The following is a 69,941-nucleotide window of genomic DNA, read 5'->3' as shown; positions in this document are numbered from 1 at the left end:
TTGGTTGTCCTAGACTTGCTTTGTAGACCAGGCTAGCCCCAAATTCGCAGTGATCCGCCTACCTCTGCCTCCCAAGTCCTGGGATTAAAGGCATGCGCCCCCACGCCCGGTTCTTTTTGCGTACCTTTAATCATAAGATCAAATGCTTCCTGGGTGACATCTCCAACGTCATTATTTCCACTAGGCTCTGGATCCAAGTTTGAAGCCTTAGATGTCAACTGGTCATTGTAAAGCTTCCTTTTGGACAAACCTTTTAGCAGCTGTGATAGAAACACGTGTTTACTTAGATATGATGGACAAGAAGGCTACATTATTATTTACACACTTAAGAATCCTTTTCTGTTTGGTTTAAGTTATACAATTCAAAACTACTAAAATAGGGCTGGTGAGGTGGCTCATTAGGTAATGGTGCTGGCTGCCGAGGCTAACAACCTGCATTGTGTCCCCAGGACCCACACAGTGAAAGCAGCAGACAAGAGTCCCCAAAGCTCCTCTGACTTCAACTGTGGGCTGTGGTACTTTTATGCTCCACAGTCCATACGCACACATACATGCCCACATGAGTGTGTGCACACACAAAATAGCTGTAAACTTTTTACATTTTATTTGTAATTACGTTTTTATGTCTGTGTGGGGCTTATGCCTGTATGTGTAGGCCTTGGCCAAAAAGGGTGTCCCATCTCTTTAGGTAAAGAAGAGTCATTGGCAGCTGTGAGCTGCCCGACAGGGGTACTAGGAACTGAACACAGGTCCTCTGCAAGAGGAGTGTGTGCTCCAAACCACATAGCTCTCTTCAGCCTACAAATGTAACTTTAAAAAAAAAAAAAACTACCAGAATGTGAACTAGTATTTTAGGAAATTTATTTGCAATTACTATTTTGGTTAAAATTGGACTAAAGCTTAGTTCCAATTAAATAAAGATTTTAAAAGATTTAAGGAAATCTGGGAAATGTTTAACACTGATTGACCACCTCCCCATTCCAGCCCTGTCCACTTACCTCATTTTCTCTGCCAACAAGAGATCCAGCTGCAGATGGCTGAATCATCTTCAGCGTTCTCCTTGGGATAGGACTACTCTAAAAGGCAAGACAATTCATTATCTGGTTACTGTTATGTGATCACTCTCCAAGTTTCTATATAGCTCAACTTAGTCTTACTATAATAAGAGTAAAATAAAAAAAAATCACTAAGAACAAAAGATATTGGCTTAGCTGACCAGCAGACTCTGAGTTCAAAGCCAGCGTGTGGTCTACATAGTGAGTGTTACATTAGCCAGAGCCACATACTGAAACCCTTTATCAAAAAACAAACAAACAAGCCATATGTGGTGGCACACACCTTTAATCCCAGCACTCGGGAAGCAGAGGCAGGCAGATTTCTATGAATTTCAGCCTAGCCAAGGCTACATAGTAAGATCTTGCCTAAAACCAATATAACACTGCCCCCCCCCACGTAAACAAACCTCTAAAATGCTCAAGTTGTTTTAAAAACAAAATTTTGCCTTCTTCCTAATATGTAAGTAGCCCCTGATACTTTCCTGACTTGATAGTTCTATCTTGGGGAAAAAAACCATTAGTTATACTGCTACCATGGGATAGCAAACAGTGGTGAACTCAGACAAGGCCAGCGAGAACATGACACCACAGCAGCGTGGGAAAGTCACTGTACCTCACGTGGCAAAGCCCTTTCCCACGGCAAAGTGTCTACTGCTAGCTATTATCTCACTATTTAACTGAGGGACACATGCCAGCTACCATGAGAACAAATATTACAACAACATTTCAGATATAATTCAGATTACAGATTAATCAAGTCTCCAAACAGAAGAAAATAAAACTAAATGTTTGATGTGGATAATGGTCAAAGAAGTTGCTCTCAAGCTCACATTTGCACACAAAGACCACTTCCAAGATTTACACTTTAAACATGTAAGCTTTATTAAAATACAGCCCAAAGAATGTATAGTATTATATTATTTTCTCTATACACATAGTGCATTACAATAACAGACTTATAGACTGCTATTCATACACTCAAATGTTAACTTTTTCAGAAAACTATTTGATATTCTGCAAACCCTCTTCTCAAAAAAATATATGCAAGAGTACATTCCGTTTTCCAACTTCTGATAACAAATTCTAAATTTAAGTCCACTGAGAAAATGGTTTCCGCCCAGGAGTTTGGGGCCAGGTTGGGGAACACAGCAAGATCTCACCTCTTAATTAAAACAAACAAATTCAAGCACATTTATGTGGCTCCATGACATACCTTCACATTTTCTTGGGCTGCTTCCTGTTTCTGCTTCATACTGGTATTCATTTTTCAGCTGGAAAAGCACAAACAAGTAATTTCAATATGGTTTATTTCTGAAAGTGGAACTTCAATTTTTTTTTTTTTTTAAATCATTTACAGCCAAGTGCTGCATGCCTTTAGCCCCAGCACTCCGGAGGCAGAGGCAGGCATATCTCTTTTTTAATTCAAGGCCAGCTTGTTCTACAGATGGAGTTCCAGGACAGCCAGGGCTACACAAGGAAACACTGTCACAAAAACAAAAACAATAATAACAACAAAATATTTACCAGCACAAAAACCTTACTACTTTATGACAGAACCACTAATATGGCATAGTTTCCTGTCCAAACTACAGGGATCTCAGAAGATGTGAGAAAGAGGCACCAGGAAAATTAGGCAAGCTCAGATTTACCCTAAAGAATAGCATCCTGCCTGTCATGGTAGCATGCCTGTAATCCGAGAACACAATGGCACAAATAGGAACAATATCCCATTGGAGATCAGCTTGGGCAACAAAGCCTGTCACAAAACAAAACAAGAGCTTTTTGCTGTCCAGGGATGAAGGACAGCTGGGTAGAGTTCATAGCCAGCATGCAGAAAGGCTCAACTCCATCCCCAGAACTGCACAAACCAGGCCTAGGGGCACAAGTATGTTCTACCAGAAACTGGGAAGCAGAAGAAACAGAATTCCAGATCACCTTCAGCTATGTAGCAAACTTACAACCAAGCTGTATTAAGAATGGGGAAGGGGACGGACAGGACTTAAACTGTGCCCCGCCTCTTACTTACCCGCAAAAATAATAATTTACATTGTGTCCTAGCACCCACACAAGCATGCAGAGTAGAAACAACTTAGAGTCCAGTGTGTGTGGTGTCCTACTTCCTATGCCATGTTAATAAAATCTGATCGGAAACCTACTCGAGGGAACCTAGATGTGTTCCTTTTGAGATGGCTACGTAGGCAAAGCTGACCTTGATCTCCTGAAGCTCCTGCCTCAGCCTCCAGAGTGCTGCAGATAGAACTACCACGCCCAGGCGTGGACGGTGTTTCCCAAAATGCAGATAGTGGCCCAAGATCCTGCTATCATTAGTGAGTCATAAGCATAGAGACAGGGTCCGAGGAGAACCCACTGTCACCCACACTGGCACTACAGGGATGAATGACGCAAGACTCAATGCCTTTGACCCTTACCCACCCCAAAATTCCAGCCCCGCCGTCCCGGAGACCTCGAACCATCCCGGCGTGCCCCAGCCCCGCCCAACGCGGCGCGCGCCAGCCAATAGGAAAAGCGAACGCCAGAGCGCGCCAAAACCGACCCCACCAATGGCGCAGGCCCTCGTCTCGGCTCGCCTAGCTCTGCCTTGCGGCCGTGCCGAGACTCAGGGTTGACACTCGGGTCCCTTCAAGTCCTCGCCTCTCCCGGGCCCGATCCCCGCGGCTGTCGAGGCAGTCCTGGCTCCGGGCCAGCCGCGCGACACCGCTGTCGCGCTTGCGCCCGCCCCTCCCGCGTCCTCGAACTCACAGGCTGCGGCGCTCCGCTCCCAGCGAGCGTTAAGACCAGGACGAGCCGCTGGCACCACGCCGGACCCGACAGCGCCAAGGACGACCCGAACCTGCGGACTGACACGCCGACCTGGCCGCTGACGCAGCTGAGGGGCGGGGCCTCGGCATCCAGCCAATCGTCTCTCGCCGCCGCCCACCGTGCGCTCGGCCTCCGTGCGCCTGCGCAGTCGGCCACGGCGGGAGTCTGGCTGAGGTCATTAGGATTCCTCTGACCTCCAGAGGTCTGTGCCCTCTGACCTTCTGCCGGAAGCTAAAAGCTTCCGTACTCGGCAGGCGAGGACAAAGGACTTACTCCCACTAGCGGCAAACACGAGAATATACACGTATTTTTTTCAAAGGTATTTTATATACTTGTATATTTTGTTTAGTTTTTAATATCCATACGTGCAACGGCCCAACTCAAACTAACAAAAAATTGAAGCTGAGGAAATTTTAACTCTATACTTAAGACATGGATTTTACTGTATTTGAATTATACCTCAGCCATCTCCCTACTCAGCTTCTCGAGTGCTACCGTTAGAGGTAAGCATTACCGCCTACCCCATTCCCCAGGGAAAGGCAAGACTTTGTCATCTGTCTCAACTGTGGAAGCCTGGTGCTTTTCTCAAGTTTTGCCGCCAAATCGGCTCCTGTAATGGCTCACCTGCGCCCTCTACTGGCAAAATGCCAGCACTATCAGCAAAGGGAAAAGTAGAGTCCAGAGACATTTTCTTTCTCTTTTAAATTTGTTAGCACGCTGCATGGATGCAAGGCAAATCACCAGGGCATGTAACTCCAGCTCCAAGAGATCCGATCCCATCTTCTGGCTTCCTCGGGCAACTACACACATGTGGCATTTACACACACACACACACACACACACACACGAATAAAAATAGAAATATGTATTAAAAATAAGAGGACCAAGGTTTTGTCTATTTTTGCTAAAATTATGCATATGTTAAACAAAAGTGTCTGTCTATGTGCAGTCTCACGGAATGACCCATTTCTTTTGTTGTTTTTGTGTTTGTGACAGAGACTCATATAGCCTAGAATGACCTTGAACTCCTGACTCTTTTGTCTCTACTGTCGAAGTCCTGATAATCTATACATGTGTTCTTATTGTCTAGCTGGCCTGGTACTCACCGTGTAACTCAGGCTGACCTTGAATTTGAGGCAGTCTTCCTACCTTAGCCTCCTGGGTCCTGGACCACCATGCCAACTGGTTTCTTTAGGATTAATTCTAAGAGGTAGGATCACTGCTTTCTCTAAATTCTTACTGGGTTTTTGTTGTTGTTGTTCCTTTATAATAAACCTCATTATTTTATATCCAAGAGATGATCCAACTTGTACTGAAATTATAAATCACTCATTTTCAAATCATGTGTAAGCCGTAAGTGGGGAAGTGACAGGTGACTGTTTAGACAAGGCAGGTGCCAAGAAGGGCCACCTTTCCCACAGGGCTGACATCTGCGGAGCTGCTGGGTGAGGCAGAGCTCTAGAGAGGCTGGCTCCTCCTTAATCTTCTGACAGGAGAACGCCAGATCTCAGGATTTATTTTCAAGATCACCAAGGCTATATGTGGAAACAAAGATTCACTGGCTTCTACCTGGAAATCGTGTGTGTGTGTGTGTGTGTGTGTGTGTGTGTGTGTGTGTGTGTGTTAGTGTTACAGGTTTGCATGTGTGTGCATGCATGTAGAGGCCAGAGGACAACTTTGGGTATCACCTAGAGGTTTCTTAAAGACAAGTGAAACTACGAAGAATTTGGTCCCCATCCCCCAGAACTAAATCTGAGTTGGATATTTTCTGCCAGTCTATGGAAATACTAGAGACCAATTGTAGAGCCACACCATGGGAATGATGCCAAAAGGGTAGGAAGTGCATGGGGCAAATTACTTGGCCCTCCAACAAATAGCTGATGAGAAAGGGGTTAAAAAGCAGGAGGAATAGGCATAGTAACAGCACCAGGGAGGTGGGTGCAATGCCAGGACCACAAGGCATCATGAACTACATAGTGCAATGGCAGCGGGGTGGAGGAGGGGGAAGAGAGGGGAGAGAAAGGAGGAGGGAGGGGAGAGCCAAGGGAAGAGCAAAGAAAAAAGGAGAGCTGAGTTTGAACCTCAACACTGAAAAACAGAAGGAAAGGTTTATAGAGAACAGCCATAGTACATGAAGGATGGAGAGCTGGCTTAGCCATTTAGAGTGTTCACTGATCTTGTAGAGGATCCAAATTAAATTCCTAGCAACCCCGTCAGGAACACACAACCACTTGCAACTCCAGCGCCAGGGAATCCAATACCTCTGCCCTCAGTAGTACTGCACCTATGTGCAGATACCCACACATGCACAATTTAAAGTAAAATAAATATTTTTTAAAATGAGACCTATTACTCAGGGCAACTTGGACTCACCAATTATGAGAAATAGAAGGAAAAAAAAGAAAGGAAATTTGAGTAATGGAATAGTTTATAATGTTACAATATTAGGTATAGTAACATTTTTATGTAGCTACTAATTTCTTTTTATGTGCTGGGATGGAACCCAGGGCACTGCAGTCTATCACTAAGCTTTATCTCCAACAGTATCATAGCTTTTATGTTAAAGTGGTATTTACAGGTGAAATTTTAGGTCTTTTTTTTTTTTCAAGACAGGGTTTTTCTGTATAGCCTTGCCTGTCCTGGAACTTACTCTATAGACCAGGCAGGATGTGATAAGGACCATGGAGTCAGCAGTGTGTGGAGTCAGCAACAGCAATCTATCTTGAGACTGGGAACATCTGTCTGTCCTTGGCTAATGAGTGGTCCCTTTGTTTTGGTGTTTTTTCCCAGAACTGGGGGCCTGTGTGTGTTAAGATGGAAGAAAAGCCTAAGATGGAATCAGTTTGCTAGTCCTTTCACATACAATCTAACCTAGGCCTAGAATGTTTTCAGCCTCTGACACTTAACTGCTTAATAACCTCACCCTTTCTTGTTCTTACTGAGCTCTGGGCTGGCTGGTTCAACTCAGCTGTTCTGGCTCTAAGGCCTCTCCCAGCTGACTTACTCTATCTGGCTTCTCCCTCAGCCCCTGAATTACTCTGTCTGGCCTCAAACTAACTCCAGCAATCTGCTCTAATCTTCTGGCTTCTTCTCATTCTCTGACTCGTTCAGTCTTCAGAGTTCTCTCTGCAATCTGTCTCTCTATTACTGTCCTGGTAAAACTGCCTCATGCCTCTCTGCACTGTCCTTTAAGTAGCTTCCCTTTCCTCTCTGTTCACATGAGAGATAGGTGTATCCTAATCAGTCAAATCTTTCTCTGATTCATCACTTTTTCTGCCACTCAATTAGACATCACTTTCAAACATGGGTGCTTCCCTCTACAAACTAACTTCACCTTTGTTTGGGATTAAAGGCCTGCACCACCACACCTGGGCCTAAGCTTTTCTTTACCTGATACTTGCTCTATACCAGGATGACCTTGAACTCAGATCTGCTTGCCTCTGTCTCCTGGATTAAAGGCGTGTTTGTATTCCAGCCAGATCACACAGACCTAGAAGGTCTTTGGATATGATCTCTTGCCAGAGCAGCCATGTTCTGAATTTCAATTCCTCTACAGAGATATGAACAAGCAGTTGCCATGTGCTCCTGCTCCCAGGGAACCACCTGCCACCTTGATTCCTGATGTCCCCTCAAACTGAGCCAAAAATGATTTATTTGTTGTTGTTGTTATTTCTTCTGAGACAAGGCCTCTCTATTCAGCTCTCTGACTGACCTGGAACTCACTAGATTGACCAGGCTCTCCTCAAACATGCCATGACCCTCCTGCTTCTGCCCTCCAACATCTAAAATCACAGTCATGTGCAGTTCCCCCACTGCATCTGTGGAACAGCTTAGGGGGTTGGTATCCTAGCAACCACACATCATCTATTGGTTATTTGGAACGTGTCAGTCAGCACTCTGCCACAGACATGCCTGTGTGCTTTGCACCATGCAGTGCAGCCTGGTACTTTCCATCTCATTCATGAGCTGCTCACGATCATCTTAAGCTTCTCTTGCTATCTGTATTACTGACCTTTCTCATCGCTGCAACAGAATACCCCAACAAAGCAATCTAAGGGAAGTAGGGTTCATTTCCCTTTCAGTTGAGAGACATATAGTCCACTGTGGCAGGGAAGGTACCATGGCAGGTGCAGGAAACAGCTGATCACATTGCATTCACATTCCAGAAACAGAAAGCCATCAATGCTTATGTCCAGCTTGCTTTCTCTTTTTCACCCCTGGAATGGTTCTGCCCGCCTTTACAGTGATTCTTCCTACGTCATTTAACCTAATGTGGATAATTCCTCACTGTCAAGTTTCCATAGTACTCATGGGTTATAAATCCCATTAAGGGGCTGGAGAGATGACTCAGCAGTTAAAAGCACTGACTGCTCTTCCAGAGGACCCATGTTCAATTCCCAGCACCCACGTGGCAGCTCACAACTGTCTGTAACTCTGAATCCTATGGCTCTGACACCCTCATGGCAATGCACATAAAATAAAATTTAAATTAAGAAATTAAAAAATAAATAAGTCCCATCAAATTGACAACAAGTATTAACTATCACAATATCCAGCACTCTGGGGTTACTAACCATAGCAGTCCCCTGAGGCATGTGCTCCAAACACCAATTCCTATTGGAACAAATGAAAAGCAAGGGCAGGACCTCAAGTTATTGCAATGCCCAGAACTCAATATTTGTCTGAATATATGAAATATGGTTTTTTTTTGCATGTGTAAAAATAGCTTCCTGTTAATGGTATGATGCTTTGGAATATTTTAGGATAAATACTCCAGAGCAAACTCTGCAATTGAAGGCATCAATAGGCAACTTGATCCAATACAGAGTTCTGAAACATCAAAATTTGCCCTCCAAACCAGCAAAGTCACATGAGTATGGTAGTTCTTGACAGTCTGAGGCAGAAGGATTGCTACAAGGTCCAGGCCAACCTTGGTTACAGGGTTAGACCCTTTCTTTCAGCAAAAAGAATGAACATGGTGCCTTATACCTGTAATCACAGCACTTGGGAAATAGAGATAGAAGGATCAAGGTTTGGGGGCGAGCAAAGCTTCATGACAGTCTCAAGTCATCCAATAGGAAATAGGCATTTTACATGGCTCTGCGGGAAAAGGCATTTGCCTCCCAAGCCTCGAGAGCTGAGTTTGATCCTCAGAACCCACGTAAAGGTAGAAGGAGAGACCCAATATCACAAAGTTGTCCTCCATGGTATGCATGCATATGTCTGTACACACACACACACACACACACACACACACACACACACAGTAGTACATATACATACAATAATAAATAAAATTAAAATTTTATACATAGGCACTTCTCAGAAAAAGATGTGGAAATAGTCCTTAACTTTGTTGAGTCACAACCACCTTTTCTCAGACAAGGATATGCAAATTAAAACAGAACTGTGTCTCACTTAGCATATCGGCACCAATACAAACTCTTGACACCATACAAATTGACAGCCAGACATCTAAAATGTCCCACATTTTCCCTGGCCGTGTGCCCAAGGTCACATTAGGTTTACAGAAACAGCCATGAGATTTTTATGGATATAATTAATGTCTCTAATCAGTAAGTTGCTTTTAATCAACAGGAAGGTTATTCTCAGGGTCCTGATTTAATCAGTGGGATGCCTGTCAACAGTCTAGAACTTTTCTGAGGCCAGAGTCATTCTCTTACTGGCCTTGAAGAAGCAAGCCAGAGTAGGCAGGTGATCCCCATCCAGAAAGGCAAAAATCAGCAGTTTGATTCTGTTAAGAGATACCAAGCTCCTTGGAAGGGGTCACACTCAGGAACCAGATGCCAGGGTGAAACCCTATTAGCTCAGAGAAACAGAGAAAGCACCCAGCTGACCTTCCTACTCAGCTCACATCCCAGAAGGAAAAAACCAAAAGCCCTTTCTTCTTCTCCCCTCTGTTTTAAATATCCTTGTCTTGGGGCTGGAGAGATGGCTCAGAGGTTAAGAGCACTAGCTGTTCTTCCAAAGGTCCAGAGTTCAATTCCCAGCAACCACATGGTGGCTCACCACCATCTATAATGAGATTGGATGCCCTCTTCTGTTTACAGGCACACATGCAGGCAGAATACTGTACACGTAATAAATAAATCTTAAAGGGGGGGGATCCTTCTTTTAGTGTTCCTCCTTAATCCTTATCAGTTGGATTCTTGCTCTGCCTCTTGACCTAGGGTTAACTTTATTCAATCCTGTGCATGGAAAGTTCTTGGATTAAAGGTGTGTGCTAGAGCTGAGCCACTCCACAACTAGAAACAGGTTTTTACAGTTCACTATTACAGAGTTCACAATAGGATTAAATATTCTGCAATAGCTTCCTGGGGGAATGCGAGCTTTTCTCTAGATGCAAGAATTTGGGGAAAGGAGTGTCTTGGGACCTGACAGTCCTGTTTATTGCATAATTCAGAGCCAGATCACATACTTACTATGTAGCCCATGCTATCCTCCTGTGTCAGTTCCTTGAGTACTTGGATTATGGATATAAACCATCATACCTGGCTTGTTATAGTATTGTTTGTAATAGTTAAATAATGAAATAACCTAGTGATACATAAAAGAGGGATTAAATAAATTATGGTGTGTCTGTGCAATGAAATATTACAGAGTCATAAAAAAAGAATTGAGATAGCTGAGATAAATTTCTGAGGTATTAAATGGAAAGAATGGGATGAAAGCCATATGTAGTAGTGCACTCCTGTTATCCCAGAACTGGGAAGATAGAGGCAGGAGGATTGGGAGTTCAAGGTCATCTTCAGCTAAATCTTGTGTATTTTACCTGCATGTATATGTCTGGTGCTAAGAAAATAATAGTTTCCTTAAATAATTCTCAGGTCATTGCCCTAAAGACATCATTCCTACATCTTCTTGGATCCAGGGCCTGGATCCAAGGAAGAGTCAGAAAAGGGTGTCAGGTCCTCTGAAACTAGAGAGTTACAGATGGTTGTGAGCCACCATGTGGATGTGTTCTGCCCAGAACAAGAAATCCTCAAGGCTGGGCGGTGGTCGAGCATGCCTTTAATCCCAGCACTTTGTAGGCAGAGGCAGGAGGATTTCCATGAGTTGAGGCCATCCTGAACTACAGAGCTACTTCCAGGATAGTCAGAGCTGCTGTTACACAGAGAAACCCTGTCTTAAAAAAAAAAAGGGGGGGGGGGCTGAAGAGATGGCTCAAATGTTAGGAGCAGCGCCTGTTCTTCCAAAGGTCCCGAGTTCAATTCCCAGCAACCACATGGTGGCTCACAACCATCTATAATGTGATCTGATGTCCTCTTCTAGTGTGCAGGTGTATATGGAGGCAGAACACTGTATAGTAATAATAAATAAACAAATCTTTAGAAAGAAAGAAAGAAAGAAAGAAAGAAAGAAAGAAAGAAAGAAAGAAAAGAAAAGAAAAGAAAAGAAAAAGAAATCCTCAAAGACCACCAGGAGTCCAAAGTTGTATGCAAAAGCAAAGAGCTTTTATTCAAGCTGGAGCTCAAGGGCCTTTGAACATTACTGACACAGTGGATCAGTAGGGAGAGCCCTGAGCTGTTGTTAGGCAGAGTTTTTAATAGCAGTTACAGCAAGAGAGGAAATGATCATAAAAGCTTAAGTAATCTATCGATAACATCTTGGGATGTTAGGTACTTTCCCTGCTGTCCCCTGATTAGCTCAGGCCTAGGGTGGTTTCTTTTCCTGGAACAGTTTATGGTTTTTCCAATAACTGGCATGAGGACAGGCCTAAAATGGAGCCTAGCGACAACATGAAGTCACCATGGCTCCGATTCCACAGATGCTGGGACTCAAACGTGGATTCTCTGCGAGAGCAACAAGTACTCTTAACCACTGAGCCTTCATCCTTGATTTTGTTGTTGTTGTTGTTGTTGTTGCTTTGTTTGGTGAGTGGTTGGGTAGATTTGGCAGGGGGGCGGTAGAGGGGGGGTGGAGGGGTGGGGGGTTGTTTGTTGTCTTGAGACAGGGTCTCACTATATACCCCTGACTGACCTGGAACTCACTATGTAGATTAGGCTGGCCTCAAACTCACAGAATCTGCCTGCCTCTGCCCCTCATGCTGGGAATATAGGCGTGTGCTACTATGTCCAGTTTGCTGTCATTTTAAACAGAAGAAAAAGGGGAAAAAAATTCAGCTTATAAAATCGTTCCTTCTAAAACAGTATGTAGTGTGATATTTTAATTCGTTTACAGGTCCAGCACAAAGACCAGCATGGCGCAGACTGAAAATACTCGCCCTTCAGCTACAGCCCCGCCCACATTGTAAAGCTCCCCACCCGCAATGGTGCCAAAACCGAGTTCCAAGTGGCACCTACCCCCTCCTGAATGACCATCAGGCACTTGAACCAGAATTTTATGGCGGGGCGGGGGTGGGGGGTGGGGGGTTGGAGACAGCTCTTGCCTGACACAACACACTTCCCTTTGCCCAGGACTGCAAGAACCATCCATCTTGGGTCTCGCCTGCGACTTCCCTGGCCTGGTGCCCAAGGATGGTGAACCTGGAATGGTGCGAGCTGTACCAACAAACCTGAGCTTGTTTGCCACTAATTCGGTCTCCCCTGAGCCTCTTAAATACACATGAGCATTTGTATGTATTTACTTTTTTTCGGAGGGGAGAGCTCAAATGCAGTTCCCTACTATCACAGATGTGTAGTCAAGTTCTTTGCATTTGGGGAAATCTCGGGGCTCAGCACATCCACTGTGCAAAGGATGAGCCTCGCCCTGGGAAAATTACCTTTATGATCATGGCATGTCCCCTACCAGGTAAGTACAAACATCATCAAAAAGAGAAATCGCAGGCTGTGAGATGGGGCGGCGGCGGGTAAAAGTGTGTGTGAGAAGCGTGAGCTCCAGCCCCAGAGGCCACATAAAAGTGAAAAGAGAGAAAGTACTTCACGAAGCTGTGGTCTCACCTCCCCGGGCACACATGCCCCCCCACTCCCGGGAATGATAAATAAACCATCCTAAGAGGCCAAATCAGAAAATAATGGAACTAGGAGATGATTGGGAGCAGATGGGCAGGTGGGGGGAGGGGAGGGTAAAAACCAAAGTGAGGCTTCTGAGACTGTAGTTAACTTAATAAGCAATAGGGCCTGCAAGGTCAGCTCCTAAAGGCACGTACTGCCCAGCCTGGTAACCTGAATTCAGTCTCTGGGATCCACAGAATAGAAGGAAAGAACTGACCCCCAAAGTATATGTGCGCTATGGCCCACGGATTTCTTCCCTACCCCACCCCATACACACAAATCAATAAAAGTGCAATACCAGTTTTAAAATCTGTCACTGATAGATTGTAGTGCAGTGTGTTGATGTATTTAGGAAGAAGCATAATGATATATATATTTTTTAAATATGAAAAAGGAGAAAAGAAAATTTCACTTGTTTCCTAGGTTGTTATCCCAAACCCCAAGCCGTAAATAGCAAACCTACAGAATTCTTCAAATAGCCTGTTTGCATTCAGTTTCAAAATGTCTGTGATCAGAGGATAGAGAGACCGCTCAGCAGCTGAGCGGTCACACTGCTCCTTCAGAGGGTCTCAGCTCCCAGCACCCAGCCAGGCCGCTCACAACCACCTGACTCTACTTCAGGAGATCCCGTTCCCTCTTCCGGATCCAGCGTGTGCCTGCACTCACACGTACACTCACACACACACACACACACACACACACACACACACACACACAGCTGCTTTTGGTGGTTGTTTTGACATTGGCCTCATTACTTAGAACTTGCTATGTAGAATAGACTGGCCTGAAACTAACATATAATTGCCCGTTTCTGCCTCCTGAGCACCTGGGTTAACGGGGTACACTACCGAGCCTGTTTAAAAAAAAAAAGATAAAAATCTTTTTTTAAATGTTCATAAATTTATTCAAAATAATTTAATAACCTTGGTCACAATAATTTCCCCTTTCTCTCAAGGTAACAATACTATCTAAATTAAAAGCAGGTCTTGAATTTGAAAGACTCCTTCATTTTAGTCTGTATTGAGTTTTTCTCACCTGCTGACCAAACTTGACTTGTTTCACAGCTAGGCTACATTCTTTCAGAAAAAAAAAAGGGGGGCGGGCTATGTAGTGTCTCCTCACTATGTAGTCTAGGCTGGCTTTGAGTTCCTATGCAGCCCATTTTGTCTTCCTGCTTCTGTATCCCAGGTACCAGGATTTCAGACATGTACCACCACAACCAGCTTGCTCTTTAGAGGTTTAATACCAAAGATGGATGTCTTCTATCTCCTTGAGGACTATAGTAAACCAAACAGACTGGCTGGATTGGAAGGGCTAGATGGAAGCCATCTAGGCTTCTTGTCTACTTCCAAACAGAATAAGGCCCCGTAGGTTTTTTTTTTGGTGTGTGTTTTTGTTTTGTTTTGTTGTTTTTGTTTTGTTTTGTTTTGTTTTTACTTGAGAAAGATAACATTTCTCAAGTATCAATATTTAACATGAAGTCAAGTGTCTCGTTTTCCCCTTGTTCATAAAGCCAGCAGATCTGAGTAGCGACCCTGTGCCAGGTCCTGAGGCTGCGCGTTGGGAAGACAACTCTACTGGCCTGGGTGGCTATACCGAGGGTCACCTTCCTGGGGAAATGGAAGAGTCAATGGTGGCTCCTGTTGACACAGCAGGGATAGTTAACTTTAACTGTCTACTTGGCACAACCTCGAATCTCCTGGGGAGAGAGTTTCAAAGAGGGATTCGCTCCATCAGGACTGCTGTGGCCTTGTCTGTGGCTGTTTGCCTTGGCTGCTTTGTTGCTGTAAGACTCAGGTTGGAGTGGGTCCCTGTGTCTGCGGACTGGACCCTGTAGGAGCAGAGATAATACACACCAGGTACTCTCGTGTTTATTTCTCCTTGCTCTTGACTGTGGATGTGGTGACTAGCTGCCTCAAGCTTCCATCTTGACATCTCTGCTGTGACAGACTGCAACCTGGAATTGGGAGCTACAATAAACCCTTTTCCCCTTAAGTCCATGTTGGTCTGGGTGTTTAGCACATCAACAGAAATGCAATGAGGACAAAGGCTGTTCTGGAAAGAATAGGAAGAGGGTGTGTGAGTTACTTTTCTCACAACACCTGACAAAAGTGGCTTAAGGAAGGGATGGTTTGACTGGAGGGGTGATGTTGTGGTCCTTCAAGGAGGGAAGGCACAGTGGCAGGCGCAGCCACAGCCTCTGTGTGGCGACAGGCCCATGAGGAAGTGGTTTTGTTTTGCTCATAGTCAGGAAACCAGAGAGATGAATGCTGGTGTCTAGTTCTCTTGTTCCTTTGTCCTTTTTCAGTCAGTCCGGGACTCCAGCCAGAGAATGGTGCCACCCACACTCAAGGTGAGTCACCTCAGAGAACCACTCAAGAAACACCTTCACTGACCCACGCAGAGATCCATCACGCAGGTGATTCTAAATTGAGTGAAGTTGACCTTGAAAACAAACTGCCACAGGGCACAATGAGGAATTCAGGAGGGGAGGAGCCTAACCAGCCTTAGAATCAAGAAAACTCTTCTAGATGCAGTGACTGGTGAACCGTGGTGTGTGAGGCAGCTGGACAAGCAAGGGCCAGATGATCAGCGACCGGTGGGAAGGGCTAAGCAGATTTGCAAGAGGCAGAGGAGACAAGACAGCCTCTTCTTGCCCTGTATCCCAGCGTCCCACACAGCATCCAACATACAGTCAACTGATTTAGATATTACATAAAATAAGGCTAATTGGGACCCTCCTCTGATGGTATCACACCACGTAACCGTGCACAAATCACTTTGCTGTCCTTACTGTGAAGGTGAATAACTTGGGGAGATTTGACGAGGTATCCCGGACTTACCTGTGAGGACCACTGACAGGAAGGGCTGTAAAGCAGTCTAGCCAGGGCAGCATGGCATCTTGAAAACAAGCATCTTTTTTTTTTTTTCTTTCTTTCTTTCCTGAGACAGGGTCTCTCTGGCTATCCTAGATCAGGCTGCCCTTAAACTCACTATGCCAAGCTCAAAAGAAAGCATCTTTTTTTTTTTCTTCCCTTTTTAAAAAATTCCTTTATTTGTCAAGACAGGGTTTCTCTGTGTGTATCCCTGGCTGTCCTGGACTCACTTTGTAGACCAGGCTGGCCTCGAACTCACAGATATCCACCTGCCTCTGCCTCCCAAGTGCTAGGATTAAAGGTGTGTGCCACCATCGCCTGATAAAAGAAAGCATTTTAAGAGCTAAGCTTTGGGCCAGGCTTGGTGGTGCATACCTGTAATCCCAGAACTCAGGGAGGTAGAGGCAGGCAGATCTCTGTGAGTTCAAGACTAGCTTGGTATACAAAGCAAGTCCAAGACAGCTAGGACTACATAAGAAACCCTGTCTTGGAAGGCAAAAAACAAAAACAAGAACTAAGCTTTGATTAAACAATATGACCTGGCCTGTTGGTTCAGGTTTTTAGTTCTAGCTACATGGAAGGCTGAGGCAGGAGGACTGCAAGTTCAAGAGTAGCCTGGGCTACAGAATGAGTTCAAGGCTAACCCAGGCAACTTAGTGAAGCCCTGTCTCCAAAACCAAAAAGAGGGCTGGGGATATTACTTAGTGGTAAAATATTTACCTAGCATATACCAGGCCCTGCTTTCAATCCCCTACAAATATATATATATATATATAAAATATAAAAGCAAATATAAAATTAAATAACATCCAGCTGGGTGGTGGTGGTACACGCCTTTAATCCCAGCACTTGGGAGGCAGAGGCAGATGGATTGCTGTGAGTTTGAGGCCAGCCTTGTCTACAAAGCGAGTTCCAGGACAGCCAAGGTTATACAGAGAAACTGTCTCATAAAACCAAAATAAATAAATAAACAAATAAATAAATACATCCATCCATTCCTTTATCAGTAAGGACCTGCTGTTGGACTTCCTTAAGGAAGACTGAATGGTCCTACAGGCCCAGGAGTCTCACGGAAGTGGGTCAAGAATAGAGCAGCAGCACATGAACCTGGGGAGTCAGGAGACTCTTCAATGCTGTGGCTTCAGTCCAAGCACTGAAAAATAAAATCCGGTACCAAGAAGGGAAAATTTCTGAGTATGTTTAAATGATGCTAGAAAGGAGCCAGTAGATGGGAAGAGGTGATGGGTGTCCAGGGAAAGACAAATAACCTACAAGGAAAGCATGGGCTGAACATGGGGAACCAGAAGAGGTATTCTAAGCATGTGTCATCTACACAGGATGGATTATTTTTAGCATGCATGCACACACACCATATGACAAAATTATTTTCAGAAATAAGTGTGAAATGAAGCAGGGAATAAAATTCTAGGCAGTAAATGCAGAAAGAAAAAAAAATATTCTGTTCTTAGTGTCTCCATGGCCCTCACCAGATGATGTCCTGGTGTGCTACAATGGGATGCTGCCAGCAAGAAAAAACAAGATGCATCCCCTTGACCTTGGGCCAGCAACTGATGGACTCAGAGGTCAACTATACCAGGAAACCTAGCATCTGTCTGTGGAGGAGGAATGCCTTCTTATTTCAAGACAGACTGTTGCTATGTAGCCCAGACTGGCCACAAGTTCACAGACCCCTGCTCCCACCTCCTGAGTGTTGGAATTACAGGCACGTGCCACCATGTCAAGCAGGCGTTCTATGCTGGCACCACTTTTCCCACAAAGCTATCCATTTAACCCCTCTAAGAAAGCTGTCACCAGCAAGAACAGACACCAGCGGTGCAGCTCCTCAGCTCCCAGATCCACGAGAGTATAACTTTCTATTCTTTATACACTGTCCAGTGTTGAGTCTCTTCTCATAGCAACAGAAAATAGACTAAGACATTTGGTGGTTCAGGCAGAATTGCAAAAATCTGCTGATTGAACTTACTGCATGGCTGTCAAACTAGGATATGACGCGGCTTCTAAAGCTAGGGGTCGCAACCCAAAAATGGAGATCGCACTACTGAAGTTGAGAGTGTCATAAAAGTTGGTAATGGAAAAAGGTTTCTGAGTGCACAATAACCAAAAATTAATTAAAAATCAAAGACATTGTGAATCTCGGTGTTTGCGGCAGCGCTGACCCGTGGCGAACTGTGTGGTCCCGTTAACCTTGGTTGCACATTAGCTTCTTTTCTGCTGTTGTGATGAAACACTACGGCCAAATGAGATTTATAAAGAAAGCTCTCTTTCACATGCTGCTCCGGAGGACACACCATTGTGGAGGGTAGGCATGGCGGCACGAGCAGTGAGCCGAGCTGTCACACCTCAGCTACATGTACAGGAAGCAGAGAGAATGTACTGGAGACAGGATGAAGCTTTGGACTGGATTGTTAGAATGTATGATTTTTTTTAAAACTATTTTTAATTTTCTGTGTGTGTGTGTGTGTGTGTGTGTGTGTGTGTACGCGCGTGTGTGCACATTCATGCATGTAGATGTCAGAGGACAACCTGTGGCACTGTTTCTCCCCTTATGCTTTTACCTGGTTCTAGGAATCAAACAGGCAGCCGGCCTCGAGCAGCAAGCACTTTCCCCTCTGAGCCATCTCCTTAGCCATAATGCTTCAGTTTTGAAACTGCTGACTGAGTATCTGACTTGAGTTTCCTAAAAACAAAAACCATTCAATGAACTTTGGCTTGGGATTGAGACAGAATTTCCAGCACTTCCTGAAATACCTTGAACATGCTCTTGTCATCTTATACTACATGTTTATGTGAAAGTGTTCTCAGTACTGATAATTATCAAATCAAAAAAATGTGCCTCAAAACTGGGCATGGTAGAGAGCACACTCAAGAGACTCAGGATTTCAAGGATATCCTTAGCTATATAGAGAGTTGGAGGCCAGCCTGGGCTATATGAGACTTCATGTAAAAATCAAGCAAGCATACAAAATATACAAGTAAAAAACGCTGCAGGCAGGAAGCATTTAAGAGGGCCTGCGCATACAGTGATGACCACTTTAGAGGGCTACCTGAAAACCAAACCAAGCCAGCAAAAACAGTACAAACAAGAAAGCAGGCTGTAGCCAGCATCAGAGCACTTGTCCTGCATTCGTGAGATCCTATGTTCAATCCCCAGTTTTTGAAAAAGGCAAAAGTAAATGAATAATAAAAGCAAAACTATATCTGAGGATGAGGTGGGAAGATTTCTAAAATTCAGGGCCAGTCTGTGCTGTATACTGAACTGTAGGCCTCCTAGGGCTGCATAGCAAGACCCTGTCTCAAAAACAGAACAAGGGGCTAGAGAGATGGGGTAGTGACAATTTTGGAATTTTGGTTTCTTTTAAAAACAGAGAAATATTACTAAGAATGTGCTTTCATTTTAATCTAAGGTGTGGGGAGGTGAGGCGGCTTCAGATTGCCCACAGTAGCTAACTATGATTTGCCTCATTTTCTGTGAGATAGTTTTCAAATAGTTTCTGTGACTGAATGATGTTTGGAATTCTGGGGACTTTTCAGAGGGTATATGGGTTTGTTAAGTAGTCATGCACAAAGAAGAAATTAGATGCTGACGGTGAGTTCAAACTTGCTCCAAGATGCCCCTAACTAGCAGGAAGTAGTCTAACAATAGCATTGCCTCCTTTCTGACCCCTGACTTTATTCAGAGAGCTCTTTCCTTTCTATTTTTTTCTCTTATCTAGCTAGTGTTAGAGGATTGAAAAGTTGGAAGAAAAAGGGTGGAGAAGAGTAGAAGAAAGAAAAACCCACAAAGTAGCTAATGCCAGCTACAAGATGGCTTACTGGACAACAGCATTTGTTGCTTAAGACCCAGGTTCAATTAATTCCCAGTGCTCACACTGGAGCTCACAACCGTCTGTAACTTTAGTGCCAGGGAATCCAACATCTTCTTCTGGCCTCTACGGAGACCAGACATGAAAGCAGTACAGATTTACATGCAGGCAAAACCACCCATACACATAAAATTAAAACAAAACAACATAAAACTGCCAAACAAAACTGCACTTGAGTTTAAAAGAGACAGGACAAGCTGTTGAAATTATTTTTATAAAAGTGTGTTTGTTTCCCTTAGTTTATTTTCTTAACCTAGCTAGCATACAAATAACTGAGACTCTTTTACTTTTGTTTATAAAGCTTTATAGCATAATCTTGAACACTTTAAGTCTATTTTTAACCCACTATGTTATCCTGATTCCCCAAGTTACTTGCTTTTTAGTTTCCTTTGCTTCACTGAATCTTTTTCATCTCTTCTGTACCTCTACCTGTGGCTCCATTCCCTGGCTGAATCCCCTACTTCTTACAACACTGAGACAGGAGAGTCTCAGAACAAGGCTTGCAACCAGATACGGGGCATATAGAAATCAGCAATTGTGTCTCATTTGCAAAAAAAAGCCTTAAGTTAATAAAACCTCTAAGTGTCATGTTCTGTAGACCTCTGAGGTTTTTGAAGACCATCTACCTATCTTATCTCAATTTTTTTCCCTAGCTATTTCTGTCAAACTAGGAAACATATTTTTGTAATTAACTAACATAACCACGAGTTTGACTGTGTGACTGCTAATATGCATTTCTTAATTATCCTAAATGGTTGATGATAAAAGATTTCAAAAAGTCTAGAATTTAACACTGCAGTTTTAAGACAGAGTGCTTTGCTAGCATTGCCATAAATGCTAAAATAACAAAAAGCAAGAATAATGCATTAGTGTTCTTCGCCCTTACTTACTTACTACTCTGCAAAATCTTAGCAACATTCAGTGAGGCAGAAGCCCCAAAGCCGTCACGCGGGATAGCAGATGCTTTGCCATAATTCAAGCAGCAGGCAGGAGACAGCGTACGTCCTTGAGACAATTACCCTGGTTTCTTTTCCTTATGCTATGACAAAAGTGACTAAAGGGAGAATTAGAGGTTAAGTCTAAAGAAGTACAGACCGGCTTTGAACTCCTGAGCCTCCTGGGTCAACCTGTGCTGGGATTACAGGTGTGTGTCGTCACACCCTTCTAGTAAATTGTCTCGAATAAATCTTTATCAGTTCTAGTTTGGTAAATAATTCCCCTCCCCATCGATCCTTCAGCTTATCACAATGTTCTTAACACAACATAAACTAAGTCACTCCTTATTAATTCTGAGAGAAAATAAAAATGCACCTTTCTAGCTAGACATGCCTTTACTCCCAGCACTCAGGAGGCAGTGGCAGGCGGATCTTTGAGTTTAAGGCCAGCCTGGTCTACTGAGTGAGTTCCAGGACAGCCAATGCTATGCCAAGAAACCCTGTCTGGAAAACACACACACACACACACACACACACACACACACACACACAACACCTTTCCTCTTTGTATACAAATGAGCACACCTGAAGCCTAGGGTTTTATACTGTTCTTCCTTTCACGTCCTGTGTGGCGCCTTGGAGACCTTTTCAAATGGTATATGTAGGTGTGACATGCTGTTTAAAGCTGTACGCAACTTAATAATACTATGATTTTTTTTCTTGGTATGCACATTTTGTGTTTTAACATGTAATCAATGTATGGACTTACTTTTAGTTCAGACAATGGAACCTGCTTGGCTGGGGTTAATCTTATGCCGGGTTTGGTTTGGCTTGGTCTTGCACAGGTTTCATGTGTTGCAGTGTCTGGGAGTTTACATGAGGCCAGATGTTTCCGTGTGCTCATCCACTGTCTCTGGCTCGTACACTCTTTCCACTTCCTCTTCTGAAATGATCCTTGCATCTTGGGAAGGGTTACATGCTGCATGTACAATCCCTTTAGGGCTGAGCATTCTGTAGTCTCTTACTTTTTGCTCTTTAGCCAGTTGTAGGTCTGTGTTAATTACCATCTATTACAAATAGAAGCTCCTCAGAGGATGGTGGAGAGATACATTGATTTCTATATGTATTCTGAAGCTCTTAATTAATTAATCTATTTATTTTGGGTTTTTTAAAAGATGTATTTATTTATCATATATACAGTGGTTTTTGCCTGCATGTACATCAGAAGAGGGCACAGATCTCATTATAGATGGTTGTAAGCCACCATGTGGTTGCAGGGGATTGAACTCAGGACTTTTGGAAGACCAGCCAGTGCTCTTAATCTTTGAGCCATCTCTCTGGCCCTATTTCGGGTTTTTTCAAGACAGGGGTTTTCTGGGTACCCTTGGATGTCCTAGGCTCACTTTGGAGAACAGGCTGACCTAGAACTCATAGAGATCTGCCTGCCCCTGCCTCCCCAAGTGCTGGGACCATGCCTGACAGTTCTTTGTATTTTTAATGTGTTTGTGTCTAATACATATTTGTGCATGGGAGCCAGAGATCAGTCTTGGGTGGCATCTCTCAGGAACCATCCATCTTCTAAACATTTTAAAATTGCATTCACTTGTTTATTGTGGCAGGCATTGGGTGGGGGAAGGACTAAGCAGAGATCCTCCTGCCTCTGCCTCCTGCAACCTGGGATTAAAAGCCACCATGCCCGGCTTAACAATTTGTGTGTTTCTTTTTATGATTTATTATGTGTCTCCCGTGTGTCTGTGTATGGGTATGTAAAGCTATGGAGGCCAGACGGGTCTCTCTGCAGCTGGAGCTACAGGTGATTGTGAGCTCCCTGACGTGGGTGCTGGAAACGAAGCTCAGGTCCTCTGGGAATTAAGAGCAGTATGTGCTCTTAGCAGCTGCGCCATCTCTCCAGCCAGCAGGAGTACCTTCCTTTTGTTGCGGCATGTACTTCGCCCCCAGGGATAAGTCACTGTGAGCTAGTCTGCGTTCATTTATTTTCATCCCTCAAATCTAAGGGAAGCTAGTCATGTGGCCAGTAAGCTTTGAGGCCATGTCTACTGCAAGAGAATCGTCTCCTGAGAAGGACAGCCCCCACAGGATCCTGCTTTCCACCCTGCCACTGTGATATTAGGAACTGTGGCCAGTATTTCAAAGTCGTGAATCACCAAGAATAAGAGCTGACCGAGCAGGAGGCAGGAGGGGTGCCGGCTAACAAGCTGCAGTGTGACTCACGTTCTCACTTCCAACTTTCGTTTCTTCCTGCAGGTCTGCTCTGCAGAGAAGTCATGATTAATCTGGTTTGGCACAACAGTTCTCTGCAAAGCAGCTGTCTTTGTAGATAATTTAGACATCTCACTTAGGGCACAGGGGGTTCTTGATTTTGTGCTAAAAAACCTTCTATGCTGAGTATCTTACAAGCTTCCTTCTCATCATATAAATGGCCTCACTCTAGAGGGACAGATGCAGGAGGGCTACCACTGTTCCTGGGAGAAGGCAGTGCTTTCTTCTTGCTGTCTTCTTCTTCTTCTTCTTCTTCTTCTTCTTCCTCCTCCTCCTCCTCCTCCTCCTCCTCCTCCTCTTCCTCCTCCTCCTCCTCCTCTTCCTCCTCCTCCTCCTCCTCTTCCTCCTCCTCCTCCTCCTCTTCCTCCTCCTCCTCCTCCTCCTCTTCCTCCTCCTCCTTCTTTCCTTTCTTTTTTTTAGATAGAGTTGTTTGTTTGTTTTATGTATACAAGTGTTCTGTTTTCATGCATACCAGAAGAGGGAATAAAATTCCATTATAGATGGTTGTGAGCCACCATATGGTTGCTGGGAATTGAACTCAGGGACTCTGAAAGAACAGCCAATGCTCTTAACCACTGAGCCATCTCTCCAGCACCATGGGAGCAGAGCTTTCTAGGTAGACATTTCCAGAGTGAGGATTGGAGGGATTTCAAGTCCTGAGCTGGTGGGAGCTCAGGGATTGGTGGGTTTTCCTTTTCAGGATTGGTGGGGTTTTGTGGGAAGCTCAGGGACTGGTGAATTTTCCTGCTCAGGGATTGGTAGGGTTTTGTTCCAAGTTTTCGATTAAAGTTAGCATAATCTGATAAGGGTCATACTGAATGAAGGGCTGGAGATGGCCTTTGTGACAGTTACAGAGACTGGAAATGCCATTATGACAGAGAGGTATGGAGGAGGGACTTATATACGCCTCAAGGGTTTTACACATACTTGAACTCTGAGCTAAACAAAAACTTTTCTCAAATAAACTGAATTTGTACTGAGGTGCCAGATTCCTGATTCTGGTGCTTGGCTGACAGTGCCAGGCCATTTAAAGCTACTTTCCTCAGGGTGGAAGTGGGGGTGGGGGTGGGGTAGAAGAAGGCTCCTGAGCTCAGGGAGTGGGGAATGGCTAGTTTATACATTGTTGCCACAGAGATGAGGCAGGAGCTCTCACACTAGCTCCAGTCCTCCCTCCCCTAGTTCCTGTCAGCAGCAGCTGTAACTGAGGCCTCAGGTGCTGCTGCTTTCTCTGTGGCTTCACTTCTCAGTTTCTCCAGGTCGCTGATCTCAAGTCCCAAGGCTGTGGAGATTTAGCCTCAGTGCTCTGCTCTGGAACCCTGAGGTGTTGCTGTCTGGAGGTCATGTTAGCATACTTGCCCCAGGCTGCCTAGCAACCTATGGCGTCATCACCTGCCCAACTGCCCAGGATATGGAAAAGGTCAAACTCACCTGGCCTGTTGCTCTTCCTTTATTTCCTTTCTTTCTCTCTGTCTGCTTCTCTCTCTCTCTCTTTCCTTCCCTCGCTCTCTCTACCTCCTTCCCCACTTGGAGCACCCACTCCTCTTTCCTGCTCTTCCACACTCCTATAATAAACCTCTCCACATCATATCTGGTACCTGTCATCTTCTATATAGGCCAGCAGCACAGGATGAAGACCCAAGCACCCCTCTCAGGGACCATAGTGGGTTACACAGGGGAGCTGAAGGCTGAAGATTGGTTTCCCAGAGAAACAATGTAGGGGGATCCCAGGGGCAAAACTTGAAACGGCCCAGCCTAGCTGCTGAAGCTCCTCAGTAGGGGACTGGACACTGTCCTGCAAAATACACAAAGTTTACAGCCTTCCCTGCCACTTGAGTCTGTGTGACTAGCCAACACGATACATGCACCACTAAACCTAGCACTAATTTTTCATCATCTTTCCTCCTCTCTCTCCTTCCTCTGCCACAGGCTCTTACACTATAGGACATGCTGACCTGGCACTCACTGTTCATATCAGGGTTGCCTTGAACTTACAGCAATTTTTCTGCCCCAAACTCTGGTGTTACAGGAGTGGGAGCTACTGTTCCTGGCTCCAACCACTTATGTTCAAAACAAAACAAAATAACAAAAACCACAGTTGTGATTTAGGCAGTCTGTGATGGAGACAGCTCAGCTCTAACCTTCATAGCATCAGCTGGAGCAACTCAAAGGTAAGGCTGGGCTGTGTGACATAGAATCCCAAGAAGGCTGCTTAAATACGTGCTCAGCATTTGGCTGGGACATGTACTTTCCAAGTGGATGTGTAAATAGCCATCATCCTGGTGCCTGGATTCCAAGAGAAAGCATCTTAGGAGAAGAAAGGGAATATTACCAGTTTCTAAAGGCCTGGCCTAAATGTTGGCAGAGTTGTATTTATGGATTAAGCTTTCTCTTGAATCAACATTGGGGGGGGGCAGAGAATAGGACCTGCGCTACCTGATGAGAGGAATGGTGGCCAAAATTGTGGGGGCCGGCTACCTTTAACTGAAACCTTGGGGTTTCAGTATTGGGATACAAGACAGTGTTTCTTGGCTTCTGGCTTCTTGAGCCAGGTGGTAACTATACAGAAGCCTTCACTTCCTAATGGCGCATTGATCTGCTCTTTTTGGGTCCCATGTAGGCCAGGATAACCTAGAAGTCATGATCCTCCTGCCTCTAGCCCCTGAAATTTGGGATTACAAACATGCTGCACCACTCGTGATTTTAGTCAGTACTGGAGATCCACCCCAAGACTTCATGCATGCTATACAACTTAGCTGTGTGCCAGCCCCATAGTAGCACTGTATGTTTCCTTGTGTTAGCATTGCTTATTTTAATTTTTTTTTTAGACAAAGTCTTATATTATAGTCCGTGCTGGCTTAGAATTTTCTTTATAGCCTAGGCTGGCCTCAAGCTGGGGACAATTCTCCAGCCTCCACTTACCAACCATTAGAGTTCTAGGCATGAAACGCCATGGCAGGGCTGGTAGCAGCATTTTGAGTCAAGGGAGTTGAGAAAGATCTTTGAAGGCTAAATGTAGAGACCCTGTCTCTGCAAGTATTATAGGCACCAATTTCTACAGTTTGAGATGGAGAAATTGGGGTGAAACTGAATTGAGGATAACCCGAGGCTTCCCCAAAAGGTCAGCAAAGGCCTCAGAGAACACTTAATGCCCCCCACATCTGTGTTGGGTAGCCATGTAGTTATACAGTACACAAGGACATCACTGGGTGTCAGGTTACTTACTGCGCTTCACTCTTGGTCCAGATGGAAAATCTCAGGTTGACAGAGACAAGGCTGCTGGCACCGCTGCTTCTGTCATCAAACTTTGCCATCCATGAACACGGTAGTATGTAGAGCAATGTTACTTCAGAACATGGCTGCTCTGCAACAGATCACACCCAAAGACCTTCTAGGTCTGTGTGGTCTGGCTGGCAAGAGATCACACCCAAAGACCTTCTAGGTCTGTGTGATCTGGCTGGAATACAAGCCCACATTTAATCCCAGGAGACAGAGGCAAACAGATCTGAGTTCAAGGTCAGCCTGGTATAGAGCAAGTATCAAGTAAAGAAAAGCTTAGGTCCAGGCATGATGATACATGCCTTTAATCCCAAAAGAAGGTAAAATTAGTTTGTAGAAGGAAGCACTCATATTTGAAAGTGATGTCTAATGGAGTGGCAGAAAAGGTGACGAATCAGAGATTTGACAGAATAGAAAATGTCCAACTCTCAGGAAAAGAGAGAGGAAGGGGAAGCTACTTTAGAGGCAGTTTTTCAGAGAGAGGAGGGCAGTTTTTTGGGTTTTTTTTTGTTTTGTTTTGTTTTTTTACCAGAGCCATAATAGAGATATGAGTTGCAGAGAGAGAGAACTCAGCTAAAGATGGAATGAGCTAGAAAATGAGAAGAGCAGATTGCAGAGTTTGAGGCCAAGAAGAGCAATTCTGGGCCAAGATTAAATAAGTCAGCTGGGAGAGGAGTTTGAGCCAGAACAGCTGAATTGAGCCAGCCAGCCCAGAGCTCAGAAAGAACAAGCAAGGGTGAGCTCATTCGAGGCCTATGATAGATTGTATGGAGGCTAGAAGCTTCCAGGACTAGGCCCAGGTTAGCAGATGGAGGCAGCAAGCCTCCTGGACAACTGAGCCTGGAGAATAAAATATACGTTTACAGTAGTCCCGGTGCACAGACTTGATCTGAGTAGATCTGTATTGCACTTTTACAGTAGTCCTGGTGCACAGACTTGATCTGAGTAGATCTTTATTGCACTTTCACAGTAGTCCCGGTGCACAGACTTGATCTGAGTAGATCTGTATTGCACTTATTTAATTGGTAAGCACATAGGAGGCCCGAGTCTGACCAACTTCAGATAAGAATGAAGGGAGGAGAACATATTTGTGAGTTCCTGGACAATGCGGTATCTTTGCTGACCATAAATATGAAATGGAATGAGGAGCATTATGGAACCCAGATTCTGTAACAGGAGAGCAAATATAGGCAATCTATGTGCTAAAGATAACAAGTTGGTAAATACCTTATTGGCTTTTCCTTTTTTTTTTTTTTTTTAGTTTGAAACAAGGTTTCATTCTGTAGGCCAGAGCTTCAGGCAGTTCTCCCAAGTGCTGAAATTAGGGTAAGCCAGCACACCTGCTGTTGATGGTTTTACTGTAAGCGTATGCTGGAGTAACCCTTCCTTAATTTGATATAAAATTAGGAGACTGGGCCATCCAGTGCTGGCTTTAGAATCTTTATAAGGCATTATGACAAATGGAACTTTTTGAAACCTGGATGTGCTGGTGTATGCTTGTATCGCTGTCACTTGAGAAGCCTAAGTAGGAGGACACTTGAACCCAGGGTCTCAGCACCTCTTCTACAAAAGGAAGTGTAACCCCCCTTTTATGCTATCTGCATTTCCACCAAAGAAATTTCACAGTGCATCTGGTGATATAAATTAGAACTCTGATGATGTGGCCAGGAACTCCTTTAATCCCAACAGTAGGGAGGCTGATGCAGGAGAATTTCCTAGAGTTGGAAGCTGCAGGGGCTACATAGTGAGACTCTGTAAGAAAAAAATAAAAATTTAAAAAAAAAACCTATTTTGTGTATATGTTTGTGCCCAGACAACAGAAGAAAGTATCAGATCCCATAGAACTAGAGTTTAAAATGACTGTGAGCCATTATGCAGGAACTGGCCACCAAACCCAGTATATTTAAGTAACATGTGCCATCTTATCTTCCAGAAGAGCTGGGTGTGTTGGCACATACCTTTAATCCCAGCACAGGGGAGGCAGAGGAAGGAGGGTCTCTGTGAGTTCAAGGCCAGCCTGGTCTACAAAGCAAGTCCAGGACAGCCAAGCTTACAGAGAGAAACTCTGTCTCAAAAAAAAAAAAAAGTTGCAGAAGAAATTAAACAGCTATTTTTAACCAACGTGTCACCATCTTGGCTCCACCAATCCTCTTGTTTGAAGAAGCCTAACTCAAAATACGTGGTTTCTAACATAATGAAGTATATGCTTTCCTATAATTGGTGAATGTAAGTCATGTCGTAGCTGAAGATGATCCTGAACTCCCAATCCTACTGTCTTTACCTCTCAAGTGCAGTGTTGATGCCGCCCCCGACCAGCAGGAAAGACACCAACACCGGGAACTCTTCTTGCAGCAGTTTATTCAGGAACTTTGACTACCGGAGTGACCCCGGGAAAAGCTCCCACAGAACCTTTATAGTGTGCCTGCTCCTATCAGAGACTGCCGTGTTGTCGCTCTTGGTTGGTGTGTTCGGATCACACCACCTCACGCTATGCCTTCAGGGGCTCACTCAAGGGCACATTACGCATGCGCATAAGGGGCGCATTGCACCGGGGAAGCAGCAGGGGGCGCTGCTATCTGTGGCTCTCTACAGTGCAGAAGGTCGAGCCTTGAGCCATTCTACCAAACCTCATTTGTCTATTTTTCTTTCTTTCTATTATCTATCCATCCATCCATCCATCCATCCATCTTTCTACCTTTCTTCCTTCCTTCCAATCTGTCTATCTATCTAAAGTGCTAGCGTTCCAGGCACACTCAGCCACGGCCACGAGCTGGGGATTTGAACTCAGGTCCTCATGCTTGTATAGCAGCACTCTCCTTGCTGTGCCATCTTTCCAGCTCCCCCCTACACCAGGAAGTGAGGGGAGAATTGAGCCTTCAACCTTTTAATTTCACAAGAGAACATTATAATCAAAGTTTTTCATTTCCTTTAATCACTTTATTTTATTGCTTTTCCAAGTTTCAGAGAAAATGGACTTAGAACAGTGTTGTTGCCCGCCACACCCCCACCCGTTAAGGCACATTACTTCTATTTTGTGGCTCATTTCACTAAGAGCTGGCGGAGCTGTATAGCACAAATTGTAGGATATGTTTAGCTTATAACCAGTTACCTTCAATTCTGAAACTAAAAAATAAAAATCCCCTTAACATCCTCATCTTGATTTTGTTTTGATACAGGGATTCTATATTGGCCTCACTTGCCTCAAACTCCTGGGCTCTATGTGATCCTCCTCAGATGCCTACAGCAACATAAACATTCTTCATTAGTTTTAGATATGAAAGATATCACCCAATAAAGAAAAAAAAAGCCCACAGGAGATAATATTCACAATGTATTCCAACACTTCAATAATAAATTTTAAATAGGCAAAAACAAAACCCAAAAAGCTCTTAATAGACACTTTCCAAAACAACAACAACAACAAAAATTTTTGATTTTTGTGTACCATGAAGGATATCACCCAAAAAAGGAAAAGAAAAAAAAAAAGCTCACAGGAGATAATATTCACAATGTATTCCAACACTTTAATAATAAATTTTAAATAGGCAAAAACAAAAACCAAAAAGCTCTTAATAGACACTTTCCAAAAAAAAAAAAAAAAAAAGACAGAAAAATGGCTAGTAACTACATGACCCAGAAATTCTACTCCTAGGTTACCAACCAGGAGAATGTGAAGAGCCATATGTATACACACTCTTAAGCAAGAGCTCATAACAGCATCATAACTGCAAAAGGCAGAAACTAGTTTCATGTTCAACAGTTGAAGGGCAGGCAAAGTAGCGTACCTGCCTTAGAGTGGAGTGTTACTCATCTGCAGGGAAGCTGTGAAAAACCAGGTGGCTGAGGGGAAGTGTGTGCACTGTTTTTACAGAGGGACAGACTTCAGTTCCTCGCACACATGTCTGGGGGCTGACAATGGCCTCCAATTCCAGCCCCAGAACTATGACATCTCTGGTTTCCATGGGTACTGCTCTCACATGCACATATACACACCTGTTTTGTTTTTTAAAATCATGTTAAGAAACTAGTCACAAAGCATCATATACTGCATTCCATTTACATGAAATTCTAGAAAGGGTTAACCTAAAGAAACACTACAAACTGGTGGTTTCCTAGGACTGGGAAGGACCGATAATCTGGTCCTGGGTTGTCTTCTGGCGAGAGTGTGATGTTTGCTCTACTCTGCAAAAACACCAAATGCCATTAGAATGTGTACATTAAAGAGACTAAGGGTGACGTGTTCATTTCTATAAAGGCCTTTAAATTCTTTCATGAAAATAATGTGTACGTATGTATTACTAATATCATTAACTCTGAAATGTTTTACCCATGTGAGCTTTTCAGTTATGTGATTGTAAGCTTTATCATATATATTTGTAATTGAAATTTACATTTATTGTATGTAGTAGGGTATGTACTCATGACATGGCCAGCATGTGGAGGTCATAGGACACCAGTGGGACCTGGGATCCAACTCAAGTACTGCGCCATCTCCCAGTCATTGTTTTGTTTTGTTTTTTTTAAGTGGATCCTACGATATAGCCTTGGCTGGCCTGGAACATGGTGTAGACTAAGCTGACCTCGAACTTGTAGTAAATCCCCATGTCAGCCTCCTCAGCTCCAGAATTAAAAACCTGTGCCACCACACTGGTTTTATTTATATTTGGCGGTGGTGGTAGTGGTGGTGAAACAGGGCTTGTATGGTATTCCAGGCTGGCCTTGAATTTATGAAGAGTGACCTTGAAGCTGCAACAATCCTGCTTCAGCCTCCAGTTGCTGGGATTACAGCCACTATAGCCCAGGTTGGAAATAATTTGGAAAGATCAAGAATCTCATCCTTGCTTTTGGACAACTCACATTGAAGAATGGGCCCTAGTAATTTCTTTGGTTTATAAATAAAGGATGATTATAGCTAGTATATCTTGATTTCACGAGTGAAAAGCAGCAATTTAGGAGCGGGGACTTCCAAATTTTCAACCGGGTAGCTAGGAACGGACCACACAGGTTTTTTCTCCACGTGGAGTATCGACCTTCGCTGATTAATTATATAACTTCAGTTTTTATTACACCAGAGCTCTCAGAAAACCAAGTCAGCGCTCTTTGGGGTCAAGGACGGCGTGATTCTGCGGTAAACGTTCTCCTGTCCTCTTTACTGTTGAGGAGAGAGCCAGACGGATGGGATGTAGGTCTCGGGTCCTCAGGGATCCCTGTTCACCCGGGTGGGGAATCACACGCTGAGTTCTGCAGCTTCTGTGGATCCCAACAACAACGCAAAACAGGGCGTCTCTCGCTTAAAGCCCGAGGTTCCTTCCTTCTCCGTGGCGGCGCAGGAAGAGGGGTGAGGCTAGAGCCTCGCGGACTAAAGCGAGACTAGCTGGGCTGCAAGCAAGTTCCGTTCCGGGCACTCGAAATTAATTCTCCGTTGTTGCAAGTTGCCAACAGGCCGACTCCTAAGGTTAAATCAAACTAAGACCACCCTGCAATCATCCAAAGCACTACCGGGTTCTTCCCGACGGTGACTGCCCCTTCCAACACCCATTTTCCCGCCCACACCCCTGGCTTTGGTCCTTGGGATTCTCTGGAGCAGTGGTTCTCAGCAACTTCCCCGTGCGGCGACCCTTTAATACCGTTGCTCGTGTTATGGTAACCCCCGCCCCCACGCACCATAACATTACTTCCGTTGCTACTTCGTAAGTGTAATTTTGCTGCTGTTATCAATCCTAACGCTAAGCATCTGTGTTTGTCGATGGTCTTAGGCGACGCTGGGACCTCAGGGGGTCGCGACCCACAGGCTGAGAACCGCTGCTCTAGAGGGACACCAACGCACGCTCACGTCCAGCTAGCAGGCCCCTCGCCGAGCTCAGAGGCAGAGCAACACTAACCCGTGCTTCGTCATGGAGGACGCGGGGCGTGGCTTATGACGTAGGAGGGCGTGGCGGAGCTAACGCCAGGGAGCCGGACGGAGGGGCGGAGGGAGTGGCGGGAGACCGTTTCCACGCCTGGGACGTTCCATATTGATGGAGAGGGGAGTGTAAGTTCTCAAACTCTCCTTAGGGAGAGATTTCACAGGTAAAGTCTAATTTCAAAGAGGTCTCACGACTCAAGACATGTTTCTGTGTCATATCTTACTGATTTTCGGTTTCCTGTGCTCACGATTGTGAAACCGCCACACTTTCTTTCCTGTCCTCCCCGGCATCCTTGCGCATATGGTAGCGTCCTGAGTGCGCGCAGGCGCAGAGCGCCCGAGGCGGTGCCGCGGAGGGGCGGGTGACGCAGCGGCCGTCGCTGCCATCTTAAGTTGTTTGTTCTTGTTTCCGTTCCTCAATCGCGACTGAGCCCCGGACCCGGGAGGTTCCCGAGGCAGCCGCCGCCGCCGCCGCTTCTGCAGCCACTCCGGTGCGGGGGAGGAAAACGAGGCTGTGGCCCCGCGGACGCTCCTCCTCCACCGCCTCGGCTGTTCTAACCCCTGTCGTCGGGGCGCTCGGACTGTTTTTTTCCTGAACCCAGACTGTTGGGCGACGTAGGCCTCGGCAGCCGACGCTCGAACTGAGACAACTTTGCCGGGCTCACTCCGCGGACAGGCCGTAGCGCAGGGCTCCCCTCCCCTCCCCGTCCCTCCCGCGCGCTTTCCTCCTTCCTCGCCGTCCCCTCCCCGCGCCGCGTCCTTCCCTCCGTCGCCGCCCGGGGCGCCGAGCCCGACTATGGGGCCCAGGTGGGGGCTGAGCGGCGGCAGCAGCGCGCGCGGCCCGGCCACAGAGCGCAGCGCAGCGGGCATGGAGGGGCTCCGTCGGCCCGTCGTGTTCTCTTGACATGGCTCCCGCCCGCGCCACGAGCAGCGCCCCCGCCGCCGCCGCCGCCTCCTCCTCCGCAGCCGCCGCTCCGCCCGCAGGCTGCGGCTAGACGGCCCACCGACGGTCGGCCTGCGAGTCCCGTTCTCCTCTCCGCGGGGACCCCGCCCTGCCGCCTAGATCCCGGCCTCTGCCCCCTTTGGGAAGCCACCCAGCCGCCCCCATTCGGGAAACATGGGCTGTTGAACGGGAAAAGCGAATCCAGAACCCGGGAGCTTCATTCCTTTCTTTTTTTTTTTTTTCGGGGTGGGAGGGTGGGCTTCCTTTAAGAAGTAATTATTAACACGATTATTTTCTTCTTCTCCCTTCCCAACTGATCCTTCCCACTTAACTTTTATTCCCGCCTCCTCTACCCGGGCGGGAATTGTTTCCACGGTTGAAATGAGTGAGAACCCGAGTGATCCAGTGTCTCCCGTGGTGCGAGTGAGTCGCTGCCGCTGAAGGCGAGGGGTAGGGGTGGGACCTGGGGGTCGTAGGCAGGTGATCCCCGGGCCCGGCCTGGGACGTGGGAGAACCCGCCACCTTCGCCTCAGACATGCTCACACGAAGATAATCGAACTCCCCACCATCCCGAACCTGAACGGGGTCAGATCTATACGGAGGGCTCCCCGGGGAATGTAGAACCCACCGCAGGGCTGAGGGTGCTTGGATCCCGGGCAGTAATCAGGGTTAATCACAGCCGGAATAACTATTAATACCGTTTTAATAGACCCGCCTTTCCCTCTGCCATCATGGTTCCCCTTGGCAGCAGCGTTCGCAGCCGCCTGAGGGTGAAAACGTGGGTGATGGGGAAGTTGGTAATGACTCCGCTGTTTTTTCTCATGACTTCTTTGGGCAACAGCTGTCCACCCCCGGTATACACTGTAGTTGATTGCAGGGAAACCCTGTACCTCGCCCCTTCTTTCTCTGCTGATTTTGCACTTTTCTCTTTGCTCACCACCAAGTGTAATCAATAGCAAAGCACTGACAGTACATAGCAGTAGTGAAATCTGAAATAACTAAGAATTAATCAGGTACTGCAGCCATGGATCTGGCTGGGTAAAATCCAACTGGGGATTTCAGTTTCATTCACCTACCCTGTTTTGGTGGTTTTCTTTTTCTTTTTTCTTTTTCCTTTTTTTTCCTTTATTTGGGAAGCAACATCACAATTTTCCCTCCTTTTTACCTTTTCTAAATCCCTTTTCTGAAAAGGGGGGAAATCCGGATGGATTTCAAGGATTGGACTGGTGTCAGCTGTGTTTGATTGCACACCTAAATCCTGATGATAGGTTTTTCATTTCCCCTCAATGCCTTTTATTTTGGCAGTTTAGCCACATGCGTTTTCCAGAAAGTTAGTTCCAAGTTTTTTCCTCCTCTTTGTTTCCTTCCCTTCCCTTTTCCCATCTAACCCCTAAACATTAGTGTCCAAACATGACTGGACAGCAACTTTTGTTTCTTGACCCTGTGGTATGACAGTCTGCTAATATTGCCAGAAGGTGCAGTTTGGGGGTTACAGTTGTGATTTTAGCTATTCAATCATATTAGCAGGAAAAAATGACTTGTTTCTGTTGTACTTGAGTCTTAAGAAAAAGTGCCCATAGTTTAGCGACAATTTCCAAAGGCTTTAGTACCACCTGTATTTCAAAATGGGGGACCCAAACTCCCGGAAGAAACAAGCTCTGAACAGACTCCGTGCTCAGCTTAGAAAGAAAAAGGAATCTCTAGCTGACCAGTTTGACTTCAAGATGTATATTGCCTTTGTGTTCAAGGAGAAGGTAATTTATAGTTCTTACTGTGAATTAGCACAAGTGATCTTTGTAAGTGTATGTTGTTACGTCAGTGTTTTATGAATCTTACGTTTAAGAGTTTTGGGTTTTTTTTACCCTTGGGATTCTGTGAATTGAGTCCCTGCAGAAAATGGTGGGCCTTTTTATATTAATTGACTTTGAAATACTTAATGGTAAGGGCTCAGAAGAATTACACTTACTGTTGACATCCGAATAAGTATAAAACTTTTATATGGAACAAAAGAGGAGAACTTTGTAAAGTTACAAATAGGATGTCTAAAGTGTTACCTTGGGATCAAATGTTTATATGCCTGTTGTTCAGGTCTTAATGTAGGTGTCCTTTTCTTAAGATATAGTTAATGAAACAATACATTTCAATTTTTAGGAGCAATTAAATACTGAAATGGTAAATTTTTGTTTAGATTTGCTTTTTTTTTTTTTTACAATTACAAATGACCTGAGGACATTGGTGGGTGAGAGAGAGATCTAGTCCCATAGTTAAATATCAAATGAATTTGAATTGTGAAAGTCAAGGAGAATTAGATGATAGTCATAATCTTTTGCAATTCAAGATAGACATTTATGACATAGGAGTGGGTTATGAACAAAGGAAGTGCAACTTTGACTTCTGCTTCTAATCAGAAATGTAATTTTTTTTTTATTTTTTTATTTTTTATTTTTTGGTTTTTCGAAACAGGGTCTCTCTGTGTAGCCTTGGCTGTCCTGGACTCACTTTGTAGACCAGGCTGGCCTCGAACTCACAGTGATCACCTGCCTCTGCCTCCCGAGTGCTGGGACTAAAGGTGTGCGCCACCACGCCCAGCTCAGAAATGTAATCTTAGCATGATATGTTTAGTAGTTTTTGGAAGTTTCCATGGTTATCACCCCAATTTTAAGTTTCTGTGTTTTGAGAACCATCACCTTGTTAGAGCAGGAGTATTGCAGAGTGGTCTGTATTGAAGTATTACCAGGATGCAGAGTTATCTTCACGTTTCCTGGGTGTTTGTGTGCTTGTTCTTTAAAATGATGGCCAAATGGCTAAGGTGGGTTGATGTTTAGTTGACAGATTGCAGGGTAGCTTCTCTGAGTCGGAGCCATAAGTGATGAGACTAGGTAGACCTTTGCCCCAGTGTCAGCACATCGTGTTCCCTCATACACTCTAGTATAGAGGTTTCTAAGGTAGATAGGTAATGAGCACTTGATTTTAGTAATTTGGAAACACAACTTACTGTATGTTTTCTTCCTTTTATTAAACACTGATAAATGTAGTCAGATAATACCCAGAAAAGGTCATTGAACTTGACACTATTTCAGGAATAAAATAATTTGTTTGAATGCTTGCATGTTTTAAACTAGTGAGATGTTTATTTGGTTGCCTGTAGAACCAGTTAAGTGAAATTATATTAATAATGTATCACTAAATTTTATTTCTTTTAGAAGAAAAAGTCAGCACTTTTCGAAGTGTCTGAGGTTATACCAGTCATGACAAATAATTATGAAGAAAATATTCTGAAAGGTGTGCGAGATTCCAGCTATTCTTTGGAAAGTTCCATAGAGCTTCTACAGAAGGATGTGGTACAGCTCCATGCTCCTCGATACCAGTCTATGAGAAGGGTAAGTTCTGGAATGAGTTGATGTGAGTTAAAGTTGTCAGTGTTTCCCTGAAGATGGCTAGTTAGCCATGTGTGTGCTTAGAGACCTCAGATATGTAATGGAGGTTTTGCCTCAAGCCCATTCTTGGCTGGATAAAGCATGTGGAGGGCTCCAGTCATGCCCTGTTAAACACCTTCAGGTACTTTATCCAAAATCAGTAAAAGCAGGGGAAACCTGGAGATGAGTATGACTGTCTTGCTCTGGCCTTAGGAAGCAGGTGCACGGCTTACGATGCATGGGGAGAACAGGACTGGAGACAAGGAGCTGTCTAACAGCATCAAAATACTCTGTGTAGTACATGCTTCGTGGAAGTTTTGGGCCAATGGTTTTCTTTGCCAAATACATTTGGTTTTGAAAGATGGAAATAAAGGCATGGGCACTAATACATGAGCTATTCAGCTAGAATTCAGTCATGTACTGAGGCAGTTAGGTCTTTTTTCTCTGTGAGGAGCATGAAGCTGAATGACTGGATTCTTCAGTATAAAAGTTTGTCTGACAGCTGGAATTAAGTTGTATGCAGTCTTATTACCCCTGAAGGTGGGGAGTGGTAAACTGGGTGGCTGACGCAGTGATTCCGTAGTTAAACCCTGTATTTGTACCTGTTACTACTTTGCTTCTTTAGAACTAAAAAAAAAAATTACTGTTTTCTAGGATGTAATTGGCTGTACTCAGGAGATGGATTTCATTCTTTGGCCTCGGAATGATATTGAGAAAATTGTTTGTCTCCTGTTTTCTAGGTGGAAGGAATCTGATGAACCTTTTAGGCCTGTTCAGGTATTTTGTTCTAAATAAAGTAGTGAGCACTTCAGTGGCGACACCTGTAATTTGAGCTTAAGTTGAAATCTTTGGGAATATGCTTCTAATAACTATCTCTTTTAAAATAGTATATTGTAAGAGAGGAAAGCACTAGAATCACCCAATCCCTTAACTTCACTGCTTTGTAATTCAATTTAATTAGCATCTTGTAGACTTTTTTTTATCCCTGACAAAGTCTCATGTTGCCCAGACTAACCTAGAGTTGCTATGTACTCGGGAATGACCTTGAACCTCCTTACTCTCCTGCCTTATGTAGCTGGACATGGAGTGCAGACCTCATGTATCCTTGAGTGCTGGGATTACAGGCATGTGCCACTGTACCCAGCTGAATATTCTTATTTTAAAATTAGGAAAGTAATGATATATATCGCCCTAGTTTAATTAAGTATACAGAACTAAATGTTGAAAAGCTTATTGTTAGGAATATAAAAATGGTCATTCAAAAATTTTCTAACCTGTTACGATTTTCTCTTTCTGTTGCTTTTGTATGTGACACGGGCTATTAAATTGTCGTACAGTTCCTGCACTATGGTAATAAAGCTGTTAAAAAGCTCAAGTAAATTACTTTTTTTTCTAGATGTAAGAGTAGTAAGTTCTTAACAAGAAAAAAGAAGTGAAAATCCATAGGTAAAATATTGGTAAAAGAGTTGCTTTTTTGAGCCGGGCAGTGGTGGCACATGCCTTTAATCCCAGCACTCAGAAGGCAGAGGCAGGTGGATTTCTGTGAGTTCAAGGCCAGCCTGGTCTACAAAGCAAGTGCAGGACAGCCAAGGCTACACAGAGAAACCCTGTCTCGGAAAAAAACAAACAAACAAAAAAGTTACTTTTTTGGTAGCTAATAACCTATTAGCCATGGATGGGCTAGAGCAGTGGTTGTCAACCTGTAGATTGTGATCTCCACAAATCACATCAGAATTTATGACTTATAATAGTAGTGAATAAGTAGCAGTGAAATAATTTTATAGTTGGTGGTCACCACAACATGAGGAACTATGTTAGTGAGTCATGGCATAAGCAAGGTTGAGAGACACTGCTAGAGAATAGAAGGTATAAGCTCAATGTAAAGGAATGCAAATGGGAATACAGAGGTTCTGAAAGCATAGGTTATATCTTAATTTTAGACTGCTAACAGTCTACATTTAACCTCAGTAGTAGTGATAACTAGATATGTGGACCTCCTTTTGCAGGAAAAGAAACGAGGCAGTTAAAAAGAGGAATGAGAGACCTAGGGTCATTCAGTTAAGAACAATCATAAATTAAGACAAACATAAGGCTCAATAAGCCCTTCTCTAAAAGTAAGGGGCTGGAGAGCTGGCTCAGGGATTCAGAGCACTGGCTGCTCTTACACTGGCCGCACGCGGTGGCTCACAACCCTCTGTAACCCTCCAGTTCCAGGGAGTCCAGTGACATGTACATGGTACATGGGCACACACATGCAAGCAAAACATGGTAATTTAATAAATGGAAAAGTAAAGTAAAAGCTTATACTTGGTGACTCACTACATTCTATGAAAAGTTCCTTGAATTATAGAACCTTCTAGATTGATTATAATGAACATGTAATAACTTCGCTAATTTTATACCTTACCTACAATAAATAAGCTAGTAATGTGCCACTAATTTCATTCTCTTAAGTAATTTAAGACAGGCATTCCTATGTTACAGGTCTTACGGGGATTGGCTCCAAAGCCTCTGCTTTAGCTCAGTTTATGTAAAACAGCATAGTATTTGCAAATAAACTTCTATATCCTGTGGCTCATCTCTAGATTGTTTATAACACCCAGTAAAGGTTTAACAGCTACATAAATAATGTTAACACACTACATTTTTCTGGAAATAATGAGGGGTGGAAAGTCCAATTTGTTCAGTACTGGTAGGATTTTAGTTTTCGCACATACTTTCAGTCTGGGATGTTGAAGATATGCAGTTGGTGCATCTGTATTCTAACTGTGCACCTCCTATTTTAAAGACAGTAGGAATTGAGAGGACTTCAATATAAAGGCAAATGAAAAAACGAGATGTTTTCCTTTATGTACACTGGTGTTTTCTTTATGTACATTGGTTAACTCCTCCCCTAGGAGTAGTTAAAGGCAGATGTGAGCTGCCATATAGGTGCTGGGAATTGAACCCCAGTCCCCTGGAACAGTGCTCTTACTGCTAAGCTATCATCTCTCCAGCCCCACACCCAGCTGGGTTGGTTGGTTTGTTTGGTGGAGATAGGGTCTTATGTAGCTTTGGCTCACTTGGAACTCTCAGAAATCCACCAGCTTCTGCCTCCTGATTGCCACCACACTCTGGCCCTGAAAGCTAGGTTTATAGCAAAAGCTGTTACGATATCTGAGATCGCACAGCTCTGTGGAGCACTCACCATGCGCACGGCTCAGCCTTATCCCTGCTGCCACAGCAGAGGAGGAGAGAGATGAGCAGTGCAAGTTGAAGGAGCCCAGCACTTAAAGGCACTGGGTTCTTTGCCTAGTTCCATGGCGCCGTGGGAGAGTTACAAAAATCAAATCAAATTAGCTATTTGATATGATAGTAAAACCTAAATAGCAGACACTTGTGATTTTACATCTTAATATTGCCTACTGTTGGTAGTAGGGATTATTGAAAACAATAGACTAACAGTTTATAGTTATTAGAGGAAGCTACATGTTTCTTGAGTTCTCTGTTAAGCCTGCTTGTTGCCCGGCGTTTGCTCCCTTCCGCCCTTAGACCTGTGGAAGGATGAAGTTGACTTCCTTGATAATAGCAACTTTGGTATTTTCCTCTTCCATAATAGTTTTTTCAAAGGGTTTATATTTTCCAAAGCCTGTTTGCCGAAGTGGTACTATGTTACACATTGAGGCCTCTGCATTTCACTGGGTCCAGTAGGCTTGCATTTCCTGTTCTACTATCTGGTACAGTGAGTTAGAGCCTTAACATATGGTGGGGAAGCTTAAGCTTACAAACTTAAAAGAACTGAAGGTCACAGAATTCTTTTGGAGTTCTGTCACTAGAATTGTCTGTAATGAAGAAAATGACCTGTGTTTCAAGAGATGAAGCTGGATGTGATTTGGGCATTTAAAATGTAATTAGTGCTAACTGAAGATTTTTTTATATGTGTGGTTTTGCTTGTTTGATTTTTTTTTCTTAAATCAATTGAGTTTTGTATTATACATTATTTTAATTAAATATAAGTATCCTGTGTGTCACTTAGCTCCAAACAGACATGTGGATGCGGTAGGTGCTGGTTAGGCAGTACAGTGTGATTGTGGCTACATAAAATGTTTGCGTTTTGCAATTAGGCCAAATTTGAATTTCATCACGGTGACTATGAGAAACAGTTTCTGCATGTACTGAGCCGCAAGGACAAGACAGGAATTGTTGTCAACAATCCTAACCAGTCAGTGTTTCTCTTCATTGACAGACAGCATTTGCAGGTAAGAAACTTTTAAGGATTAAATAAGGGCTCATTTAAAGTTAAGAAACCTGTCTTAGGCCCCTCCAGAGACATTTCCAGACTTTTCTAAGTTCCTGATCAGTGGGAGAACATCACCTGGGAGCTAGACTCAAGTTCTGCTCTACTTTCAGTTGATCAGAATATGGATTTTAAAGTGGGTGATAGTTGGTGCACATCTTTAATCCCAGCACTCAGGAGGCAGAGGCAGGTGGTTCTCTGGGTTCAAGGCCAGCCTGGTCTACAAAGCGAGTCCAAGACAGCCAGGGCTACACAGAGAACACCTTTCTCAAGAAAGAAAAGAAATGGGGCTGGAGAGATGGCTCAGGTTAAGAGCACTGGCCTCTCTTCCAGAGGTTCTGAGTTCAGTGCCCAGCAACCACATAGTGGCCCATGACCATCTGTAATGAGATCTGATGCCCTCATGTGGCGTTGAGGCACACATGCAGGCAGAACATAGTATACATAATCTTTTTTAAAAAACAAGAAACGTGTTTTAAATAAAACCGTTTGTGTGTGTGAGGGGAGGGGTGCAAGTGCAGGTATTTGTGCCTTCATGTGCCTGTGGTTCCTCAGGCAGTGTCCAAGCCCTAGGAAATCCATCTGGCTCTGCCTTACCAGAATTATTCTTGCCACTCAGATCCTCATGCTTGATATGGCAAGCACTTTACTGACTAAACTATCTGCCTAGCCCTGAGCATCAACTTTTAAATAAAAATTTTTTAAAAAGGGGACTGCTTCTTACTTGAGCCACCATCCAGGTATTCAAAAAATGTTTAACAGACATATTGCAGTAAAAATTCAGGCTGAGAAGTGGGAGGATTGTCTAGAACTGTTCCTTATCCACTCAGACATTTAGGGAGAGGGTGTGCCTCAGATCTGTGACATGTTTTGCTAGTGTAGGTAGATGTGCCCAATAGATCCTGGCTTCAGAGGATGTTTCTGCCTAGTGTTGAGTTGTCCAAATCATACTCATAAAAGTACTGTGACTTGGTTTTTTTGTGATATTTAAAATCTTTTATTTTTGAGACAGTGTCTCTACATAGACCAGTCTGACCTCTAAATAACCCACAGAGAGAGCTGCCTGCCTCTGCCTCCCAGGTATCGGAGCCTGCTTCATAAGTCCATAGCACTGAAAGCATACTGCGAGCCCCTTTCAGTCTTTCTCACTCTACTCTGTAAAAAAGACTTAATTAACAAGCTAGTGCCTTTCTCAACGTTCTTAAAAGGTTCAGGACTCTTACTTGATTCCTGCATCTGGGTTTCAGTGTCCAAGAATAGAATGGAAAGACAGAAAGCAGCTTTAAGTAAACTTGGAGATAAGTCAAGTTAAAAGTTGGTTGGTGTTTGAAGCGAGGCAGTAGATCCTGGCAGGTAGAGCTCTGTGATGTGAGTTCAAGGCCAGCCTGGTCTACAGAGTTAGTTCCAGGACATCCATGGTTTTACAGAGAAACCATGTCTCAAAAAATCCGGGGGGACATGTTGGGTGCTTGTCTATATTAGAAACCAGATCTGTGCACTCTCCATCCAGGAGCAGACAGCAGACCCAGGTCCTGATTTCCGCTAGAGGGAACTTGTTTGTTCTTTGTTGAAGGAGCTGGTTTTGGGGATGAAGGGTGGAGCACAGGACAGTGTTCTAATCTTAAACCTGCACACATTCTCTATGTGTTTCTTTCAAATGTATCTTTATTTTCTCCCGTATCCTGCATGGGTAGGGAACCACATAACCCTTGCTATGTATACTTCATTACAGTGCCATAGGCCTTAAGTTGTGACAGTTTAAAAGGAAAAAATTTTATTTCCTTCTAGACTCCAAAAAACAAAGCCACCATCTTCAAGTTATGCAGCATCTGCCTCTACCTGCCACAGGAACAGCTCACCCACTGGGCAGTTGGCACCATAGAGGATCACCTCCGTCCTTACATGCCAGAGTAAATAAGAGCATTGACCAGCAAAATAGAGAAGACCAGAGAATGCAGCAGCGATTTTCTTTTCTTGTTTTCTTACCACTTTTCTTTCAGAGTTTAAAGAAAATGGACTCATGCACAGAACACTATGCATTTTGAAACTTGTTCATCCTGGATTTATTTTAATCATTTGTATCACAGAACTTTTTTTTAAAAATTAGATGTCTTCTGCACGGACTGTGTGAAAGAAGGTGCTTTGCAGGTTGCTGCACTGCATCGGCATCTTACTAAAATGTGAAGGAAGGACTACTGTACACTGAAATGCTTAATGTATCTGAAAGCACAGGTGATGCTCAGTGTTGTGGTCTTCATGTTTGTGCTGGTTTTTGCCTCTGACATCAGTCATCAGTATTGAGGGTGAGAGTGAATGTAACAGGTAATAATAACACTTAAAAACTTAATAGCTTTGCTATAATCACCGTTGTTCCAGAGCACTGTCAGATTCATTCTAATGACCAGAATGGTTGTTACAAAAAGAAATTACAACCATGGGAAAGAAATCTTAATGAAAAAAGCATCTCATTGAGGTATTTCTGCCTTGTGTACACTGGGCCATGTTTGTTTTCTTGGTACTCATTAGTACATGTATTTTTTCCCAGATCTCTTTCCCCGAGTTGCTGTTTCAGAGTACTCTGCTGTGTGCAGATGCATTTACACATTAAAGCAGATCTGGAGTCTGGCGTGGCTGAAGCAGCTACAAAACCGAGGAACATACATAGCTGCAAAAACCATCATAAGTAGAGGACTTTTTGGTTTTTGTTTTGTTTTTTGGTGTTAGAAATTTTAATTACAAATTAAAAAAATCCAGTGAATTTTTGCAGAAATACTGGTTTCTACACCATCCTAAAGAAGTTGAGTGTTGGGAATAGAAAAAATTTTAAGGCGGGGATCTTACGTTGTAAAAATAACTACAGAGTGTCAAGAGTTCTGGAAGCAGAGCTCACTTGTGCAATGAACATAAGGAAAGACTACTGTATAGCTTTTTTATTTTTTGTTTTGTTTTCTTTTAAATGAAGAAAAGCTTTGCTTAAGGGTTGCATATTTTACTGGAGTAAATCGGAATGATCCTACTCCTTTGGAGTAAAACTAGTGCTTACTGGTTTTACTGGTTTCCATTTGTATTTAGCTTCTGGTTGGAATTTGGAAAAAAAAAAATGAAACCTAAATAAAATAGGTGAAAGCTCCCTGGCTATTCAGATGATTATGCAGAATTCGCAGTGGTAACTTTTATTCCCATGTCTATGGTCACTTCAGAAGTTTTGTTTATTCAGAAGAAAACTGACAATTGTAACTTGAACAGGAATCAAAGGCAAAAGATGAGCTTCAATAGTTCCTGCCCTTAGTTCATAAAAGGTGGGGGGGGGGGGGATAACCATTCTTAATGTGAAAGGGCACTTTTTACATCTCTGATTAGAAGGTAGAATCAATTTGACATTTTGAAGATTTCTGAAGGCCGGCATTCTCTAACAGTTTGGAGTGGAAGTAGAAACACACGTTGAGAGATTTGCCCAAGCTTGTTTGTAGAGGATTTCAATCATCAGTCTGGATCCAGAGGCCAGTGGCTTTTTGAAAATCCATTTACTGTTACATATACTGTGTTCAACATATTAGGCAATTTAGCACTTGTTTTATCTTAAGTTGATGAGAGCAATATAAGATGTTCTGATTTTGTAATGTTAAGATTTTGCCTCATTTTTCTCTTTGTGCATATTTACTGAACTCACACTTGCACACATGATTTACTTTTGTCCTTGGTACTTAGGCCTATGTACAAGTTCAGGATTTGGAGGTGGTGAGTTGCCAGTTAAGCTATCTTTTTTATATATATATTTATTTATTATGTATACTGTGTGCATTATAGATGGTTGTGAGCCACCATGTGGTTGAACTTGGGACCTCTGGAAGAGCAGTCAGTGCTCTTAACCACTGAGCCATCTCTGCAGCCCCCAGTTAAGCTATCTTAACAGTCATTACCAAGCTTCCAACAAAACAATATACCTACCATCTATGTTCTAGTTCTGTTAACTCAAAAACTGGAGTTTGTCCATGGCCAGATTAACTTTGTACTCTCCAGATTAATATCCATAAGTACACACCACCTGCTCCTAAAGCTAACTGGTTTCTGCACTATGTACTTAAATTAACTACATGTGGTTGAAGGTAAGCCATATGGAAATGTCCCCTTCACCTAGATGAATCTGTCACACTAAGCCAATCTTTTGAAAAAAAATTCAACCTTTATGTGTACAGCTGTTTTGCCCGCATGTACAGCTGTGTATTGAGTGTGTGCAATGCTTGTGGGGGCCAGCAGAGGTGATCCCTTTGCACTTGCTACCTGTTGAGTTGTCATGTGAGTGCTGCAGAAGCAGCTAGGGCTCTTAATTGTTGGGCTGTCTCCAGCCCCAATCTTGATAGTTGCTAAACAGATTTTTCAAATTACCCCTCAAAAGATTTTTAGTGTTCTGTGAGCCTTGTCACATTGACTGGCCATCAACATGGTATTGGGCCCTCCCCTACCATCCATAATACACAGGACTCAATTTCAACACTTCCACAGATAAATCAGAACTTCCCGTGTCCTGGCCCCGCCCCCAACCAGCTCCTACAAGGATTCAAGGTCCTTGGGAAGGGATAGAAATCAAGATCTAGATTCAGCTTTTGTCCACTGCTGAGGACTGTAGATCGGCTGTCTAAAATAGGGAGTTTTTTACCTTGAATGTTTAAGTCTACCGAAAGCTGCTTTCTGCCTTTCCACTCAGTTTTGATGTTTACTGAAAATGAAAGCAAGAGTCCTAATTTTTGAGACCTTGGAGAAATGTACTACTTTGCTAACTTTTCCATACAGTAGGCTGGGAGATTCAAAGGGGCTCATGGAAAGTACTCTCTACAAAAGATGCCAAACCCAGACATACTAAATCAGCAGAGAAAGGTATTTAGGCCATTTCTAGGGTCAGGGGGTGTTGTCGCAGGCTCTTTACTTTCCCGGTATCCACTTGGGAGTCTGACAGTCTTGTCTCATAAAAGAAGTGGAAGTGTGGCACAGCATTTTAGAGTTGGGAAAGAATTTCATTAAGGATTGACTCTTGCTATTTGGGATGCCTGTGTCTCCTAAACTCTTGGGCCCTCAATAATGGTTTGGGGAGGTGAAATCTTTGAGAAGCCCTCTGTGCTAACTCCTTGCCCCCTGTGTCATGTGGAGAAGGCACTGTGAACTAAGAAGTGACCCCACCAAAAAGTGTGCTGGAGACTGACAGCCCCTAGACCTATAAGCCATTTCTGGGGTTTATATACTAGCCAGCCTGTAGTGTTGACATCTTTCTCTTTAATACCAGACTTCAGTTTTAGAGTAATTTTACAGTGGTTCTAGCTTTGCTTTAACTACAAGAGAAACATTAAAGAGCAAACTATCTAGGCACAAAGGTGGCACCTACCTGTAGCCCCTATTTTCAGGAGGCTGAGGCACAAGATTGTGCATTCAAGACCATCTTGGTGCTACAAAGACAGAACCAAACACCAAAACATTGAGCTAAGAACTCCCTCATCCATAATTACACACCTGACTTCAAGAAGCTTAAAAAGAAAAAAATTGAAAAAGACATGCCCAACCATCATACTGTGTTTTGGTTTCTTAGTTTCTTTTCCCCAAAGAAATTTAGCTACTTGTTTTGATCATTTATTTCAGGAAGTTGTTCGTGAAATCTTAGCATTGTTGGGCGGCTTTGGGTCATTCAGCTGTTCCCTCAATTTCCCAGGTGTTTTGTGTGTCTGCCTTGTGCGATTAATTTTCCTGTGGCCTTGTTGGTCAGATCCACCGAGGCAAATGCAAGTGTCTTTCCTTGCTTCAGAATATATGCTGTGATCAGTATTTCTTCTCCTATTTTAGCAGGTGACATGTACCTTGAAAGAAAACAGGTTTAAACATAGTTAGTGGTAATTGTTGAAAGACTGTGATAAACTCCTACCAGCTTTCCTGTGTGACGTCGAACACGGCTGGCAAGCTTTTAGTACCACATTCAAATGGCTGGTCTGCATGAGGCTCTACCTGATCTATCTTTCATTTTATCCATGTGTTTCTTTTCACATAAAAATGGGATCCCCTTGCCTTTTTTAAAAATTTTCTGTTTCATATTTATTTGAAACCACATAATGATTACCTCTAGCTTTCATTTAATCTGTTTAGCTTCTTAAGTGAGGCATCTGAGTGTCTATAGCCCATTGACAGACTTTATTCAACTCCAAAATGGCAATGTAAGAACTACAAGGAACAGCCAGGGCTACACAGAGAAATCTTGTCTTGGAAAAAACAAAACAAAACAAACCCAAAACAAAAAAGCTACAAGGAGTGAGCTGGTGAGAGGCCCAGCAATTAAGAGCACTGGCTGCTCTAGAAGACCCAGGTTCAGTTCCCAGCGCATGGCAGCCCACAACTCTCTGTAACTCCAGTTCCAGGGGATCTGATGAGTTTTCCAACCTCTGGCTCCTGTATGTATGTGGTGCACATACATGCACTCTGATACATACACATGCATAAAGGGAACAATGTGAAGGGAATATGAAGTTTTCAGCCACTGGTAATGAACTGCATACACAGTTGTCCTTCTGTGTCCATGAGGACTGGTGTAGATACAGTAGTTACACCACATCCATAAATGCTCATGTCCCTTGTATGCAAATCAAGAGCCATTTAACAAGCAATTGTATTTCTTTAAAATTGTCACATCTGCATTCATGTGTGCTTGTACACAACATGGTGTTTAAGAGCCGGTCAGCAGAAAACTTGATGCTGTCAGTTTTATCCTTCCCATGTGAGTTCCATGGGTAAACCTCACATCGTCAGGTGTGGCAGCAAGTGTTCTTGCCCACTACATCAGCTCCCTGGCCCCCTAAGTTGTTTCCGATCTCTCCAGGCCCCTATCTTATTTTAATCATGCACGTGCCTCTGTGTGGATATGTGCATGAGTGGCCAAGGGGCCCAGAGGTATGGTTCTCTGGATTGGAGTTACTGGCAGCCTACTTGATGTGGATGCTGGGACCTACACTCAGGTCCTCCACAAGACCGTTAAGCCCTTAGCCATTGAGCTGTCTCAAGTGAAAATAGTCACCAACAGGGCTTGTTCGCCACACAAGGTAAAATGAGGCCCACTGAATATGGCTCCATAGTGCAAACAGTCTCTTTTCCTGCCATCTTGTCTTCTACATTTTGTCCTGTGGTTTGCTTACTGAACTCTAAATTTATTACCACGCCTACGAGAAACAGGGTTCCATGGTTCTTTGTTTGGTTTTAGAAGTGTGTTTTTGAAACTGCTTTGCAGTCTAGGCTGACCTTGAACCGAAGATCTTCAGCTTCAGCCTCCCGAGTGCTGGGATTACAGACACGAGCCACCGTGCCTAGCTTAACTCAAATTTTCCATTTGGGAAAAGTGGCTTCTATGGACATTCTCACAATAGCGACAGGCTGAAGTCTAGGGCACACACTGCTCCCGATCCTGTCATTAAGCAGTAGGAGATATTCAGGACCCCTTCCTGGCACCTATGTTCACCTTGTTGCAGCATTTTGGTGGTAGATGGGAAATGGTCAACTTTCCTCCAATGTCATTCGCGATTTCCTTGGCAGCTGGGCGTGGGGAGGGGTGGGGTGGGGTAGGAGTAAGGAACAGAGGGTTTCATATAGCTAAGGCTGGCTTTGAATTCTTCTGATCCTCAGTCTCTTCTAGCAAATGCTGGGATTATGCCAGCACAGCGGGCTAATCATGATATCTTTATGTTTTGATCTGGTTTTCTTGCCTCTGTCTCCCAAGTGCTGGGACTAAAGGTGTGTCCCATCATACCTGGCATAAATGATACCTTTTTGTTTTGTTTCTTGAGACAGGATTTCTCTGTGTAGCCTTGGCTATCCTGGAAGTCACTTTGTAGACAAGGCTGGCCTTGAACTCAGAGATCTACCTGCCTCTGCTGGGATCAAAGGAATATGCCACCATGCCCAGCCTACATTCAAATGACAGTTTAAGGAAAAGGTGAAAGTTACAAATCGTGAGTTTAAACCACTGCAGACTGAAGATATTTGGGGGGAAAAAAGGCACATCTGTCCCTATAATGTACAGATCTTTTTTGTCATTATCCCCTGAACAATATAGTGTAAGTTTGAAATTAATATCAGTTTTTAAAAAGTCATCTGTGATGGCATCTGGATACGTACGTTATGTTCATGTCAACACTGACTCCGGGCAGCCCTCTCTCTGTGCACATCAGAGCCATGGTTGATATGCTGTCCACTAAGGTTGCTGTCAAGCCTCCATGCAGAGTACCCAACTTATTAGCATGCTGTTCTTCCACTTTTAGTTCACAGATTATTTTCTCAGGAGCGGCGGAGACAAGTGTCACCTAAATATTAAACGTGGAAAAAAAAAACCTGACCATTAGTTCTGTGCTATTAGAATAGGTCAAAGCAGCACAGCACGAATGACATTGAAGCCGGAAGCTTGGCTCAGAGGCACGCGCCTGTAATTCCAGCATGTGGGGTGTAGAGGGAGGAGGACTTGCTGATTCAAGGTGCCAAGGCTACAGCAGTGAGGTCATTACAAATATGTGTCTTCTTTTAAATTATGCTATGTGTGCGTCTGTAAGTCTGCGCACATGGCATGTGAGTTCTGAGCCCAGAATAGGGTGTACGATGCCCTGGAGATGGAGGACAAACCCTTGTAAGCCAGCTACCCAGCCTGGGTACTAGGAACCAAACTCAGGACCCCGCAAGAGTAGTATCTGCTTTTAACCAGAGAGCCATCTCTCCAGCCCCCATAGTGAGGTTTTGTCATATATATATATATATATATAAATGATGTGTGTGCATGTATGAGAGAAAGAGAAAGAGATGGGGGGAGGGGTGGGGGGCCGGGTATTTTGCTTGTATGTATATCCATTGAGATACTGTCTTTAAAACATCATGTGAGGAAACAGATTCTGCCTAAAAAGCCAGACTCAGAAATCCAGTTAACTTGCCAGTTAATGGTAGAAGTTAAATTTTGTACAAATTGTTTTTATTTTTATTTACTTATTTTTTTTTCAGTTTATAATAGCTTTATTTTCTAGCTTAACCTCCAACAGAGTCTGATTTCCAGAGGAAAGTGTGATAGGCATGCACTCGCAGATTCCTGCCTGTCTATAGCTGGAGCTTTGAATCTGGGTTCTCGGCCTGGGAAAACCTGTACCCAGCTGGAGTTGGTGTGCTAGGGCTGCAAGTTGTTTTTAGAGAGAAAGGAAGAAGAAGAAGAAGGAAGAAGAAGAATGTTCAGGCAAAGCAATGTGGTTTTGGCTACTCCTCATCTTGCAGAGCTCAGGTCACTGGGCTGAGAGATGGATCAGCAGCTAAGAACACTTGGATACTGTTCCAGAGGATGCGAGCTTCATTCCGAGCACACACAAAGCACCTTACAGGAAAATATGCACATAAAATACAAATGAATTTAAAAACAAAAGAAGAATTCAAAGTGCTGTGTGTACCAGAATCTCCTAATGTCCTTTTTAATATTTAAATTTACTTATTTTTATGATTATCTTGTGTGGGTCTGTGTATCATGAGTATGCCTGGTGCTTACGGAAGTCAGAAAAGGCTGGATCCCCTGCGACTGGGGTGAGTCACCATGGAGCACCAGACTGGGTCCCCTGCAAGAGCAACAAGAGCTCTTAAGGGCTAAGCCATCCCTCCAGCCCCTCCTAACGCCTTTTGAATATTTGTTTGGAGACAGGGCCTCACTACAAAGTCCTCTTGCCTTAGCCTCCTGAATGATAGGACCGCAGGTCTGCATCAGCAGGCTTGGCTCTCCAGACCTTTTCCATTAACCAAACCCCCACAATCTGCCATCTTCTAATTACCTATAAAAAGGAATAATTTTCTACATGAATTAATGAATAGTTTGAAACAGCTTAAGAAACAGGCTGGGAGCTGTTCCTCACGCATCCAGCTACTAGGATTAGTAAGCTTGAGTTGGAGTCCCATTTAAACAAAATAGCCAGAAGGTCCCACCACGTTTCTCAAGTATAATGAGAATCGCATGGAAGACACAACATGGAGAGCAAGCATTCCCCTGAAGCACTTTCAGAGGTCTCCATGGTGGCAGCCACACCCTCTTCCCCTAACCGCCTCCTGCGGCAGGGGCTGCAGGGATGTGCCACCAGGAGCAAGCTTTGTTCCCTCCTGCTTCCTTCCTTGCAATATTCACTTTCAAGCAGTTCATAAGCTGTGAACACTCCTTATGTTAACATCTTTCACTAGTGAGACCTCTTTGTTTTTTCTTGCAGAAATTTATAATGACCTCTAACTTCTTCCTGCTCTTCCTGCCTCTGCTTTCTGACTGATGGGTTACAGCTGTGCCCGCTGTGCCCAGTTGCCCAGTTCATACAGTACTGAGGACTAAACCCAGAGTGGTGTGCATGCAAGGTACTCTACCAATTGAGCTATAAGTAAATCTTCAGCACCCCACCCACCCCATTTTCTCCTTTTAAGGAGCTTACTAAGAGCTGTAAGATCCTCAATCTTTTTCCTGTGAAATTTCTTTTTGTTTGTTTTTTGAGATAGGGGTCCTCTGTCTAACAGAGCCCCAGCTGTCCTCAAACTGACAGCGATCGGCTTGCCTCTGCCTCCTGAGTGCTGGGATTAAAGGAGTGTGCCACCGTGCCCAGCTCTACTATGAATTTTCCTAGGGGTTCTTTTTCTGCAGTTTTCTTCTCTTATTTCTTCAACTATGTATTCACTGGACTGCAGGACTTTTTCACCTCCGATATTAAGCTCATGGGGCCTCTGTAGTACCTGTGCCTTGACCAAAATGTCACTATGATGTATAATTATTATATGCTTTGCAGAGGACTTCTATTGTGCTGACATATTCCGTGGTGCATTTCAGGGTCTGTCACCTCCATGAACTCCCCCCACCCCTCGTCACTAATATTTTAACTTTTGAGACAGGGTCTCCTGTAGTCCAGACTGACTCTATCTTTGAGAACCTCCTCCCCACCTGTCCCAGCTTCCACCTTATGAATGGCAGGGTTACAGGCACACTTTACTATGCCTGGCTTTCCAACCACTGACATAGCAGCCTTTAGGTTTCTACCTGAATCACAGCTACAGCTTTCTTCTTTTTAAAATTAATTTATTCATATTACATCTCTATGGTTATCCCATCCCTTGTATCCTCCCATTCCTCCCTCCCTCCCATTTTCCCCTTACTCACCTCCCCTATGACTGTGACTGAGGGGGACTTCCTCCCCCTTTATATGCTCATAGGGTATCAAGTCTCTTCTTAGAGCTACAGCTTTCTTTACTGCTTCTATTAGTTTTTATTCTACAAACTGAAACAATACAAGCCACCTCAAACAATGCTGTGTCTTACACAACAGGTAAATCAATGGGGAGAAAAAAAGTCCTGGTCCCCTGTTTATAGCAATAAACAGTCCAGCCACAAGATGTCATCACGAACCAATACTACATAGCAAGGAAGCCCAGGCCCAGAATGTAGCCCAGCGCCTTAAGCAGGCCACGCAAGTATTCCATCACTGAGCCACACTCAACCTGCTGTCTTTAAGGGAAGGTTTGCCAGGGCCAAAGAAATGACTTCCATTTCTGTTTGGAGATTAGTTCTCCAGGACTCAGGGCTGAGGATGACCTTGAACTCCTGATCCTCCTGTCTCCCTCCCTCCATGTGTGCCCCAACCCCCAGCCACATGAGTGTGATTCAGTGGCTGCTTTTGGAGAGCTCAGCCTGAAATGAGGTATATAAAATAGCAGCAGAGGGAGTTACTGTTGGCAGAACGACTGCGCGGTGGCCTCCCTGCCTCCTCCTTTTTTCCTTTAGAGGAAGTCTTACCGTGGAGCTCAGGCTTCCTTGAAACTCAAGACCCTCTTTTTCAGCCTCCTGGGCATTGAGATCACAGGTGTGTGCCACCACTACTAGTCTGACACAGGTTTCTTGAAGTAGATACTTTTAAAGCACAGTAAGCCTTTTATATCCTTGTTGTAATATACCTCACTTTCAAAGCCATGTTCTTATGATGAGGGATTAGGAAAGGCTTATAGGAAAACAATACCGTATACAGGCCAGTTAGAAAAGATAGGAAAAAACCAGACGGGTCAAGAAACATGAGAGCCACATGGACACCAAAAGTAGCTTGGTTTTTGTTGTTGTTTTCTGGTTTTTTTGAGACAAAGTTTCTCCACGTAGCCCTGGCTGTCCTGGACTCACTTTGTATACCAGGCTGGTCTCGAACTCACAGAGATCCACCTGTCTCTGCCTCCCTGAGTACTGGGATTACAGGCATATGCCACCACACCCAGCTAAGGCTCAGTTTTTTAAAAGTAATATTTACTCAATTGTGGACACAGAGGACAGTTGCAGGTCGCTTTTTGTCTTTCCACTACACTGGCTTTAACTGCTGAGCCACCTTGCCAGCTCCTTAGACGTTCCCCTTTGCCTTTAACTGCTGCACGTGAGAGGCAGAGGCAGGTGGATCTTGTGAGTTCTAGGACAGTTTGGTCTACACAGAGAAACCCTGTCTTGAGAAACAGAGACAGAGACAGAGACAGAGAGACAAAGAGACAGACAGACAGGTTTTGCTTGGGCTTGTAACAAACCTGCCTCAGCTTGGTGCCTGCCTGTTCCATTCCCAATAGTCCAGGAGTTGAATGACTTCAGTAGGCTGGCATGAGCTTAGCCACATCTGACCCACTGGACTCCTCTGTTTATCAAAAATGTTGTTTTGGCTGGGCTTGGTTGTGGATACCATTAATCCCAGCAGGCAAAGGCAGGTGGAGTTGTGAGTTCGTGGCCAGCCTGGGCCACACAGTAAGACCCATGTCTAGAATAAACAAACAAACAAACAAAAACCCCAAACTCTTACACATTTGCACATGCACACACAACCTTCTGTTCTTTTCTATGTGGCCGTCAATGTGCTGTCTCTTGCCAGGACCTTTATACATTCACATGGGTTAAGCATATAGGCTTTGCGTTGCCACCATTTTCAACCTTTCCCCCTTTAACCTCGAATGCTATTAAGGACAGCCATATTCGGGATTACAAGTGCAGTCCTCTTTGCGCATTTACTTTCCCAGCGATCTGCCTAAGAATATCAGGGTTTGATTGACTGACTTTAAAAAAAGTCAGCTAATATTCTGGGCATGGTAACTTACCTATGATCCTAGCCGTTGGAGGTGGAGGCAGGAGGATCAAGAGTTTGAGGTCGTCCTCAGCTACACAGCAAGTTTAAGGCCAGGCTGCATGAGACCTCGTCTCAAAAGATTCAAGTACAGGGCTGGAGAGACACTTCATCTGTTAAGAATGTATGTTGTTCTTCTAGAAGGCAAGAGTTCAGTTTCCAGTACTCAGGCAACTCACAACTGCCTGTATGTCCAGCTCCAGGGTCTCTAATACCCTGGCCTCACAGGTACATACACACACACACACACACACACACATACACACACACACACACATCCATATAATTACCGAATAAACATTTTAGGACAGCCAAGGCAACACAGAGAAATCCTGTCTCGAAAAAAAAAAACAACAACAAACAAGTCCTAGTGTCACATTTAAATAACCAGAGGGGCATCTAAGTGGGCCAAGGGTAACATACAAGTTAACGAAAGATAATTTAATATAAGGATTTATTTATTTGTGGATACGGGACTTGAACCCAGGGCCTCACGTGTGCATTTTACCACTATGTTACACCCCACCCCACCTCACAGTCCTTAGTAGCAATTGTTAACCAGAGACTTAGGGGAAAGCTAAATTCTCTTATGTGCCAACACATGAGATGTCTCAAGGTGAATAAACAACCAGAAGTTCAGGGCAGGGACACAGCATATAATTAGAAAGGACAAGATGCTGGGTAGCAATTTAACTAGTTTGTATGCAAGACAAGTATTTAACAGAAGAGTGTGAGTCAGGATTCTTCAGCCTCAGCCCTGCTGCCAGGTGGACCGGGTAACGGTGAAACTTTGTGCACTGTAGGCTACTGATCAGCACCCCAAGTCCCTACTCATTAAATGCCAGAACATCCCTCTCCTATTTTATTAAGACTTTGGTTAAAAAGGTTTCTAAAGTAAAAGTCTCCCCCTGCCCCCCATGACAGTCAATGTATTCATGAACTCAGCTGAGTAAGATCTGTTCACTGAACCAAGCTGGTCAGCAGTCCAGCACGGAGGAGCTTGGCTCCTGAGCAGTTGTTGATAGCTGACCACTTCTGGGGGGAAGGGAGAGTCGATTTTCTTTAAGGTTGTGTCACCTAGTAGGTGGGCTACACTCCAGCAGAGGGTCCCACATGAGTATATGGACAGCACAAATTGGACCCAATGGGTTATTTGGGAAAAAAAGAAAAGCCTGGGTGTGGTGTTGCATGCCTTTAATCCCAGCACCTGGGAGACAGAGGCAGCACATTGCCAGTCTGCAGCCTGACTTACTCAGGAAGCTACAGGTCAGCCAAGACTAGAGAGACTTTGTTTCAAAAAAAACAAAACAAAACCCCCAAACCAAAACCAAAAGGCAGCCAGGCACAGCACACACGCTTAATTCTAGCACTCAGGAGATAGTTGATCAATAGTATAAATTTCATGCCCACCTTCTTTCTACATTTCCAAGTTATCTTTCTTAATCAGAAAAACAGATATGCATGCATCAAACCATTTATAAAACAGCCTGCATGTTCTCAGGTTAAGTGTCTCTCCATTCTGACAATACCACTCGCTTGATTCTGCTACTGACGCTGATCAAGGATTGCTTCTTTCCTATAAAACACAATGGCTTTCTATAAAGTATGGAAAGTTGTATTTAGGTTAGTTCAGTGAAATGGCAGGAGGCAGGGAATGGCCCTGGCTAACTCTAGCATTTGAGGCCAGCCTGGGCTGCATGAGTTCCCAGCCAGCCTATGCTACAGAATAAGACCGGGTCTCGAAACCAAGACACAACACAGGAACAAGTTGTCTCACATTCACGCCTGTACTTCAGACATACTTGGCTTTCAGACTTCACAAGAAACAATTCCTATATACTAGTCCTGCAGACTGTAGCACCCCTTAAATGGTACACAGCCTTTTTTTTCCCTCAGCGGCACTCCAACAGTTTGCTGGTTAAAAGACCAAACCCGTCTCTATCCGTGATAGCCACGCTTATTTACGTTTAGAGGAGAATCCACGCTCTTTCCCTGAGTTTGCGAGGCCACCAAGGTGCACTTACAAGAGCACTCCACCAAAGAGAATCTAACTCGGGTGTTTTAGCAGGTTCGTCCCCTTCGCCAGAGGCATCGCCTACAATACCTTTTCCAAAACTCTATCAAAACCGGGAACTTTGGACATGGCCTTCATTACTTCCAGTAGATTCTGAGTCAACTTGTTCATCGTGGACGCAACGTAAGAGTCTGGGCTCTGCGAGAATGAACTCGGAAAGCGACGTTTGTGAAAGTACAGGACGTGGAAGGTCAAATTTGCAAGCCCAGCCCCTGTCGCGGCGCGCTCCCGCTGCCCAAGTCCTTTCTGCACCCTTTGCCTCAGCGCACATGCGCAGCCCCACCCTCCACCGCCCCCCGCCGCCACCTCCCACACTCCCCACCACCCGCCTTCGTCCGAGCCCCGCCTGCCCTGCTGCCGCGCAGCCGCGCCCTCAGTGGGCGGTCTTCTCGCCGGAAGTTGATGCGGAAGTGCTCGCAGGCAGCGCGCCTGCGCAGAGCTCGGCGTTTGCAACTAGTCGCGCGGGAAGCGGCGTGAAAAGCGGATTGGCTCGGTAGACGCTTCGGCAATGGCGTCCGGGAGCGGTTCGGATGCTGCGGGGTCGGCAGAGCCTGCGGCGGCGCTCGGAACAGCGGAGAAAGAGGAGGAGATTGAGAACCGGGTGAAGAGGCAGCGCCTTCAGTGCATGGGGTTCGCGTTGGTGGCCAACTGCGACACCACGATGGCCCACACCTTCCTGTCGGAGAACGACTGGCAGATGAAAGTAAGTTTGCGTTTCTCGCTTCCTCCCTTCTTCCCGGGTGGGCGGAGTGGGCCCTCCATCTTCGTGCCCTTTCTTTTCAGAAAGCGCTGAACGCCTACTTCGAACCTCCAGGGAATGACCCCGCGGGGCCACGCGTGCCTTCCACGTCCTGCAAGCCCGAGGCCTGGTAAGCCACGGAGGTCGCAGGCGGCTTGCTGTGGGGCTGCGTTGGGCGTCAGAAGACCTGGAAATTGCGGCTGGTGCCGTCCCCGGGCTGGGAATCTTGAGAGAATGCCTCTCCGAGGACAACGGTCACTCCCAGTGTGACTTGCTTTTCTTGTTGTTCCTTGATTAGAGACGGGGCCCACGGTGTTGTTAGCCCTGGCTGTCCTGGAATTTGCTATATGGACCGGGCTGGCTTCGAACTGAAAGAGTCACCTGCTTCTGCTTAGTGCTGGGGTTAAAGGCGCATACTATGACTGGCTTCTAACCTGATTTTTTAGTCAAGAGAGGGGGAAAAAAGATCTGGAATATAGTTTATTTTTATTTAAGGCAGGGTCTGTATCCCTGCTGGCCTGAACTTGGTATGTAGATCAGGCTGACCTCAAACACTGATCTCTACCCGCCTTAGATTCGAAGGGGTTGGGATTAAAGTGTCCACCACCACCACACCGGGATGAAATGTTTATTTATTGTTTCTGTTTCTATCTTTTGTTCTTGGAGACAGAGGCTTGGGATATACCTGACCAATGGCTCCTGATTGCCCTGTTCCAGTTTCCCTTCTACTAGTATTACATCCGGTTCACTCACTCATACACACACACACACACACACACACACACACACACACACACACACATCCGGTTCACTCACTCATACACACACACACACACACACACACACACACACCTACCCCTCCTGTGTGGTCAGGGCTTGACTCCTGCCTTCCACTTCCCCAGTACTGAGATTAAAGGCTGGTGAAACACTACTCCGTTGAAATGCATTTACTGACTTAAATTGTTGCTAACGTGTAAACAATGGGTTAGAAACAAATTAAGGTAGAAACTCTCTACTGGAGAATGTAATTTGCAAATCTCCTTGTTTATACATTTTAGTCAGAGAATGTTGGAAACATTCCAGGAAAACAGGTACCAGTGTGAACAATGAACCCTGACTGGGTTACTTAGAAATAGGATTCTTTTTAAGATGTATTTATTTATTATTTATACAATGGTACACATGACCTGCAGGCCAGAAGGGGGCATCAGGCTACATTATGGATGATTGTGAGCCACCATGTGGTTGCAGGGAATTGAACTCAGGACTTTTGGAAGAGCAGTCAGTGCTCTTAACATCTGAGCCATCTCTCCAGCCCTGACCCTTAGGATTCTTTAAAGAAAATTATTTATAGGACAAGTACCCATTATCTGAAATGCTTAAGACCAAAAATTGAGTTTCTTAGACAATTTAGAATAGATTTTCTAATTAGAAATGGTCAGTCTGGGGTGTGGTGGCACACGCCTTTAATCCCAGTACTTGGGAGGCAGAGGCAGGCAGAGCTCTGTGAGTCCAGGACAATCAACTACAAGAGAAACCTTGTCTCCAAAACATAACAAAAACCCCAGCATGGGAATGGTCAGTCTGAAATTCACGTTGAGAGAACATAGTCTGCACATCTATGTAGAAGCCAGAGTCAGATTTGACTTCTCCAGGAGTAGTTCTTGCTTCTTGAGACAGTTTCCCACTGGGACCATGGACGAGTGCTGGAGGGTAAACAGGCCTCAAGTATCCACTGACCTCAGCTCCTCAGTGTTGAGATTACAGATGTACCATAAATTGCAATGTTTAATATAAGGGCTCAAACTGAGTTACCTCCATAGCCTGCAAATACAACAATTCTTAATTTCTAGATTTTTTTTTTAAAGCCTTTATTTTGATCTTGCCAGTGTTGATCTCACCGTCGAGGATGCAAATGATACCACCGTTTTAGAGGCGAGTCCAGATGGAGCTGCTCTAGAAGATAGCAGCATTATCTCTTTCATTTCCTGGAATATTGATGGATTAGATGGAAGCAATCTGCAAGAGAGGGCCCGAGGAGTGTGCTCCTGCCTAGCTCTGTAAGCACTGTCGCTTCTGTGGTCGGGACTCTGACATGTGGTTCAGCAAAGCAGCAGCTCAAAGTGTGCGCTTGGAAATTTGACTTTAAGGTCAGCTCAGAATAGACCTGAGAATTGAGGTGTTTTGGTCTAGGGAGGGCCTCAGGGGGGATTGGAACACCAATTTATGTTAGATGCTTTACATAGTAGGCTTTGTCTATAATTACTACTGTGAAGTGAAAATTGCCTCAAATATGTTTCTGGCCTCAGGAGAGCTTTGTGACTAGGTGAAGCACTGAAGTTCTCTGGGGCTGTTATCTCTGGACAGCTTTTTAAAAAGAGGGTCTGAAGAGATAACATTGAGTACATCTGTTGATGTATGTGGCCATTGCAGACTCTCGGTGTAGTATTCATAGTGGTTTCTGTTTCAGTTCCACTGGTGTGTTTTGTGTGGATGGTGTGTAGGGGGAATTTGGGATTGAATTCAGCCTTGTTAGGCAAGTGTTGTGTCACTGAGCTGAGCATCCAGCCCATTTCACTATGGTCCTTATGGCAATGTAGTAAATAATGCAGATGAAGGTCAGTATAATAAACAGAGTTACCTGGAAGGTAACGGTTACATACAGAAAATGTTCTCTAGGCAGGTGAAAGGGAATAATACGCTGATGCTGTTAAATTGGTCTTTTTAATTAGGTACAGTCCAGATGTCGTATTTCTACAGGAAGTTATTCCCTCATACTGTTGCTACCTAAAGAAAAGAGCAAGCACTTACACGGTGATCACAGGTAATGCTTCTCTCGCCATCTAAGTTGCCTTTGTCTTTGAAAAACAGATCAATGAAGGAAAAGAAAATTAGAGGCTGTATTTAGGCTTTGATCTTTTTAATTATTTGGGGTTCTTTAATACCTATTCTTCCCTTCTAACCCCATACCCTAGATAGGAGAGAAAGATGGTTAATAGGAAAAGAGAGATAGACCCTTTTAGATTCAGTTCCTTGGCAATTCCATTCTTTGAAGGCAGGATTCCAGCAGCTCCATTAAACAGCAAACCAGCAGTTCTAGAAAACTGACTGCAACTGCAGCAGCAGGAACCTCACAGCGGAGTGATGAACAGCTAAGTGAAGTGACGCAGAAGTGATTGGTATTTGTGACTTGAACTATTTATACTCTTCCATAGTCAGCATAAGATGTATTTCACCTGGCAAAGATCCCCCCTCCCCCAAGAGGCAGTTCCCTTTCTAGCAGACAAACATGTACCCTCTGATAAGTCTGTTTCCCATCCTGCACATGGGATCAAAACAAAAACATGTTTACAGCCACTACAAGAGCCTGTTAAAGGAAGAAAAAGGCACAAATAGGTTTGAGAAAAAAATAAGCAAGACACAGGATACCTAAAAGATTTATAGATTATTTTATAACTTAAATGGAAAATAATTGAAATGCATATTTCTCATTAGAAAAAGTTCTAAAATTTTATACTTATTTGCTGAAATTGAATACAGAGGCAGGCCCTATCCCCATTTGTATATCTTGTTAAACTTTGATAAGGGACAGAGAAATACAACACTTGGTTGACCTACTTCTAAGATTTGGTCCCATTTAAATAGTTTTGCTCCTTGTTTACACTAGGGGGGCTTGTTGTAAAGTGAAGATACTCCTGACTTTCTCCCTTAAATTCTCTTCCACAAATGTTTGAAGGTAATGAAGAAGGGTATTTCACAGCTATACTGTTGAAGAAAGGAAGAGTGAAATTTAAAAGTCAGGAGATTGTTCCTTTTCCAAATACCAAAATGATGAGAAACCTTCTTTGTGTGAATGTAAGTTTAAATTTGAGGTGTTTTTTTGTTTGTTTTTGAAAGAATTGCCTTTACAGATAAATTTGTTCCTTATGTAGATACTCAGTGTGGGCATACGTGCATGCTGTGCTCACACATGCCTTTTGGGATCTGGTTCGCTCCCTCCACCACAGGTTCCAGAGAGCCAACTCAGGTTGTCATGGCAGTGACTTACTTTCTTTCTTTCTTTTCTTGGTCTTCGGTCTTTATTTTATTTTTAAATTTTTTGTATATTTATTCACATTATATATTTATAATTATATAATATTTTCATGTTATATCCGAATCATTGTCCTCTCGCTCCTATCTTCTGGTTCCCACCCTCCCTCTTCTGCCTTACTCCTCTCCTCCCCTACACCTCTGATGGGGGACCCTCCTGCCCCACTGTCTGGCCCCAGCCTATTAGATCTCATCAGGATAGCCTGCATCCCCTTCTGTGTGTCCAAAAGGCCGTCTTGCTAAGGGGCCGTGACCAAACCATGGGCACCAGAGTGCATGCCAGACAGAGGTTCTGCAGAAGTCGTTCATCATGTCCACCGCGCCCCCTCCTCCCACGGCAGTGATTCTCACCTGCTGAGTCATGTGACTGGGACAGTTCTTTACATCTTGTTTTGCCTGTCTGTCTATCTGGTAGTGTGGTCTGGAGGTCAGAGGACAACTTGGAAGAATCGTTTTTCTCTTCCCACATGAGTTCTGTTCATTGATCTCAGATGATCAGGCTGTGGAACAAGTGATCTACCCAGTGAACCAGCTCACTACTAGCCCTTTAACATATATATTTTAGATAGTCTTAGAAAGCTTAGTAAATTGGATTTCCACATAATTTTAGATAAAAACTTATTGAAGTCAAATTCTTAACTGATAGATGTTTTCTTAAGAATATAGCAACATTTAGCTGAGGAGAACATTTATCAAGCAATTTGTTACAGCAGTGAGAAAAACAGCGCTGCACAGAGCGCTAAGGAGCACACATTTGGCTCACTGTTGACAGAAGGCATAGTGGTGCCCGTGTGAAGCAGCTAGCCCTGCAGGAACTGCAGTTAGGAGTTAGATGAATGTGGTGCTCAGCTTGCTGTCTCCTTTTCTCCTTTTTATTCACTGCATGAATGCACCCTATGGAAATGGAAACACCTATGGCAAACCTTTGCAAGTTGCAGCAAGGGTAAAACCCTGTGGGTGTGAGTGAGCTTGACAAAAACAATCTTAAAAAGAAGGGTTTATTTTGGTTTGTAGTTGGAGGGCATGGCCTCATGGTAAGTAAGGCAGGACAGCTAGTCCCGTTGTGCCCACAGTCAGCAGAGTGATGGCTGCTGGTGTTCAGCTTGCTTTTCCTTTTTGTTCAGTTTGGGACCCATCTCACCCTTGTGCCCTATATTAGGGTGGGTCTTCCCACCATAAGTAACCTAAGCTGGAATCTCCCCAGACATTCCCAGACATTGTCTGTGAGGTGATTCTAGATTCTGTAAAGTTGATGGTCAGGATTAGCCATCCTGAGTGTGGCAAGGTATTGGACTGTGATGGGACGCTGAAGAGTAGGCAGGGTCTAGAGTATAGGCTTGGAGAATTAGCTGGATGATTCTGCAGGCATTGCACCATATGCTACTTACTAGTAACTTAATTGCAAATGAAAAGGTTAACTGATCATTTTTGAGTGTCTGTGCCAGGCCATTATTGGAGCAATAAATAAGAATTATCACCGGGCATGGTGGCGCACACCTTTAATCCCAGCACTTGGGAGGTAGAGGCAGGAGGATCGATGTGAGTTCGAGGCCAGCCTGGTAAAGTGAGTCCAGGACAGCCAAGACTACACAGAGAAACCCTGTCTTGAAAAAAAAAAAGCAAAAAAAAAAAAAAAGAATTATGTGTTCTTGTAGGTAACTCACGGCTTCATGGAGAGGAGTTAGCTCTCTCTCTTTACTCCGTTTGGGACCTCATATCAGTCTGTTTAGCTTGCAGTAGGGTCCTAGAGAGCGTTGAGCCAGGGGTGGCCTGCAGTAGGGACACAGGTGAGGTATTAAGTGGATGTTTGAAATCATTGTCATGGGTGGGGTTGGCACCTTGTGCTTTTCATCTAGGAATAATACTGACTCTCTGGCTTTAGTTTAATAAATAGATTCCAGTTGGCTGACTAGTCTGCTGTTGGAGTCTGTTGCCAGCACTAGTGGTCATGGCCAGTTCAATTGTTAATTTTCTGTTGTAGGTGAGTTTGTGTGGAAATGATTTTTGCCTTATGACGTCCCATTTGGAGAGCACTAGAGAACATTCTGCGGAACGAATAAGTCAATTAAAAACAGTTTTTCAGAAAATGCAAGAGGCTCCAGATTCAACTACTGTTGTATTTGCAGGAGATACAAATTTAAGAGACCAAGAAGTAAGTAACAGTTGGATCAGTGTTTATGAGATTATTGCTGTGGAAGTTAATTTAGATTCCTTTTATCAAAGGTATTATGGACTTGAAAATACAAGATAGGAAACACTTGCAGCTTTTGTAGAAAAAGTCAGCAAAAGAGGCCCTTATACTATTAGAGGAAACACATGGAACCGACAGTATAAAGCAGTGTACAGCAAGTATTAGAATAAGATAATAATTAGAAGACTAAGGGTGTTTGCACCATCCCTGAGTGCAGGAAGACTTAGTCCTCTTCTGAGCTGAATCAGCTTTTTAAAAATTATTGCAGGGGTGCTGAAGAGGTGGCTCAGAGGTTAAGAGCACTGAGTGCTCTTCCAGAGCTCCTGAGTTCAATTCCTACCAACCACATGGTGGCTCACAGCCATCTATAATGTGATCTGATGCCTTCTTCTGGCCTGCGGATGTATATGCAGACAGAGCACTGTATACATAATAGTAAATAAATGAATTTTTTAAAAGTTATTGCCAGATGTGATGGTTCATGCCTTTAATCCTAGCACTTGGAAGGCAGAGCCTGGCAGATCTCTTAAGTTCTACGCTAGCCTTGTCTACAGAGTTCAAAGACAGCCAGGGCAACACAGACAAACCCTGTCTAGTGGGTGGGAGGACACTTTATTTTTTGGTGGTTGAACCTAGGATCTCCTACTTGCTAGGCAACACTGTTGACCTACATCTCTAGGATTTTGTTGTTGTTATTTTTGTTTAAACTTCTGTGTATTTTCCAGATTAAAAAAAATCCATTACATTTTTTATGTGTATACATGGGAATCAGAGCACAGGGTGTGAGATTTGGTTCTCTCCGTGCACAATGTGGATTCCCTAGAATGGAAAGTGAGGTATTCAGATTTGGCAGCAGGAGCCTGCACTGGTTGAGCCATCTCATTGGCCCCATATTTTTGAGATTGTAGTAATTACAAAAGAAATGTAATCAAAGTAATGGTAAACAGAATATAGTGGTGCATTACCTGTCATGATTTATCACCATTTTATTCCATGCTACTGACATTGCTGTGGTCAGTTCTGAAGCAAAAAACCTCTCAGTTTTTAGTTTAGACACTTGGATTTTTCCAGATCTCAGGAAACTAAATACAGGATTGCCATGCAATCTAGCATTTCCTACTTTAAGAAGTAGATCCAGGGTGAAAGGAAGGACTGGAAAAGATGTTTGTATACTTGAGGTCATAGTGTTGCTGAATATTAGTCTGAAAATATTTGAGTAACTTGTGCAGTTGTTAGAAATATAGATTGTATGTCAATAGGCTGGTGATGAATGCCTTCAATCCCAGCATTCAGACAGTGCAAGTAATACAGTAGTGTCAGCGTACTGAAGGCCTTGAAATTGTGCATGCAAATGATTATCAAGGTTAGGTGTGTGTGTGTATTCTAACACACACGAAAACTTTTCTTTTTTCATATTAGAAATTAAACGTGGGGTGTTGCTAATGCTAAACCTATACTCCACTGGTATGTTGTTGTAGTAGCCCACAACATTTTAAATCATACAGTATAAATGGGAAAAGAAAACCAATATTGTTAGGGTTTTTGTTTGGGGGGATTTTTTTTGTTTGTTTTTTGTTTGCTTGTTTTTGCTTATTGGTATTTTTGGGGGAGGGTTAATACTTTCTTTAAAAAAAAAAAATCTGACTCCAGCCAGTCAAGATGACACACTCCTGTAATCCCAGCACTCGGAGGCAGAGGCAGGCAGATCTTTGTAAGTTTGAGGCCAGCCTGGTCTACAAGGTGAGTCCAGGACAGCCAAGGATACACTGTGAAACCCTGTCTTGAAAACAAATAAACAAAGTGACTCCCAAGCATGGTGGTACATGCCTTTAATTCCAGCACTTGGAAAGCAGAGTCAGGTGGGTCTCTGAGTTAAGGCCAGCCTGGTCTATGCAGTGTGTCCAGTACAGCCAGTGTTACTCAGAGGACCCCCCCCCCCCTCGCCAAAGGTTGCACTTATCAGGGATGGTGGTATGTAAACCTTACATAGTATTCTTTCTCTTTCCAGGTTACCAAATGTGGTGGTTTACCCAACAATGTTTTCGATGTCTGGGAATTTTTGGGCAAGCCTAAACATTGCCAGTATACATGGGATACAAGAGTAAATAATAATCTCAGGATTCCTGCTGCTTGTAAGCATCGTTTTGACCGAATATTTTTCAGAGCAGAAGAGGGCCACCTTATTCCCCAAAGTTTAGACCTTGTTGGGTTAGAAAAATTGGACTGTGGTAGATATCCTAGTGATCACTGGGGTCTGCTGTGCAACTTTGATGTAGTATTGTGAAAAGCTTCCCAAATTCAAGCCTGTTACATGCTTGTTGGCTGTAGTTCTGGATCTGTACAGATCTCAACCTTTTAGGAAAGCTAGGTTTAATACAGAAGAACTAATAAACCGATCATTAGTACAGCAAAAACAGTTTTTGTTTTACTTTGTAGCTTATAATCCTCAAAGTTAAGAATTGGTGTTTATTCTAAACCAAAGCATTCTTGTTTAAAGAACACCTCCCAGCTTGCTAACTGCTCATTCCTCCTATCAGGACTTGAAGTGGTGCCCGTGGTGCAGGGCTAACCTTGACAACACTATTATGTGAATTAGGCACCAAAATGGTATAAGCAACTGTTTATTAAGAGGAAAGGAAAAGCTGTTGGACTTTGTCTTTTATGTTTTGTGAGTTCAGAAACTTAAGTGAAAGGCCATCTGGATTAGGTAACAGCTGTATCATCCAACTTAATCTTTGACAGCGGACAGTATGTAATAACTAAGCTATGAGTTAGATTTGCACTTTAAATCTCAGTAACTGTTCTGGTTAGTGTTAATGTTTTGCTGATAAATGACAAAGTTCAGCTTGGCAATGTGTAAGCCCAGCTTTAGCAATATGGGGATTTTTTTCCTAAGGAAAAATCATGAAGAAAATAATAATTACTGGTGAGATGGAAACACTTTGCAAGAAGTGAATAAAGAATATGTTTTTTGTAAATTTCTGTAACGAAAGTATGTACTGTAAATAAAATGTTTTAGTTGTTTGTAGACTGAGTATGATCTTTTTGTCTCTATGGGATTTGCTGTTCTATTGCCATTGGGATAATATCCCTGCATGTTGCTTTCCAGTGGAAATCACCAAGGGTGTGTGTATGTGTGTTTATACAAATCCCAGACATTTTTGAGGCCAGCGCAGGATTGTCATTAGGTTAAGGCTAGCCTGAGCTACAAAGTTAGACTCTGACAAAATGGGAAAATTTAGACTCAGGCATCCCCTAATTAAAGCACCTTAAAAAAAAAAAAAAGACAATTTGAACATAAAGCTTGAGGGTCTGGGGAGATGGCTTAGGGGTCAAGAGCACACTGGCTGCTCTAGAGGACCTGAGTTCAATTCGCAGCAACCACATGACAGTTCACAACCGTCTGTAATTACAGTTCCAGGGAATCCAGCACCCTCACCCAGACATGCATACAGGCAAAACACCAGTGCCATTAAGCTACATCATGAGGCCTCCAAGGGGACTTAGCTCCCTGCCCCCAGAACAGATTTGCCATCCATGTGCATTGTATTTTAACTGTTTACTTCCATTCTGCCCATCCTTCAAAATAAGATACTTGTATGCTTTTATTGTGCAAAATGTCCTTGGAAATAAACAAAACCTACAAATGCAGTTAGTGGGTCCACGGGTGCCAGGGATGGAATAGTGCTTTCACATTGGGCTGGCCTTCAGTGGAAATGAAAAAGAAAAGCTGGCTTATTGTTTGTGTTGGGTGTTTGTGTGTGTGTGTGTGGGGAGGGGGGTAAAGTAGGTCCTCATCTTGTCTCTAAGGATGTAGAGTTAGTTGACATTATCTCCATTAGGATCTGCTTCTGGTACCTTCATCTTACTGTTTTGCTCCTAAATTCGTCTTGATGGGGTATTTGGGGCGGGAGAGTTGTACACTGATGTTTTCATCTTTGTCAAAGACTCCACACCACCTGCATCACTTTCCTGCATCTTTTATTTCTCTAGCTGCCATTTTAAAAAAAGTAGCATGACCCTGTCTCAAACCAAAAAAAAAAAAAAAAAACATGGCAGGAAGGAGAGAGGAGGAAATGTCTTCCTGCAGTGAGCTTTGGTGTATTTTTAATTTCTTCGAGACAATTTCTCTGTGTAGCCTTGGCTGTTCTGGAACTCTCTCTGTAGACCGTGTTGGCTTTGAACAACTCGGAGCTGGCTGCCTCTGCAAACAAAGGCCTGGGATTAAAGGAATGGGCCGTTTCTCAGTTTTACAGCTCACCCTCCCCACCTCCTAAATGGTTTGTTATCCGTTAGTTCCCACGTTCACTCCATATGGTACCTTTAAGTGTATAAGTGTCTATAAATTTGTGGAGGCCAGAGTAATTAACATTTCTGTGGGTCTTCGGGCATCTAACTTAGGTCATCAGGTTTGATAAAGTGAGCGATTTTTTTTTTTAACGCATTGTCGATTTGCCCGCATGTATGTCTGTGTAAGAGTGTCAGATCTTAAGAGTTACACTTGTGCGTTGTTCTCTTCCCTGGAGGGCTGATGATCACCAGCCTGCCGAGGCAGGAGGGACAGAAGACAAGACGCCAGGGCCTGGAAGCACTACAGAGATCATAATTGGTTTGACCAGGCACTTTTAGAATGCTTATTTTATATTTGGCAGCATGCTCCTATCATATAGATAGGAACACAGCACCTAATTATCCTTTAGGCGCAGGGAGGGGAGAGCTAGCAGGGAGCTGTGTCAAGGGTGGTTAGGGGCATCTATGTCTGAAGACACTCCTCAGAGGACCTGCTGGGGAGAGGGAGTCCCGCTCAGAAGGGCTGTCCAGACCAGGAGACTGCAACCTCAAACAGCAGGGGTCTCCCACAGTTGTGAACTTATCGCTTGTAAGGTCTCAAGTGTGTAGCTGTTCTCCTGCCTCAGCCTCATGAGTTCTGGTATCACTAGAGTATACTGCTCTTCTGGACCATCTCCATTTTTATAACAGGGAGCATTGAATAGGTCTGTAACTTGTCTGAGGTGTCTCCACAAAGGTGTCATGGAGGCTTATTCCGGTGTACGACTCAATCTTTAAGCCGTGATAATGGGATGTGTAAGGAACACTCTGCCCACCATTTCTGACCCTTGATGTCACTTCCTAGATACTTTTCATGTCCTTAATAATACTGAAAACATGAGCAATAGTGTCCCCCCCCCCCATCTCCTCTGACTTGGGTCCTCACTACAAGATACAAATGTCAAAATGCACCTGGCACCCATTTAACCCGCAGAGTACAGAGTTGGTTTGTGTCTATTTAGGCACAGGATTCCATCCTTTGATGAGAAAGCAGCACTTAAAACCCAGAAGATAAGTTATATATCGGAAGGGGAGGAGTGCAAAAAGCTCCGCTGAAAACAAGACTTGAATAGCAGGTGATTTGACTTGGAGGAGCGGGCCAGGCGGTGCGTGCTGCCCGGGCGGGGGATTTTTCTAGAAGACCTGTCCACCCCCTCAACAGTTTGGAACCATGGCTGGGAAGAGGTGGGCGAGGGACCAGAGCAGGGAAACGGAGGGCCCTCTGCTTTAGCAGTGCGGGTTGCAGCACAGGCCATCCCTAGGGGCGTGTGTGCGCGTGCGTGTGCGTCGCCCTGGTAACCCGGGAGGCGGAAAGGCGCTGAATCACCAGCGCCCGCAGGCAGCGTCTGTGCAGCAGGAGGGCCAGGCAGGTGTCGCCAGCAGGTGCATCTCGCAGGTGTCTCTACTGGACACCAGCTTCTGGGCGGTCAGGAGCACTGGAGATCGCTGCAGATGGAGGTGAGACCTGCACTCTGTCCGACGCTGGCGTTCCTGTTTTGATAGACGGGTTCTCAGTAGGGTGGAGTCAGGGAGACTTGGGTGTCTAACAGACCTCAAACCTAAGAATCGGTTTCTTTAAAGTTCATTCAGTGCTGACGTTTGCTAAATGCATTTCGTATCTGCTCTGTGCAGTAATCGCAGGCTTTCTATCTGGACTCCAGGTCCCCGGATTTCCTAGCTAGTGCCTAGTTGTTACCTCTGCCTAGGGATAAGGGTGAGAATGTGTTTGTGAGGCTGGGTGGTGGGGTGGTGAGTGACGCTTCAGTGAGCCAGCAGTATTATCCAGCTTCAGTGTCCCCAGAAGCCACCTCAGGGCCCAGCTGGCCAAGTGACATCAACCAGGTGGGTGGTGCCAGTGAAAAGCAACCAACAGGACTTCTCTGGTCCCTCTGGACACCTAAGAAAAGCGATCCAAGATAGTTGCATGATTTGATGGTTTCCCTGTATGGTGGAGGGGGGAGATTTGGGTATATTTCCAGTCTCCCAAATTGCATGCCTTAGACATGAACTGTTGCCTTTCAATTCCGTTTAGTGCTACTGACGTGTTCCTTGCTACCATTTGCCAAATACCTGAAGTCTAACACTCTTTCAAGGCTTTCTTTCCTGCTCTTTGAATTCCCTCCAAGGAATGTCACAGATTTATCAGGAGGGGCACAAAGCTGGAATCATTAGTCGTCACTCTCAGCACCATTTGTTCTCATAATTGTATGATAGGAGAAAGCAGTGTGATCATATTTGTGCTCATGTTTATTGCTGGCTTTCCTGAACATTTTTCTTTCTGAGTTAGATGTTGATATTTTTTCCAGCGCTCGAATAGAAAAGTTGAATGATGGTTTTGTTAAGAACTGGAAAAAAAAAACAACTATAAATCACATTTCCTGAAAAAAAAAAAAAAACCAAAAAGCAAAAAACAAAACAAAAACAAAAAAACCAGAATATTTGAAGTGAATGTGTGTATTGCATTACTCCTGAAATGCATGGTGCCTGGGAAAATTCTTCAGTGAGACAACTGAAGTTATGCCACGTGTAACTTTTTATTTTGTGCTCATGATTTTACTTATTTTGAATGCAGCTGGAGGCAAAGTGGAGATATCAGTTCAGTTTGAAACTTGGAGCTTGTGGAAAAAGCAGAATTCTCTACAAACTGAAAGGGAGATTAAAAAAGATACAGGAGGAATTTTTAGACCCACAGGTAACAGGAACACACATCACATCTTTGCTGTG

At 44.0% G+C, this 69,941-nt stretch overlaps 5 protein-coding genes and 1 long non-coding RNA gene across 10 annotated transcripts in view; 3 read left to right on the top strand and 3 right to left on the bottom strand.

Annotated features, from left to right (window-relative positions):
• Positions 1 to 3,964, bottom strand: part of GMNN (geminin DNA replication inhibitor) — a 20,506-nt gene extending 16,542 nt beyond the window's left edge. Inside the window, exons 1-4 of one of the 3 annotated variants that reach the window (XM_084794069.1) lie at positions 3,816 to 3,964; positions 2,269 to 2,326; positions 999 to 1,076; positions 125 to 260 (exon numbers count right to left, since the gene is read on the bottom strand). In XM_084794069.1, coding sequence (XP_084650195.1) covers positions 125 to 260; positions 999 to 1,076; positions 2,269 to 2,319 — 265 coding nt within the window. In that variant the 5' untranslated portion in view covers positions 2,320 to 2,326; positions 3,816 to 3,964. Of the gene's footprint in view, positions 1 to 124; positions 261 to 998; positions 1,077 to 2,268; positions 2,327 to 3,211; positions 3,231 to 3,264; positions 3,452 to 3,815 lie in introns of those variants that run through there. The other 2 variants (XM_084794070.1, XM_084794071.1) reach the window with 2 other exon arrangements.
• Positions 3,965 to 29,604: 25,640 nt separating this feature from the next.
• Positions 29,605 to 32,164, bottom strand: LOC311606129. Of its 2 annotated transcripts, none has more exons than XR_014782222.1 (2): positions 31,766 to 32,164; positions 29,605 to 31,551 (listed from the first exon to the last, which is right to left on the bottom strand). It is a non-coding gene; the product is annotated as an uncharacterized lncRNA (long non-coding RNA). The 2 variants fall into 2 exon arrangements; XR_014782223.1 differs by having other exon boundaries at positions 31,984 to 32,164.
• Positions 32,165 to 33,211: 1,047 nt separating this feature from the next.
• LOC311606127 (uncharacterized protein C6orf62 homolog) lies at positions 33,212 to 43,771 on the top strand. Its single transcript, XM_084797200.1, has 5 exons — positions 33,212 to 34,703; positions 36,153 to 36,329; positions 37,020 to 37,142; positions 40,469 to 40,603; positions 42,430 to 43,771. Exons 1-5 carry the CDS (start codon positions 34,575 to 34,577, stop codon positions 42,553 to 42,555), a joined length of 690 nt encoding a protein of 229 aa, XP_084653326.1. The 5' UTR covers positions 33,212 to 34,574; the 3' UTR covers positions 42,556 to 43,771.
• A 2,476-nt stretch (positions 43,772 to 46,247) lies between these two features.
• Positions 46,248 to 56,127, bottom strand: ACOT13 (acyl-CoA thioesterase 13). The gene is made up of 3 exons (XM_084797201.1): positions 55,897 to 56,127; positions 48,784 to 48,968; positions 46,248 to 46,484 (listed from the first exon to the last, which is right to left on the bottom strand). Exons 1-3 carry the CDS (start codon positions 55,975 to 55,977, stop codon positions 46,328 to 46,330), a joined length of 423 nt encoding a protein of 140 aa, XP_084653327.1. The 5' UTR covers positions 55,978 to 56,127; the 3' UTR covers positions 46,248 to 46,327.
• A 113-nt stretch (positions 56,128 to 56,240) lies between these two features.
• Positions 56,241 to 65,916, top strand: TDP2 (tyrosyl-DNA phosphodiesterase 2). Its single transcript, XM_084796988.1, has 7 exons — positions 56,241 to 56,569; positions 56,650 to 56,735; positions 58,495 to 58,665; positions 59,338 to 59,429; positions 60,342 to 60,460; positions 62,679 to 62,849; positions 64,897 to 65,916. Exons 1-7 carry the CDS (start codon positions 56,375 to 56,377, stop codon positions 65,170 to 65,172), a joined length of 1,110 nt encoding a protein of 369 aa, XP_084653114.1. The 5' UTR covers positions 56,241 to 56,374; the 3' UTR covers positions 65,173 to 65,916.
• Positions 65,917 to 68,504: 2,588 nt separating this feature from the next.
• Positions 68,505 to 69,941, top strand: part of KIAA0319 — a 56,938-nt gene continuing 55,501 nt past the window's right edge. For both annotated transcript variants that reach the window (XM_084794033.1, XM_084794032.1), the window contains exon 1: positions 68,505 to 68,675. The gene's annotated coding sequence lies outside the window, so the exon portion shown is untranslated. The remainder of the gene's footprint in view (positions 68,676 to 69,941) is intronic.

This window comes from Acomys minous (assembly GCF_964271855.1).
Source record: "Acomys minous genome assembly, chromosome: 9".
Lineage (NCBI taxonomy): Eukaryota > Metazoa > Chordata > Mammalia > Rodentia > Muridae > Acomys > Acomys minous.
This window is presented reverse-complemented; position numbering and strand designations above follow the sequence as displayed.

Coding starts and splice junctions, on each gene's coding strand:
- LOC311606127 (XM_084797200.1), top strand. CDS start 34,575: ATGGGGGACCCAAACTCCCGGAAGAAACAAGCTCTGAACAGACTCCGT. Junction 34,704..36,152: donor CCTTTGTGTTCAAGGAGAAG/GTAATTTATAGT, acceptor TATTTCTTTTAG/AAGAAAAAGTCAGCACTTTT. Junction 37,143..40,468: donor AACCTTTTAGGCCTGTTCAG/GTATTTTGTTCT, acceptor TTTTGCAATTAG/GCCAAATTTGAATTTCATCA.
- ACOT13 (XM_084797201.1), bottom strand. CDS start 55,977: ATGAACAAGTTGACTCAGAATCTACTGGAAGTAATGAAGGCCATGTCC. Junction 48,969..55,896: donor TTGATAGAGTTTTGGAAAAG/GTATTGTAGGCG, acceptor TTTAATATTTAG/GTGACACTTGTCTCCGCCGC. Junction 46,485..48,783: donor AGTGTTGACATGAACATAAC/GTACGTATCCAG, acceptor TTTTCTTTCAAG/GTACATGTCACCTGCTAAAA.
- TDP2 (XM_084796988.1), top strand. CDS start 56,375: ATGGCGTCCGGGAGCGGTTCGGATGCTGCGGGGTCGGCAGAGCCTGCG. Junction 58,666..59,337: donor GTGTGCTCCTGCCTAGCTCT/GTAAGCACTGTC, acceptor CTTTTTAATTAG/GTACAGTCCAGATGTCGTAT. Junction 59,430..60,341: donor CACTTACACGGTGATCACAG/GTAATGCTTCTC, acceptor AAATGTTTGAAG/GTAATGAAGAAGGGTATTTC.